At 56.3% G+C, this 54,503-nt stretch overlaps 4 protein-coding genes across 11 annotated transcripts; 2 read left to right on the top strand and 2 right to left on the bottom strand.

Moving 5' to 3' along the window:
- Positions 1-9,674: 9,674 nt before the first annotated feature.
- LOC141992589 (selenoprotein Pb-like) lies at positions 9,675-19,436 on the bottom strand. 5 transcript variants are annotated; one of them, XM_074961861.1, is made up of 6 exons: positions 19,290-19,350; positions 18,349-18,402; positions 16,270-16,499; positions 15,707-15,919; positions 12,772-12,907; positions 9,675-10,817 (listed from the first exon to the last, which is right to left on the bottom strand). In XM_074961861.1, exons 3-6 carry the CDS (start codon positions 16,476-16,478, stop codon positions 10,581-10,583), a joined length of 795 nt encoding a protein of 264 aa, XP_074817962.1. In that variant the 5' UTR covers positions 16,479-16,499; positions 18,349-18,402; positions 19,290-19,350; the 3' UTR covers positions 9,675-10,580. The 5 variants fall into 5 exon arrangements, with proteins under 5 accessions (XP_074817962.1, XP_074817964.1, XP_074817966.1 ...); XM_074961863.1 differs by lacking the exon at positions 18,349-18,402 and having other exon boundaries at positions 19,290-19,436; XM_074961865.1 differs by lacking the exons at positions 18,349-18,402; positions 19,290-19,350 and adding an exon at positions 19,397-19,417.
- Positions 19,437-22,684: 3,248 nt separating this feature from the next.
- Positions 22,685-27,727, top strand: HPDL (4-hydroxyphenylpyruvate dioxygenase like). Its single transcript, XM_074961873.1, has 2 exons — positions 22,685-22,808; positions 24,158-27,727. The coding sequence occupies exon 2, from the start codon at positions 24,186-24,188 to the stop codon at positions 25,428-25,430; it is 1,245 nt and encodes a 414-aa protein (XP_074817974.1). The 5' UTR covers positions 22,685-22,808; positions 24,158-24,185; the 3' UTR covers positions 25,431-27,727.
- MUTYH (mutY DNA glycosylase) lies at positions 27,559-42,444 on the bottom strand. 4 transcript variants are annotated; one of them, XM_074961870.1, is made up of 17 exons: positions 42,308-42,444; positions 41,523-41,638; positions 39,938-40,071; positions 38,535-38,574; positions 37,902-37,975; positions 37,690-37,731; positions 37,515-37,586; positions 37,173-37,286; positions 36,608-36,705; positions 35,470-35,614; positions 33,005-33,092; positions 32,173-32,367; positions 29,998-30,143; positions 29,383-29,556; positions 29,026-29,076; positions 28,605-28,776; positions 27,560-27,743 (listed from the first exon to the last, which is right to left on the bottom strand). In XM_074961870.1, exons 2-16 carry the CDS (start codon positions 41,629-41,631, stop codon positions 28,651-28,653), a joined length of 1,608 nt encoding a protein of 535 aa, XP_074817971.1. In that variant the 5' UTR covers positions 41,632-41,638; positions 42,308-42,444; the 3' UTR covers positions 27,560-27,743; positions 28,605-28,650. The 4 variants fall into 4 exon arrangements, with proteins under 4 accessions (XP_074817972.1, XP_074817971.1, XP_074817970.1 ...); XM_074961869.1 differs by having other exon boundaries at positions 42,225-42,374; XM_074961871.1 differs by lacking the exons at positions 39,938-40,071; positions 41,523-41,638; positions 42,308-42,444 and adding an exon at positions 39,738-39,895 and having other exon boundaries at positions 27,559-27,743.
- Positions 42,445-42,747: 303 nt separating this feature from the next.
- On the top strand, positions 42,748-51,915 carry TOE1 (target of EGR1, exonuclease). The gene is made up of 8 exons (XM_074961860.1): positions 42,748-42,842; positions 44,013-44,139; positions 44,938-44,978; positions 45,809-45,905; positions 46,352-46,510; positions 47,586-47,845; positions 48,998-49,169; positions 51,013-51,915. Exons 2-8 carry the CDS (start codon positions 44,014-44,016, stop codon positions 51,859-51,861), a joined length of 1,704 nt encoding a protein of 567 aa, XP_074817961.1. The 5' UTR covers positions 42,748-42,842; position 44,013; the 3' UTR covers positions 51,862-51,915.
- Positions 51,916-54,503: the final 2,588 nt, after the last annotated feature.

The raw sequence follows: 54,503 nt of genomic DNA, 5'->3' as shown, positions 1-54,503 counted from the left end.
GAGTACCCTTACCTACATTGCCTCGATGCAGGTATTCATTGGGTTTAATTACCCAGAACTACTAACAATTCACTTGGCTAGGGGACAAAGACTTCAAATACACGTGAATTAATAACGTGAGATAACTCAGCAATTTTTCTTCTTTGGGTGCATGGTTGTGTGTGTGCAGGGGTGGCTCTGCACCTGTGTATGCTGCCATGTGTGTTCAAGCAGGCATGGACGGACTCACACATGTTGTCTATGGGCATTCTTACCTGGGTGTTCACGCATGGGTGTGCCCTGATAGCTGCCTAGGCTTTGTATGTTGCTTGTGCACAGTAGGGTGTGTTGCCTCCCAATCTATTATGGAGAAAGGATCTGAAGAGGAAATGGACGTAATTTTTAATGCAGTTCAGCAGATATGCCCCCACCTCTCCCCCATCTGAGGGGCGGCTCATGGCTGCTGAGCTTGGGAGATGCTGCAGGTGCAATGAACCTGGCTCCCGCCTACCCCCTTCTCCACCTGCAGTTCGGTCCTTGGCTTGCCAGGCAATGCTCCTGTCATAAATATAAAGGGAGGGGTAAACACCTTTAAATCCCTCCTGGCCAGAGGAAAAACCCTTCCATCTGTAAAGGGTTAAGAAGCTAGGATAACCTCGCTGGCACCTGACCAAAGTGACCAATGAGGAGATAAGATACTTTCAAAGCTGGAGGGGCGGGGGAACAAAGGTTCTCTCTGTCTGTGTCGGCTTTTGCCAGGACCAGAGCAGGAATGCAGGTCAGAACTCCTGTAAAGAGTCAGTAAGCAATCTAGTTAGATATGCGTTAGATTCTGTTTTGTTTAAATGGCTGATAAAATAAGTTGTGCTGAATGGAATGTATATTCCTGTTTTTGTGTCTTTTTGTAACTTAAGCTTTAGCCTAGAGGGATTCTCTATGTTTTGAATCTGACTACCCTGTAAGGTATTTACCACCCTGATTTTACAGAGGTGATTCTTTTACTTTTTCTTCCATTAAAATTCTTCTTTTAAGAACCTGATTGCTTTTTCATTGTTCTTAAGATCCAAGGGTTTGGGTCTGTGTTCACCTATGCAAATTGGTGAGGATTTTTATCAAGCCTTCCCCAGGAAAGGGGGTGTAGGGCTTGGGGGAATTTTGGGGGAAAAGATGTTTCCAAGTGGGCTCTTTCCCTGTTATATTTGTTAGACGGTTGGTGGTGGCAGCAATAAAGTCCAGGGACAAAAAGGTAAAATAGTTTGTACCTTGGGGAAGTTTTAACCTAAGCTGGTAAAAATAAGCTTAGGGGGTTTTTCATGCAGGTCCCCACATCTGTACCCTAGAGTTCAGAGTGGGGAAGGAACCTTGACAGCTCTGGTGGTGGGAGCCCAAGGACCATTGGTGGGGAGGGCTCGGGGGGGTCTCCAAACTCTGGGCAGGAATCCTAGCATATCAGGGTCAGAAGGGACCTCAGGAGGTCATCTCGTCCAACCCCCTGCTCAAAGCAGGACCAATCCCCAATTTTTGGCCCAGATCCCTAAATGGCCCCCTCAAGGATTGAACTCACAACGCTGGGGTTAGCAGGCCAATGCTCAAACCACTGAGCTATCCCTCCCAGTCCGCTACAGACAGCTGGGACTCCCTGGGGGCAGCTGCTCTGCTGGAGCCTGCTGGGATCGCTGGATTCGGGAGCAGCAGTCGCAGCTGGAAGGCTGTGATAGTGACAAGCTGTGATGGTGACGAGCACCAAGACCCGGGGCGCTGCCCCCTCCCGCAGGGGTGCTGTCTCAGACACCCATCCAGGGGGAGACCGATTCCATTACTGGAGCACACGGGGCTGCTCACTGGGATGCCAAGGAACCCTCTCTCCCCTCCCCAAAGGGACGCTCATTCTCAGTTTGGGTGGGCGGGGGAAGGAGACACCCCCACTCTTCTCCCCACAGCAGGACCCACTCTCTGGCTCTGCTGACAAGGAGCCCAGCCGTGTCCCGATAAGATGGATTCATTGTCTCGGCAGCGTGGGCGAGGTGCGTAATGAGAGCAGGGCCCGCAAGGCCCGGCCTGCTTTGTTTCAGTTACAGTGGCTGCTGGAGCGAGACGACAACCCCGCTCTTGACGGCAGGAGCAGGGGATAGAGGTGCCCTTGCCGGCTGCTGGGAACAGGGAAGGAAGCCAGATTGCTCAGCATAGGGGATCAGAGGGAGGAGAAGGAAGGGGAACAAACTAAAGCCTTGGGAGAGCAGGAGCAGCTGGCACACATTGGCCCACAGGGCAATGGCTGGGCAATCGAGGCACACCCAGGAGTTTGGGCATGTTCTACAAGACAAGCCAACAGCTTGGCTGGCAAGGCCCGGGGTGACGAGATCGGTGGTAAGGAACTGCTGAGTATCGATGCACCACTGCCCTCTCTTGGCTGGGCTCAGAACTGCTCTGCTGTGTGTCACAGACCCCCGACGGCTAGGGGAGATTCCCCTTTAGCGCAAGCAGTAGAAGCTGGTGCTTCATGAGTCGGAGGATCAGAGTGGCTGCCCCAGTGATGTGGGCACCACACAGCACAGCGAGAACTGGGAGGTTCTCTAGGGCTGTAGATCGGGCTAGTGTAGAGAGGATTGTAGCTGGTAGAAAGAGGATGCTGCCGTCGGCTGATTTGCCAGCAGCCACACCAGTCCCTCCACAGGGATCTAGATGAAGCTGCTGCTAAGGGACACTGCGTCCGCTGGGCTCTTGCCATCAGCATCTATCCACCTTGGAAACAGCTCCTCTCCCTGGGAGATTGACAGGGGTCCCTGTTTCCTTCGTGCCAGGCTGCTGCCTGCAGCCGACTGTCCCAACCCCAGTGCAGAATCCATCCTCCTGGCAGCCCTGCCTCTCCTGCTGACTGCCGGGGAAGCTGCTTCCTAGGCAGCAGGGCAAGGATTTAGCTGAGGGAGCAGCAGCAGCTGATGCAGGAAACAAGCACAGCAGGATGTGCCCTGCTACTCCCCTGCCCCCACTAAGTCTCAGGGACATTGCAAGAAACCTGTGGCGAACTAGAACTCCTCTTGCGCTGTGCACCACGCCCAGGCAGAATACATAGCACCAGCGGGGAGAGCACTAGGGCTCTCCTGCTCCAAACCCCTAGCCTCTGGAGCTAATGTGAACTCTCCTAGGGCAGTACAGGGCCTATGACACACAGCGGAGCAGTCTTGACCCCATCCAGTAGAAGGTTCTGGGGACATCCCCCACCACAAAGAGATCCCTCAGGCCTAATGGATCAGGTCACATCTGCAGGGCGGAAATGTCCCCCCTACTCCCAGCCTGGGGCAGAGCAGGAACCGCACAGGAGGGAGCAAGGATGCCTCCAGCACAGGCTGCCTTGAGAGTCTCTCCTAACAGCACGGGGGGAAGAGAGATTCCCCCGGCGCTGTGGAGGGTCCCGCGCCACTCACAGCCATCGGCTGCACGTCTGAAGTCTCCTGTTCTCTGGCAAGTTTCCAGCTGCTCCCTAGAGCCCTCTCCTCAGGGACTGCAGCTTCTCTGCCTCGCTCTGAAGAGGAACCAGGTGGGGCCGTTTAGGGTCCTCTGTGGGATTCAAACCGGTGCCTGCCTGTGGCATCTCCAGTCTGCCAGGAGGCAAGTTATTTACCAGCTGCACCTGGAGGGACACCTGCTGGTGTTTCAAAGAACTGCACCAGGCATGACAGGACCTGACCAGTGGTGATGGGTAGAGTCCCTGAGCACCTCACAGGCTGTACTGTATTTATCCTCTCGCACCCCTGGGCGGGAGGGAAGGGCTGGATCCCCACTGTACAGGTAAGGGAACTGAGGCATGAGAGACTAAGGGACGGCCCAAGGTCGCACAGGGAGTTTGTAGCGCAACAGGGAATCAAACACAGGTCATGTCCTAACCAGTGGGCCGTCCTTCCCCTCACGGCTGCCACTTCCTCCCAGCCACTGCAGAATCCAGAGACACAAAGGCTCCCATCCTACAAAGCACCCCCCCAACACACAGCCTTGACAGCATCAGCTCCCAGCCCCACACCACTGACAAATCTGTGGCCGCCCAGAACTTCCTTGAAGCAGCTGGGATCAAACTCAGCTCCTCTCCCTGCAGCAATGCAGACCCCAGCTGTCTCTGCTAAAGGAGAGCCACTCAAGCAGCACTGGCCCTGTGACATGCCACAGGGCAGCCCGGGGTCCAGCCAGCAGTGGACAATGGTGAGACAGGCACTAGCCCTGGAGTGTCAGCCAGCCACCCTGCTTGGGCTATTTATGACCACTAGATCATGACAGTCAGGCCTAGAGAGCCAATCACAAGCCCAGAACAGCTTCTGGGGGCAGGTTCAGTCTCTGCAGCACCCCCTTGTGGTTCACATGGCACTAGACACCCTGCCTCGGTTTCTCTCTGGGCCATCAGTGGTCAAATAGCCACCTCCCACGTAGCCCAGCACTAACTAACCCCGCCAGCTAGTCACACCAAGCTCCACCCCTTCCAGAGGATCCAGGCTCCCAAGCAAATATAACAGAAACCAAGGAGGGGCAGCCATCCCAGTCCCTGGCTGGACCCAGCCTTTCCACTCAGGGCCTGTCTTCTCTAGTTAACACTCGCCAGGGCTCCCTGCTTCAGGCCTGCCTTCCCTCAAGGAGGCTCTGACGAGCCACCGTCTGGCTCAGCGTCCTGGCTTCTCCCAAGAGAGAGCTGCAGCCCCACTCCCCATTCCCAGTCAGCACCCAGCTGGGCTGGGCAGGATCTTCCCATTCAGCTCCCGCCTCCAGCCCCACACCTGTGGCAGCTGCAGCGGGGCAGGGCTGATTGAGTATTGCTGACCCATGATTTGCAGCACCGTTGGTTATAACCTAGGCAGGAAGGATTGAGCTGACACAAGGGGCAGGGGCGCGGTTCTCTACATCAATGGCATCACTTGTTTCTGAGTCACTGCTAACTCGGAACAGGAGCGGTGGAAGGTCCCTAAAAGTCGGGGGGCCACCAATGCCTGAACTGTGGCCCCTCTGTGCTGCCCCTCCCCTTCCCCCTGAAACCCCACCCTCACGCTGCCCCTTCCCCCGAAGCCCCGCTCCTGCCCTGCCTCTTTCCCCCAAGACCTCACCCCCCCCCCGCTCAATCCTCTCCACCCCCTGCCCCCCTGCCGCTCACCCTTACAGCTGATTAAAAGTGGGAGGGGCTAGCCTTCCCACTTTGAAAAGTGGGGTGCGCCTGGCCTCCCCTGACTTGCAAGAAAGCGATCCTGAAAGCTTATGAACCGATATCCTAACAGATAAAGCTCACAATGGGGTGCCAGTTGGTGTCTGCTACAGATCCCCAGTCACACCAGGGAGCAGGATGACTGGCTCTTCTCTATCATGCTGGAAAAAAAAGCCGTGTGATCACGGGGGACTTGAGTCTGAATGAGACGTGCTGGAGATCTCAGGCCGCCAGTCCTAAAAATCCTTGATTTTCTAACCATTCCAGATGACGACGCCAGGGAATTTTGTATCACGCCTCGTCTTGACAGCTAAGGGGGAACGGATCCCAGAACTCACAATGAACGGCAGCTTAGGGACAAGGGATCGTGACTGGATCACATCCAGACCAGGAGCGCATCTGTAAGAGGGAGCTGGGGCCCGCTGGAGACCTGCATTCACCTCAGGCTCCATGGCCTCTTAGGGCCACTCTTCTGTCAGGGCCAGGGTCTCTCCTGCTACCAGTGCAGACCCTGCCCTAATTGAGCTCCCAAACGCTCCTTAACACTGTCAGTGCCAGTGGGGGGTGTATACCCCACCACAGCCCCTACCCCTAATGCCAAGGGCTCTGTCTCTCGTCATACCCCAGGCTGCATGTCCCCTATTCTCCCCAATCCCCCCATCCTCCCTATGCCCCTTTTCCCCTCTCCCCACACCGGGGGTTCTGTATGCCCTCCCATTCTGCCTGGACCACGGGCTGTCTATGCACCCCCGTTCCCCTCTGCCCTCCCCAATCTCATTTCTTTCAGTCTGGGAGAGACGTCTCTCACGGTGTAACATGGTGAACTCGGGTGGGAGGCTGGGCACAGCACAGGGAGGCTGGTATTGTGCTGGAAGGAGGTATTGCCAGCCGCCGCTGGGTCTTTGATCTATAGCCAAGCACAGACCTGGGTGAAGCTGCGGGGGTCTGGTACCCACTGAGGCCTAGAATGTTCCCTGGTGTTTTGGAATCGATCGGACCCGACGTTCAGAAGTTATTGCACTACGGACGCATATGCCCCAAGGCCCAGAGCCGCAAAGGTCTTTCGGTGCCTAACTCCCAAAGCCTGTGAGGGTCTGGGCCAGACCTCACATCTCCCGGCCAATTAACCCCTCGTGAATACTTGGCACTCAGTACACACAAGGGGGGTGAGGTAACATTTGGCCTCGCTCATCAGCAGAAGTAGGTCCAATAGTAGATCTTACCTCACCCACCTGTCTCGCTAATATCCTGGGGCCCGCAGGGCTACCCCCAGGCTGCACCGCTTTCAGCTGAGGCTCTCAAAGGGCTTTGCGAAGGGGAGGCGTGCAGATGTGTGTTTGTCTTATCATCCCAGTTTTACAGAGGGGGGAACTGAGGCCCTCAGAGATGAAGGGCTAGATTCTGCCACCTTTATTTGTGTTGATTTGACTCAGCAATTAGCCCCGCAAGAAACAATGGGGTGACTCGCTAGTCAATCTGTGAAGGGACTTGCCCAAGGTCAGTGAGCCACTCAGTCGGACAATGGGGCAGAGAAGCCCACAGTCCTGGCTTGGAGTCCCCTGCTCTAACCATTCGTCACCCTGACTCCTCCTCTTTCCCCACCTCCCCAGCCCCGGATTTAAGAAGCAGCTGAAAGCATCTTAAGCAATGTAAAAAATACAAACAATGGAGCTGCCTCCTCATCACAAACTAGCGCATGTGTCAGTACGGCTGGAAGGGTTTGGTGAGCTCATTTCTGGGACTGAACAGGAAGGGAAGCCAGACTGGAGCTGCAGGAGAGCGGCAGGTTGGGATTGAAAGACATTGGCAGAGCTGTGGGGAGATCCCAGGACTGGAACGGAAGAGGGGCTGCGGGTCGGGATTGAAGGGACTGGCGGAGCTGTGGGGAGATCCCAGGACTGGAACAGCAGAGGGGCTGTGGGTTGGGATTGAGGGGATTGGCGGAGCTGTGGGGAGATCCCGGGACTGGAACAGCAGAGGGGCTGCGGGTCGGGATTGAAGGGATTGGCACGGGAGATCCTGGGGCTAAACCAGTCCTGATTAGAGGACGAGCTACACGTGGGTTGAATTAGGTGCTCCCAGGGTAAAAAGAGTGGGAAGTGGCAGAAAAAGGGGATGTCATAAATATAAAGGGAAGGGTAAACATCTTTAAAATCCCTCCTGGCCAGAGGCAAAACCCTTTCACCTGTAAAGCGTTAAGAAGCTAAAATAACCTTGCTGGCACCTGATCAAAATGGCCAATGAGGAGACAAGATACTTTCAAAGCTGGAGGTGAGGGAGAAACAAAGGGTCTCTCTTTCTGTGTGATGCTTTTGCTGGGAACAGAACAGGAATGGAGTCTTAGAACTTAGTAAGTAATCTAACTAGATATGCTTTAGATTCTGTTTTCTTTAAATGGCTGAGAAAATGAGCTGTACTGAATGGAATGGATATTCCTGTTTTTGTAACTTAAGGTTTTGACTAGAGGGATTCTCTATGTTTTGAATCTAATTACCCTGTAAGGTATTTACCATCCTGATTTTACAGAGGTGATGCTTTTACTTTTTCTTCTATTAAAATTCTTTTTTTAAGAACCTGATTTCTTTTCATTGTTCTTAAGATCCAAGAGGGTCTGTGCTCACCTGTGTAAATTGGTGAGGATTTTTATCAAGCCTTCCCCAGGAAAGGGGGTATAGGGTTTGGGGGGATTTTGGGGGGAAAGATGTTTCCAAGCGGGCTCTTTCCCGGTTATATATTTGTTAGACACTTGGTGGTGACAGCAATAAAGTCTAGGGGCAAAAGGTAAAATAGTTTGTACCTTGGGGAAGTTTTAACCTAAGCTGGTAAAAATAAGCTTAGGGCGTCTTTCATGCAGGTCCCCACATCTGTACCCTAGAGGTCAGAGCGGGGAAGGAACCTTGACAGGGGAGGCCCAGGAAACAGCAGTTTGGGTGCAGAGAGCAAGAAAGTCCCTGCAGAGGGGAAGGTGCAGGAAGCTGGAGAAATGTGTGCTGGGAGAGCCCGACTGAGGGGCCCTGAGGCAGGAGAGGGCTGTGGCCAGCTGGGGTGAAGCCTACACGCGTCTGTTCGTTCTCAACGCCGTTGTGCTGGCTGCTGGGAGAGAGACACTGAACTAGCGTTGGGGGCCGGAGGGGCTGCGTGCTGGGAGGACTAAATAAGGGGGATCCCTTCCGGGGACTCTTCAAATTCTGGTGTGAACTGGGAGTTCTCCAAGGGCCTCTGAAGAGACGGGGTGGCCAGCGAGCCAGGGTGCGGCAGGGCAACCTCTGTCTGCGAGGCGGCGCCCAAGGGGCAACCAATGGCCACGCGGCTTGCGGCAGGGAGGTGGTTTGATTTTCCAGGAGCGCAGTAAAGCCTAAAGCCACACAAGGGAGGCAGGACAGCCCTTTCCTCCCTGCAGCTGAACCCTCCCTCGGCGAGTTGCGGTTTCACTGACAGACTCAGGGAGATTCCAGTCCCACCCCTGCAACTCCCTGATGTTGCTCCCCTCACAAAGGGTGTGTGTGACTGTTCTCGGCTTGCAAGGGCAGGTCGTGCTCTTTCAGGAGGGCTAAGGCCAAGACAAAGGCGAGCCACCTTGGGTGAGCCAAGCAGCTGTCAGCCTCCAGCCTGCCTCGTCTTCCAGCCATCCCAGCTCTCTGGCCCTCGTGTTTCTTCCCCCTACTTCCCTAGTGAGTTATCCCTGTCTTGGTCTCTGAGCCATACTCCCTTGGCCTCCTCCCCTCAGTCGCCCTCTGCCAGGCAGCGGCTGCTTTGGACCAACAAGTCCGGTTTGGTCCCAAAGCAGCAGACGTGCCCAGGGGTCCAGCGGCTGCTCCCAGGTCTAGGGAGCTACCACAAGCGTATATGGTACAGACCCCTCTCGGCATGTACACAGGACACGTTCCACAGGGAGCTGCCCTCCAGCCCCAGCTGGTTCTGCCGCAGGGGCCCGGGTATGACCAGAAGCCCAGGAGAACATCCCCTCTTGCAGCTGTCTAGCTTGCAAAGCCAGGGAGCTGCATTCCTGGTGCATCAGGCTGCACGGAGGCCGTCTCATCCCCCCTGACCCTGGGGGAGAGAGGGGAAGAGGATGTGGCCTTGACACCGCTTGCTACAGAAGCAGGGTGGAGAGTGCTTGGCCCTGGAGGGAGACGGCCAATTGCAGCTGGCCTCTCTCCTGTCCCGACCCCCTGCCCACCCCCAGGAGCGCCTGGCTTGGGTGCTGTGACGCTGGGCCCCAGACACACAGCGTGGAGCGGGGAGAAGATCCTGAGCTCAACTGGTTCCTTGCTGGGGGTCCTTAACTGCTGCCCTCCCCACGACCCCACAGGGCTGGGGGAGCCCTGGCCTCGCCCCGCTTGCTGGCGAAGGAGCCTGTGAAATGGGAATTCCTGCGCAGGCGCCGTGGAAAGCAGGACTGGGCCCGGTTCACGCCAGAGAGGTTTATTTGCACAGCTGTTTTGCGTGACAGCTCTTTTCCCCCGTCCCCAGCTGCCCCATCACACCCCCTCGCCCCTGGGGGTTGGCTCCCCTGGCTCGAGGAGCTGAGCTGTCTGGGACCCTGAATTGCCCCCATGTAGCAGCCCCTGGATGCTACCCTGGCTGATGGGTTTGTGAGAGGCAAGGGCCAAAGCTGGAGGGCTGGGACTTGTGGAGAGAAACATAGGGACAGCAGATGTATGGGGCTGGGAGAGCTTTGGGAAGGGGCAGAGTAGGGGGAGGGACAGGGAGGGCTGGCAGGTACGGCCCACTGTCCCATCCCACCCTCCTGCCCCATTCACCACGTCACAGCAAACCTTCCCCCGGCCCCATGCCGTCCCCCAGCGGCTGCCTTCTCAGGAGCAGTGTGGGTAGCAGCATCCAGGTGCGGGGATGGGACTGGGGCTCGGGGTTATAGGACCAGAGCCCTACCACCCTCAGCACTTTGCCCGCAGCCCCTTGCCCCTGGCAGAGGACGGTTCCGACTCCCACTCCCCTGACATGCTTTTCTGCGCAGCGTCGGCCCGTGGTGACCGGGGGAGCCCGGTTTGCGCCACGGGCTTCATTGAGCGCAGACAAGCGGGATCTGTGGAGGAAGGGGTCAGAATCGGCCCCAAGGTGGGAGACTGCGGTGCCTCTATGTGTTGGGGGCGGGGAATATTTCCCGCGGACAGCTGCGATGCAGAGGGAAGGACGCGGAAAGGCACGGATGGGCCTCGGGGGTGGGGGGCCTAGCGGGGCCGTATCTGGTGCCAAAGGGGCTTGTGCTGCGTTCGAGGTTTCGTTTGGGCAGCGCTATGCCATTCACCACCACCGGGGAGCGCTGTGCAGGTGGGGGTATCTGTGCGTGGGAGACCGAGTCCCACACTGGTGAATGAACCTGGCCATCCTGCCATGCGGTGAGCTTGTGGCATTTCCACAGCACGGGGTTCACCCCAGTGAGCCCCCTGGGGCACCCCCTTTATGCCACATCCCCTTCCTCCTCCTCCTTGGGCGCTGGCACCTCTGGCTGCTGCCCCCGGCGGGGGTCTTGGTGGTGGCTGTGGGTGGGGGAGGAGGCCTGGGGATCGCTGTTGCTGCCGGCTCTGTGGTGGTGAGGGCGGTGGGCTTTGCTCTCGTCGGGGGACAGCTCCTGTTCCTTCTCTTCCAGCTCAGGAGGCTGGCTGAGACTCTTGGGTCCCTCTGCTGTGCCGTTTGCCTGGGAAGGTAACATCAGGGCTGATGTGTTACACAGACAGACATGCATGTACACTGCTTTGGAATGACTTGGCTAGGGGGTCTGTGTCACCACTGCCCCCTACTGGATAGAATCAGAGTGGGATCATAAACCCTATATTGCCAAAAGGGGGTGGAGAGTCTCTGATGGGGTCTAAATTAGCTGTTACCACCCAAGAAAGATCTTGGAGTCATTGCGGATAATTCTCTGAAAACATCCACTCAATGTGCAGCAGCAGCCAAAAAGGTAAACGGTGTTAGGAACCATGAGGAAAGGGATAGATAATAAGACAGAAATTATCATATCGCCTCTCTAGAAATCCATGGTATGCCCACACCTGGATACTGTGTGCTGATGTGGTTGCTCTGTCTTAAAAAAGAATTGGAAAAGGTGCAGAGAAAGGGAAGAAAAATGATGAGGGGGATGGAACAGCTTCCATATGAGGAGAGATTAAAAAGAGTGGCACGTTTCAGAGATGACTAAAGGGGGATATGATGGAAGTCTATAAAATCATGACTGGTGTGGAGAAAGTGAATAGGGAAGTGTCGTTTACTCCTTCTCATAACACAAGAGCTATGAGTCACCTGATGAAATTAACAGGCAGCAGGTTTAAAACAAACAAAAGGAGGTATTTCTTCACACAACACACAGTCAACCTGTGGAACTCCTTGCCAGGAGATGTTGTGAAGGCCAGAAGTATAACTGCGTTCAAAAAAGAATTACACAGGAAGATAAGAACGGCCATACTGGGTTAGACCAAAGGTCCATCTAGCCCAATATCCTGTCTACCGACAGTGGCCAGCGCCAGGTGCCCCAGAGGGAATGAACAGAACAGGGAATCATCAAGTGATCCATCCCCTGTCGCTTATTCCCAGCTCCTGGCAAACAGAGGCTAGGGACCCCAACCCCATAGGCGCTGACTGGAGCACCTATGGGGGAAAATGGTGGGTGCTGAGCACCCACCGGTAGCCTCCTGTCAGCTCCACCCCCACCCCCCAGGGCTTCCTGCCTGCTGGCAGGCTCCACAAATCAACACCTCCCTCTCCCTCCCCACACCTCCTGCCTGCCGCGAGCAGCTGTTTCATTGCGTGCAGGATGCTGGGGGGGAGAAGTGAGGAGGTGGCGCACTCACGGGAGGGGGCAGAACTGGGCTGGGAAAGGTGGGGTGGGGATGGGTTGGGTCAGGGAGAGACAGGGTAGGGGCAGGACTGGGTGGGGTGGGGGTGGGGCCGGGGCCTTGGGGGGAAGGAGTGGAGTGGGGGCGGGGCCTGGGGCAAAGCCGGGAGTCGAGCACCTCCCGGCTGTTTGAAATGTCGGCACCTGTGACCGTCTCTGCCCATCCTGGCTAATAGCCATTGATGGACCCATCCTCCATGAACTTATCGAGCTCTTCTCTGAACTCTGTTTTAGTCTTGGCCTTCACAACATCCGTGATAAGTTCATGGAGGACAGGTCCATCGATGGCTATTAGCCAAGGTGGTCAGGGCCCCACCCCCATGCTCTGGGTGTCCCTAAACCTCTGACTGCCAGAGGCTGGGACTGGGCGACAGGGGATGGATCACTCGAAATCTCCCTGTTCTGTTCATTCCCTCGGAAGCATCAGGCCCCAGCCACTGTCGGCAGACAGGACACTGGGCTAGATGGACCTTTGGTCTGACCCAGTACGACCACTCATGTTCTTACCATAACCCCTATATTGCCAACAGAGGGTGGGGAGTCTCATCTCCTGCTGTTAGCAGGGGGCTGTGCTATGGGAACAGGAGGACGGCAGCTCTCCCTGCTGCCGCCCTGAGAGTCCCTGGGGTGCAGTATCGCGACCACCATGAAGCCATAGGCAGCTCGGTCAGGGGGATGGGTCAGTTCAAACGCCATGGGGGCAGATGAGGCCTCCAACCCCCATGCGACCCTGTGGCCTGCCCCATGAGCTGCTCCTTACCTCCTGGGTGCTGTTGGAGTAGAGGGAGCAGTTGCCACAGACGTCCTTGGCGTAGGTGAAGCGCACGGCCGACTCCACGTAGCGGAAGTGCAGGAAGCTGTAGGGTAACGGGATGTGGAAAGCCAGCCGGCCACACCTGCAGAGCAAAGCCTGGGGATGAGTTACGGAGGCCGGTGCCCCAGAGAGCAGGACAAGCCTCTTGGCTCAGAAAGGTGCAGTGGGCAGCAACCCAGCTTGGCACCCTTAACCCTAAAGGCCTTCCCCTATTTCCTTCCCCAGCATCTACCCCTCCAGCCCCAAGCCACACAGGGAAAGTGAACGCCACCCTGCTCTCATCTAGTGCGTTCCATCAGCAGATCTCAAAGCACTTCACAAAGGAGAGCAGGGTCATCATCCCTGGTTTACAGATAGGGAAAGTGACTCACCCAAGGTCACCCAGCAGGGCTGGGAACAGAGCCCAGGGCTGCTGACTCCCGGTCCAGTGCACTAGGCCACACTACCTCCTGGGGCTCCCTATCAGGTTAGGCTGAGATGCTGAGCTTCTCCCCCAATTTACCTTAACACCAGCTCTGCCTTCCCTCCCTGCCCTGAAAGGCCAGTGCTCCCGTAGTGAGAAATCCCCGCCGTCTCCTGCCCCACCCTTGCACGTTCCCAAGACACTTGCACGGTGCCTTGACTTAAGAGCGAGGGCTGGTGTTGCCATTAGAATGCACGAGACGCGTGTGTTTGTGCGCTGCTGCCCTCTGCTGGAAGGAAGCGGATCCGCTCACACGTTAGTGACTCTGTCACCCTCGAGTGGCCACGGGCATGGACGAGAATAAAAGCCGTAATGCTACAAACAGATCCTGGCGATTCTCCTGCAGCTCGGGGGAGAGAGGCTGGGGAGAGCACCAAGTCCCGCATTCGATACCACTGACTGGGTCGTACAGGGTCACAGCTGGGTTATGCCAAGTGGGGCTGGGCAGAAGGAATGGCGGGGGGAGGAGGATCAGTGCTAACACCCCTTCCCTGTTCCCAGGCACACATGGGCCTCGGGAAATGCTTCTCCGCCACCCTGGCTAGTAGAATGCCCAGCCCTAGGGGTACAAGGTTGTGGGTGTGGAGCCAGAGGGGCTGGCACTCCAGAGCCAGCACCCCGCCAAGGATCCGGGGCAGAGGAGGGGCGTCTTTGCCTTGCTTTACAATCGCTGTGGGTAAAGGGAGGGGGCTCTGGGGGCTGCAAAGCTTCTTCCACCCTCAGCTACTGTCAGTGGCAGAGCCAGGGAAAGGTCAGCGCCTCTGGACTGAGGGGAGGAGACGCACAGGCCAGCTCCAGAGAAAGACACTGAAGGCAGGTGGGAAAAACCACAGCTCCAGGAAGGGCTTGTGACCTTCACAGTCTGAATCCCTCCCTTTTTTCTTGGCAGTTCCCAGCCCCTCCGGCCCACTGCGCTGCCCCAGCACATCCCAGGGCAGGTTGCTGACTGTGCTGTGTGATTAGCACCCTGTCCCCAGGCTTTCCGGCTGGCCCCTCCACCGGCCAAAGTTCAAGGGTCCCTGGAGCAGGTGATAGCGGAGGGTTAAGACAACAAGGCAGGGAGCAGGTTGCACGACCGAGCCGGGCGGAGGAGGGGCAGGGAAATGGAGGGCCTTGGGGGCAGAGGGATGGACACAGACACAGAGAAGTTGGATCCCCATAGTGCGGGCTGCCTGGGACTAGGGGGTTTAGTCTGGCTGGTGATAGATCCTGGGGCTGGCCCCCAAATCAGTGGATCAGGATCTGAGTGAAGTGACTCTCAGGGATTTGTACAGAGACTCCCTTGCTATTCCCCTTGCCTGGCCTCTGCTTGTCTGTCTGTCTGTCCATCTACCCTCCAACTGTGAGCGCCTCAGGGCAGGATGGCCCCCGCTGGCATGTCTGGAAAACGCCTGGCAAGCTGTGGGCATTGCAATCAATAATGAACAATATCCTCCTCCCCCTGGGCATTCATGGGGGAGGGCTCGGCTGGCTCGGTCCCAGCTCTTCAGAAGCAGAGCAGACAGCTGGGGCGGTGGGTGGTGGTACCAGCAGGCCAGGTTAGAGCCCCCCCGGCCAGCAGCTACGTGGCCATTTAGGCTCAGCAGCGGTAGCGCGAGCAGGAGGAGAACACGCCGCCACCATCACTTGGCCTTTCCCTAGTTCTGTCCTCCCCGGATCCCCACGTGCATCACTGGCACGAGTTAACCTCATGTCCCCTGCAGTGAGGTGCAGAGCAGTTAAGTGACCTACCGAGAAGTCATACAGCAAATGAGTGGTGAAGCTGAAAATAGAACCCAGGAGCCCTGGCCTCCAATCCAATAACCACTAGGCCACACTCCCCTCTCAGGGTCAGGAATAGAACCCAGGAGTCCTGGCCTCCAATCCAATAACTAGGGTGACCAGCCGTCCATTTTTAAAGGGACAGTCCCATTTTGGGGACTTTTTCTTATATAGACGCTTATTACTCCCGCCCGTCCCGTTTTTTCACAGTTGCTAGCTGGTAACCCTACCAATAACCATTAGACCATGCTCCCTTCTCAGGGTCAGGAATAGAACCCAGGAGTCCTGGCTCCCAGTCCAATAACCACTAGGCCACGCTTACCTCTCAGGGCCAGGGATAGAACCCAGGAGTCCTGACTGCTCCTTCCCTATGTGTGTCGCTGTGTTACATTCCCCCGCCCTCCCCGACCAGGTTTCACCCAGGCCAGTTCGGGGGTTAGCCAGGTCCCCGGAGCCCTGCAGCCTGGCTGGATGTGCTCCATAACACTTCGAGTTCTTTTCCTTGACCGGGAGCCATCAGCTCAAGGCTGCTCGGACATGCCGGGCACAGGATAAACGCTCGGAGCCTGCTCCTTAGAAACGAAGGCAGACCAGCTGGTGTGCGCCCCAGAGGGGCAGACGGCCCTGAGGAGGGGCTGCCGGGTCCTAGGCACTCACCGGTCGTAGATGAAGAAGTCGTCCTTGTCCCCGTCCAGGATCTGCCAGACGTCCGGCTCCAAGATCTCCTGCTGGTAAACGGGGACCCCCTCTGGGGCCAGGCGCTTCAGCTCCCAGAACATGGCCCTGGAGAGCGGCGCCTTCTCGTTCACGATCATGTAGCTGATGTTGGCCAGCCCGTCCTGGGACAGCTTCTCACGCAAGCCCCCGAGACTGGGGAGGTGGGGAGAGTGGGGGTGAGGCACAGGGCCACAGGATCTACCTCTCGCTAATGCTCTGTGTCACGGTCACCCCGTCACCCCCCGGTGCAAACACCAAAGAGGAAGGACATGACATTGCCCCGGATTGCTGCCCCTGCCCTCTGGGGATGAAGGGGGGGGGGGTCCATGGGCCTCCATAATCCCTCTGCTGAGGCTGCCAGCAAAGGGGCCAGAGCTAATTAGTGGCAATTGCCCAGTGGAAAATGGACTGAGACCCCCCAGCTCCCCACTCCCCCTTGCCTAGCTCCATCTTCTGTGCCTCACCCAGGCCTCCCTGTGGTGCATGCCCCCGCCTTTGCTCACCTGTTGGCTTGCTTCAGGCAGAACTGTCAGCTGGCCTTCAGCAGGGCCACCACCGTCACCTGCCCCAGCGCCCCTGCCATCGGGGCCGTCCCGTTGATCTCCCACAGTGGAGCTGGCTGGCAGAGCCGGGTCTTGTTCTCGGCCACTTCTGCCAGCGTGGCCGCCACCAGCCCCAGCAGGGTGGCCAGGGCTAGGGTCGGGAGCCCCATCCTAGCCACCCCCTCCTCGGCCTGGGGAGCAAGAGGAGTGGTAGAGACATGCTGGCATTGACCATCGCTCTCGCATGATCAGAAGGGGAGTAGCTGAGACACGAGACGGGGTCGGCTAGACACAGCCACTTTTCCCCCAGCGGAGCTCCTCTGAGCTGGGGCGGCGGGGACGACACTCCAGGTTAGCTCAGACACAAGCTCCTGATACAGACCCATGCAGGGGCATGCACCTCCACACCCTTTCCCCCACGATCCCCAAGGAGCCTGAGCAGACCGCCTTCCATCTCCACTGTGCTGTTTACCCAGAAGCATCCCAAAGCACTTTACCAACAACGCTGTAAATACAGGCATTGTTCGCCCAGCACTGAAATGCAGCCATCTCTGGGGTGGAACGCAGCATCTGTGACCCACAGCAAAGCCACCCAACAGAGGGGAGAATGATAGAATCATAAAATATCAGGGTTGGAAGGGACCTCAGGAGGTCATCTAGTCCAACCCCCTGCTCAAAGCAGGACCAATCCCCAATTAAATCATCCCAGCCAGGGCTTTGTCAAGCCTGACCTTAAAAACTTCTAAGGAAGGAGATTCTACCACCTCCCTAGGTAACGCATTCCAGTGTTTCACCACCCTCCTAGTGAAAAAGTTTTTCCTAATATCCAACCTAAACCTCCCCCACTGCAACTTGAGACCATTACTCCTTGTCCTGTCCTCTTCTACTACTGAGAATAGTCTAGAACCATCCTCTTTGGAACCACCTCTCAGGTAGTTGAAAGCAGCTATCAAATCCCCCCTCATTCTTCTCTTCTGCAGACTAAACAATCCCGCATTCACATTCAGTGGAAAGAGCGGAGTCTAATTACCTGCCGGCTGGGCGACTCCGGATAACAGCCCTTCTCTTGGGGACAGTGCTGGGGGAGCTCTAAATTAAGTCTCAGCTGAAATACAGCACCTCATGCTGTGCTGGGGTGTTGGAGTCAGCACCAACTCAACAGGGAGGAAGCCCCTCGCTGCACCAGCCCGTGTGGACCGAAAGCCCTTGTCACTTGTATCCCAGCTAATGTAAGTGCAGGTGTGATCCATCTTTAAAGGAGCCTGATCTTTATAACAATCATACCAAGCTTCTTGCCTATATAAAATCCTGCAGCAGTGAGTTCCACATGCTACTGTGCATCATAAACAAACACAATCTATTTCTCCAGGGATCCTGCCAGCGACCTAGAAATAGGGGCCCTCCCTGGACCCACTATCAAACCCCTTCATCCCTCAGCCCGTACATATTCTTTATGGGGTAGGGGGGGAGGAACAGCTGCCACTTCAAAACAAAACCCACCCAACCCGGTCCCAGCCCCCCACACTGACATAAAGGCTCAGCTGTGCCCATTGTGTAGAACAGCTGCCTATTATAGTGGCGTGATAAGTCCCTGTTTGTACTGGCTAGCGAGCAAGTGGTGGGTTTTGCAACATTTGCCCGGGAGCACAAAGCTGCATTGATTTTCCCGGGAGCGATACAAACGTGCAGCCGTTCAGTGCACGTGCTTGACTGGAAGGCAGCGTTCTAATGGCTCACCCAGGCCAAGGGGAGCCAGGGCTCGGGTTCTAGTCCAATCTCTGGAAGGGGGGGGGTCTAGTGGATAGATTAGGGGCCTGGAAGTCAGAACTCTTGGGTTCTAGTCCAATCTCTTGGAGGGGAGTTGGGGCTGGTGGATAGCTTCGGGACTGGAAGTCAGGATTTCTGGGTTCTGTTCCCATCTCTGGAAGAGCAATGGGGCCTAGTGGTTAGATCCGGGGACTTGGCACCAGCATTCCTGGAGTATGTTCCAGATCCTGCCAGTGACTTGCTATGGGATCTTGGGTAAATCCCTTCACTTACCTGTTGCAACTTTAGGGTGCCAGTAACAGTACCGTTGTGCCTCAGTTTCCCCACCTGTAAAACGGAGGCTATAACTAGTCTGCCCTACCTTGCAGCGGGGTCGTTAGGGCTAATGAATTAGTGATGGTGAAGCACAGACACTCCATGGAAAGTCAAGCAGTACAGTGAGTGCAAAGTATAAAAAGCCATTCAAAGCAAACCGCTCATTCCCACCCCCCAGGACACCAGCCCGGAGTGGGAGGGCTTGTCCCTAGGTGTTTAGCCCAATAATTGCCATTTCTCCTCACTCGGCTCGTCCTGAAAGGTCTCTTGGTTACTAGTGTTTACAGCTTTCCCTAGTTTTCCTCCCCACACGGCCCTGTTTACTCCTGGTGAATGTCCACAGCTGCAGCTCATGGAATGATTCAGCCAAGATTTTAAACACACAGCCAGCCAGGAACCCGGAGCACCAGTCCCCAGAGGCAGTCGCATCTACAGCATGTTATGGCCTGACAGTTACTGCTCTCCAGCAGACAGGCAAACAGAACCCGCTGCATGCATCGGGGTAGGAGGGGGGCGTTTAATGATGCTTGGGGGGGTGGGGCAGCATCGGGAATTTCCTGCCTTTTCCACTGGGAAAAATCTCACCCAGCTCTTTTCTGCCTTTCAGTTCCCTTGTGGGGAATAAACCCAGCCCGGCCCGATGGTTAACCCTGCATCACACCTCTGCCATGCTGAGCCAACACGTCGAATGCAGAGCCCCATAGTCCCCCCCAAATCTCGACTGATGAGAGCCCCCCCAGACACTGGCCTGAGAACAGAGAGACGGTTTGTAGTATCATCCCTTTTGTACTAATTCTCTCTTGGCCCTGCAATGCCCCCAACCCCCTTCCCCCCCCATGCCCCCCCCCAGCCAGGAATTTGTTCCAAGCCATGTGTACAGAGCACACCCCTGGCCTCACCCTGACAGGACCCACAACTCCCTGCACTTCTCAGGATCAGGCCCTTCACCCCCAGCGTCCTCAGAGTTGCCCGGTCCCTCCCCCCGAAGGAAACCGGCCGGAGATACTCTGCCGTCTCGCCCGTGTCCGGTGCCGCTGTCCCGTGCTCTGTGCTCTCCCGGGCGGGCCAGGCACCCCCTCCAGCCCCCAGCTCTCCTTTTATCTCCTCACCCGGCTTGCTCCGCCCAGGAGAGAGGGAGGAGACTGGGGGTGGCCGCAGAGCTCCCCCCCCACACACACAGTGGGGAACAACAAGCCAGCCAGGGCCTACCGGTGCCAACCGCCAGCCCCGCTCCTTGTTCACTCAAAGGCCCCTGCCAGGCCCCCCTGCAGCGGCTGGGCCTCGGGGTCACAGCCAGCTCCCCCGGGGCACAGAGCCCCTCCCGGCAGCGCCACTGGGAAAAGGCGCAATGTTGCTGTAAAAGCAGTCAAGTCAATACCCACCCCCCACCCCCCGCACACACACACCAGGCTGGGAGGGGGCCACTCCTCCCAGATCAGTGGGGGGGTGTCACTGCTCAGCTGGGAGGCAAACCCGCAGCAGGCCCTGATCGCTGAGTCAGTAGCGGGCGGTCTTAGGAGCCAGCACCAAGAAGATACCTCAATTTTCTGCTGGCAATCAGAGGAAGAGCGTTAACTCTGGTGCCCCAGCATGGGCAATTCCAGCCGGCCCCACCCACAGTTTCAGCTCCAGGCAGGAGCTTTCTCTGCTGCCTCCCCTCCCAAGCAGCTGCTCTGGTTTGCCCCAGAGGTGGCTGCACAGCAGTGGTGGGTGACGTAATCCCTTGTACAGGGCTTTGCTCTCAACGGGGCTGGAGAGAGGGACGTGTGGTGGCGCTTTGCTGTGTGTGGCTGGCATGGTTTGCCTTGCCAGGTAGCGAGACCGCGAGCTCTCCGCCCTCAGGCCTGCTAGAGAGAAACGGGGGGCTGCTAGGGGGTGGGCGCTGGGTTGGCCCATCACTGCTCAGAGAGCAACCCTGCCTGCTTGGGAAGAAAGCTACTAGCAGGGAGGGAGCCGGCTGGCTGGGGAGAGGACATGGCCCAGGGACCAATTAGGGTGAAGGCTATTGACAAAATGCTGCGGGGGCTCAGGCCTGGGAGTCAGGCTCACTGGGGACATTGCTTAACCTTTGAGTGTCTGTTTCCCCATCTGTACCAGAAGGATCTCAAAGCACACGCCCCCACCCCACCCCGTTCCAGGAGCCGCGCTACTCCCAGACTCAGGTGGGGAAACTGAGGCAGAGGGGCTGTTTGTTACCCCACGTTCCAAGACACGCGTGTCAGACAGGATAAGAACACGGATCTGCTGCCACTTTGCCAGTGCATTAACCCATGACCAGGGGCCTTCTTTTGAGCACCTAACTGAACCCCCCACCAGTGTTTCTCTCGTTACTTGGGGGGGAATTCAGCAAGGAAGCTTACAGGCAGGCCACTGAATAATGGCCGCGCTTGGGAAGAGAGCGGGGAAACTCGCTGCCTGGACACTGGGAAAGGGACACACACCGTGAGCTCTCAGCAAATATTTGAGCAGCTATCGCTGGGCGGCTCTGTGCAAAACCATGATAAGCGGGGGAAGGGCTCTGCTCTGAACGCGAGGCCCCCCGACTGCAAGGACAAACAGAGCCCGGGCAAGGTTCCCAGGTGGAGGATTCGCGTCGCTCCGACTCCGAGCACGCAGAGACATATTGAGCGTAGACAGTGCTTAATTCGTCCTGAAACCGGGGTGGGGCGCGAGCGAGTTCTGTTACTTTCATAACTGCTGTGGCAAGGCCGGGGGGCTCGGGGCTGCCAGGCTCAGAGGTGCCGGGGCTCAATCCAGGCTCAGATTAATCACTGAGCACGGGCCAGTACGTGCTGCCATGTGCTCCCAGGGCCCCGGCCCCAGCAGAGCCAGGGCCAAGTGGAAACCACCTCGCAGGTCAGCATGGCTGGTGCCCGTTGCTTGGCCTAAGCAGCACAGAGGCTGTAGGTCAAACCGGAGCTGCCTCGAGCTGGGTGGGGGAGGCCAGGGTGCAAACAGAAGGGGGGGGGCTATGGGTCGCAGGAGGGGTATTTTCAGAGCTGGGGGAGGGGAACCCAGCACTGGCCTTGCAGAGCAGGGTTTGGGAGCTTCAGGTCAGAACTGAGGTGAGCTGTATCTACTCTGGCTTGTCCTAGTGCGGTCAGGATCTCCAATGAACCCCAGTCCCCCCAGATCTCAAAGCAGGAGCAAGAGCTGGGGGGAATGTCAAAGGTCTGTCTCAGGACAGGCCCAGCTCCTCCTGCCAGGGACACCCTGACTACCAGAGCATTCAAATGGCTTGACCCCGCCATACAATCCACTGAGCGAGCCCCACCACTAATAGGAGCAGGCCCCCTACCACAGCGGTCCCCTGCCCCACCCCTGCTCCACCCCAGCACCAGCACCGCAGCGCAGAAGGGGTAACTAGCCAGATCCAGACAGGGCTTTAGCCTCTCAATAAAGCTGCTTACTCCTCCGTAACACCCTCTACCGCTGCCTTAAGAACAAGCCCTCGCAGCTCCTGCTAATGGCGGGTGCAACCCCTCGGCTTTCTCCTTCCAGCTCCATCCGCCCCGAGCAGCCAGAGCACCCAGCACCAACGCCATGGGGGAGTCTGACAGTCACTGGGACAATAAATCCATCGCTTCCCCGACCTGCCAGCCCCTTTGCCGGGCTCCAGGGCCACTCAGACCTCCATTGTGACTCAGCGCCTCCTACTCTGGAAGCATCGGCCCTCCAAGCCCCCCACCACGTGGGCTAAAGGAGAATCTCCCCTAGCTGGTAGCAGTGCAGGGTCTATAGCACACAGTTGAGCAGTCGCAATTCCAACCACAAGAGGGCAGCGACACCCCCCCCCAGCTCATTTTCCTACATTTCCATTTAAACCCGATCCCCTGTTGGGGCTATGAGTCCACATCCCTGCTAACACCTGTTCTCTTGTTCTTCCAATCTGCCGCTCTGAATGTGCACCTTGTTCTTATACTGGGGCAGCCGGGCAGGATTTCACTGGTACCTCCCAGCATAACAGGTGTATTATAACCAGGAAACTCAGCTTATCGGGCACAACAACCAATCCGAGCTGGAAGGATCATCCTTGGGCCCTGAGTCCAGCCCCCTGCGAGCCCAGGCCGCCCCATCGTATAATCCTGGGCACAGATTTCTTTTCAAGCTCCATTTTCTACCTGGGTTGTTTCTTTCTCAATTCTCCCCCGCCCAAGCCAGCCAGCGCCCTCACCCTGGGGCCCTTTAAACTGGGGCCTGAGCCATCTCCTTGCAAGGCTGGGGGGGGGGCACACTCAGCCTGCTCCATTTCCTGCCTGTCCTCCCCTGCCCTGTGCCGCAGAATGGCTCTTTCCCTGGCATTTCCTCTTTGCTCTCTGCCTGCAGCACGTGGCTGGGGCTGCCGTGTGGGTGCTGGCCCTCGCCTAGGCAGCCGGGCATGACACCAGCCATTGCCGGGCTTTGGTACTTCATCACAGGTGAGGTGGTAAGGGATGCTGAGCGGGTCAGGCGAGCGGAGACATGCACAGATCCTGGCTTTGCAGGGAATGAGCTCCCAGCAGGACCAGCCTGTGCAAGTCAGGAGGGGTGGCGGAGCCAGTCTGATCAAAGGCACTGGTGATGTAAAGACCCCAGGTTTGGGCGGGGTGGGAATCAGCGTTGATTTCATTGACCCAAGGAAGCAGGAGGCCATGGTGAAGCTGGATGAATCAGTGTCCGTTACGGATTGATACTGTCATTTGAGCTGTGCGAGACACACCAGGACGGTGCTTTTCAACCTGTGGTCTACGGACCCCTGGGGGTCCGCAGACAGTGTCTAAGATGTCCAACGGGGGCTGCACCTCCAGTCGAAAATTTTTAGGGGCCCGCACATGAAAAAAAGGTTGAAAACCGCTGCCCTAGACAGACAGTCCCTCACCAAAGAGCTTCCAGTCCAAGCAGGAGGCTCTGGAAAGACAAGACGCCCTGGGAGGGAAGTGGAGGGGGGAAAGTTGGGATTTTATGATGATTTGTAGTGTGGTTGCTCCTAGAGGCTACATCTGAAATCTGGGCCCCGTTGTGGTCCGTGGCTGAGGCTGCTAGGCCCTACCATAATGCAAAGTAATAACTGGGCTGGACGCCGTAGAATGAATGCAGAGTAAGAGACAGTCCCTGCTGTTTATTATTAGTTTTAAATTTCAGATTACGGTCCCATGTGTATGAATAGCGCTGCTCTCTGCTGGGCAGAATCAGAACCGCACTGGTAACATTTAGTGCGGTGTGTTTCTGTCGGTGGTTCTGCAGGGGGGTCCGCAGATGGTGTCCAAGATTTCCCAAAGGGTCTGCACCTCCAGTCGAAATGTTGTCGGGGTCCGCAAAGGAAAGGGTTGAAAGCGGCTGTGCTGGTGGGTTTCAAGCTGCTGCTGGGAAGTTGGACACGGTCCTGGAGTGCAGTGGTGACAGCCCCGGGGTCCCCCATGTCCACACGACACTCCTGCCGATGGTGTGCGTCCTCATCAGGAGTGCTTGCATCAGCTGAAGTGGGGCCGTGGGCGGGGTCCTTCCTTTGACATTAACACTGGCTGCTTCTGTGCACCAGGCAAGACGTCAGTGTCCCCCATATTAATTGGCATTGTGGGGGGCCTGAAAAACACTGGGGGCTGATTCTGTCCCCAGCAGGGGCAGCAGAGAGCACTGGGCCATACAGTGCAGTGGGGGTTGATTCTGTCCCCAGCAGGGGGCGGCAGAGAGCCCCAGGCCCATACAGCACAATGGGGACTGATTCGCTCCCTCCTGGGTGCTGGGCTATATGCTCTAGTCTCTCTCTCTCTCTCTCTCTCTCTCGCAGAGTTCAGCGGGTCTGACCCCACTGCGCCATGGCTGCCCCTCTGAGCCGGCTGTCCCACATCGCCTTCCACGCCCCCGCTGGGACGGGCCTGGTCAGCGACCTGGTGGACAAGTTCCGCTTTCACCTGGTCGCGTCGCGGGTGACGGCGTGTGCCCGGCAGCTGGCTCTCCGCAAAGGAGCTGCTGTCTTCCTCGTCAATGAGAGGCTGGGGGAGGCCGCCCCGGCCCACACGTTCCCGTCCGACCCCACCCGGCCCGCTCCGGCTCAGCAGCCCCCGCTGGGCCACGGCGACGGGGAATTCCTCTACGACGTCAGCCCCTCGCGCCCCGTGAGCACGGTCTCCAACGTGTGCTTCGAGGTGCAGGACGTACCCAGCGTCTCCCGACACCTCCAGGAGCGGGGCTGCCCCCTGGCGATCCCGCCCACCGACGTGACGGACGACGACGGCTCCGTCACCTACTGCGTGGTGAGATCCGTCGTGGGGAACGTCAGCCACACCCTGCTGGATCGCTCCCGCTACCGGGGGGCGTTCCTGCCTGGCTTCCGCACCGCTGGGGACGTCCCCAAGGGGCCGCGGGACCCGGCCGAGGCCACGCACTTTGATCACATCACCTACGCCTGCTCGCGGGGCAGTACCCGGGCCGTGCTGGACTGGTACCAGCACTGCTTCGGCTTCCAGCGCTTCGTCGTCAACAGGCAGGAGGACGCGGCCGAGGGCTACCGGATCCGCGGGCGCGGCGTGGGGCTGCGGCTCACCGCCATGCAGTACAGGAAGGACAGCGAGCCCGGGCTGGCTGACGACTGCAAGTTCGTCCTGGCCGAGTCCCTGCCGGAGCCAGGGAAGAACCAGGTGGACACCTTCCTGGAGCAGCACGGGGGAGCTGGAATCCAGCACGTTGGGCTCTACACCGCGGACATCGTCTCCACGGCCCAGGCCCTGGCGGAGGCCGGTGTGCAGTTCGTCGAGCCCCCCCGGGCCTACTACAGCGAGGCGGGCAAAGCAGAGGAGATCCGGGAGGCTGGGCAGGACCCCCGGCTCCTGTCCCAGCATGGCATCCTGCTGGACGGTGAGCTGGCTGGGGACGGGGAGGGAGGTGGCAGGGGCTCCAGCCCGCACCAGAGGAGGTACCTGATGCAAATCTTCACCAAGCCCATCTTCCCCGAGGAGACCTTCTTCCTGGAGCTGATTGAGCGTCGGGGAGCCGCAGGATTTGGGGAGGGCAACATCCGGGCCCTGTGGAAATCCGTGCAGGCCTATCTGGACAAGGAGTAGAGAACCCCCCCTCGCCTTCTCCCCTGGTGGGCTGGGTCTCACAGCGGGGCCATCCTCTCCTGCTGGGGAACGACGGGAGGCCAACGCTCCCCTGAGTGACGGGGGCTGGCTGCCTAGGGAGTTGCACTGACAGGCTAGTGGTGGACCCAGTGCTCCATCCCCAGGTGATGGCCCTGCCCTGGTGGGAGGGAGGGAGGGGACAGACCCAGACCAGCTGTTCGGTCAGAGAGCGGGAGGTTGGAAGCTACTTAAAAGCTCCCTGGGACACGCTGCGTGCCTTGATGGGTGGGATTCATGGGGCAGTTCAACTGTTCCCACCCCAGAGACAAACCCTGGCCCCCCCCTCAGCCCCACTCTGCCAACCCTCCCACGGCACGGCTAAATTGGCTTATTCTGATTTCCTGCTCCCTGGGCCAGCAGCTGGATTTACTGCCAACGTTCATCCTGCAGCTTTGGACCCCACAAGCTTTATGGGTGGATTTAGGGACCGTAAGCCCAGCAACCGCTGCGCCACCCCTGGGGTGGAAGGTGGCAGCAACAGGGCTGGGGTGGGTGGCAGGCAGAGTCAAATGGGAATGACGGGGTGAATGGCAGGGAGGGCACATCCCTGGGAGCAGATATCCCAGCTGGCCTGAGAACTGGCTCTGCATTAATCTCAGCACTATTCACTATTGGATGGGCCATGGGGCTGAGGGGCGTCTCTCTGAGGAGCTGGCCACTGGAGATCCCATGTCCTGTCTGCTCACCCTTTCCCCTCCAGGGCAGGACAGTTCCCCCTCCCTGCTCACTCACTTTGCACTGAGGCTTCCCAAGTGGCTCTGCAGGGATTTAGCTCTCCGAAGGCAGCTGCCGGGGAATCCTCTCCCTTTCCCCACACGCCACGTGCCAATCCCCTGGCTGGAGCGTGCGTGTGGTGCCCCCACCGCGGCCAGTACATTGGCTCTCCCTGCAGCCAGGCACCCGCCCCTCGTGAATGAGCTGTTCCCTCGTTCTTGTTCAGTTCATGGTTTTCGGTCTGATTTACAAGACTCTCCCCCAGGGTTTCCCTCACACTCCTGCCGCTCTCGCTGCGAGTGGATACTCGCTTACGGGTGAGCGCCTTATTGTTCACTTGAATTTAGTCATTAAACTGAAAACTGATTTTCCCGGTTCCGTGTCCTGTTGCTGGGGGTAGGGGGTGGGCCGCACCCTGGCATGTCATTTACTCACATGATCGCTGCTGCAGAGCCAGGTCTGTGCTACCAAGTAGCTCAACCCCAGCGCAGAGCCCTGCAATGCGCCTCCGAGGGGCTGCGGCTGAAGGACACCCCGGCTAGCGCGGGAGAGGGCGGCCTGCCTGCTTAGCAGGGATTGCCATGGAGTTCACACTGCATCTGAGCACCAAGTTCGCTTCTGGGTGTCCTGAGGGGTGCTGCTGGGGCCCTATGCAGATCTCTTTGATATCAGGCCCAGCTCCCACCCAGTCCACCTCTGCTACACCACCACAGCTGACCAGCAGAGGTGCTCACGTTAACAGCCCCCAAGGATGGGGACTGGGGTTTTTCACTGAGGGACCCTAAGGGCTTGTCTAGATGGGAAATTGACTGGACTAAGGACTCTGGCCTAGCTCTCCGTCTGGATACTCTGATTCAGCTTGACCCACTTCCAAAGCAGATCAGGTCAACCCACATGGCATTTTTTGGCGAGGAAACGATTTGGCCCCAAAATGTTGCCCGGTTTGAGCTAAATGCATTCAGCAGAAAATTCCTGCCCTTTGCCAGCGGGTGCCACCGCCGGTCGGTTTTTGCAGATCCGCGCTACCCCAGGCAGGCTGCTCGAGGGGCACTGCCAGGCTGCCCACAGGTGGGATGGAGCCACTGGGTGATCGTGCTCTATAAAAAAAGGTGGCACTCAGGGCACACGAAGCTCCTTCCCTGCTGCTCATACCACCGCTGCCCTGTTTCCTGCACTTATCTCCCACCCCCTCCTGTCCATCACCATGGCTCCAGTGGTCACCCAGAAAACTCTGCCTGGCAGCTGGCGCCAGGCCCTTCGCATCCCCTTTTGCGGCGCTGCCGGAGTGTGTTTCCGGAGGTGGCTACAAAGAAATGGAGCCAAAATCTGCTTTTAAAAGCTTGTAGAAAAAGTTCAGATTTATTAAAACCTCAGCTGTGAGAGTGAGTAAAAGCGGTCGGAAAAGGAGCCAACGTACGAGGCAGGGCCAGCAGCAAACTGCCCCACGGCATCCGACGTCGCCCTCTGGCTCTGCTGGATCTCATGACCGTCCCATGTCCCAGGAGCAGCGGGACGGGGCTGGTGGGAGGAGACGGGCAGCTGTTGGAAATACAGTAGTTCCACTTTGTTCAGTTCCACTTTGTCCTGCATCTAGAGCCCTGGATTCCCCCATTACTCAGGAGACGGTGGGAGTGTCGGCTTCCCTCACCCGTGAAGGGGCAACCCCAGCCACGAACTGCACCTGCCGGAATGCTGGGACGCCCTGACTGGACAGAACTGTCCCTGGCTGCAGCGGGGGCCCCAGATCTCGTTCCCACAGGGAATAACGTATCGCGCCTTCGGGCGGAGAGACATTCACCTGATGCTGGCTTGAGCCAGACCAGCCCCACCTGACAGCCGCTCGGTGGCCCTGGAAGCGAGCCAGGAGCCCGGGCCAGTTCTCAGTGGACATGCATCTGCAGGGTTCAGACACAGTCAGACCCCCATGCTGTATCCGCCCTGGGGATGAGCAGAGAAGTCCAGGCCCCAGGCTGTCACACCGGCAGGACGTCCCCTGTAACTCCCCGAGTAATGCAGCAAGACCGCTCCAGGCAGGCGCAGGTTCCTCACTCCACCCCACGTCCCCACTGTTGTGTGGCATCCCACTCTCGCTGCTAAGGGCTCTGCAGGGCGGGAGCCTCCCGGGGAAGGGAAGTGGTCTGTGGGGATGGTGGTAACACAAGTGAGCCTGCACTAGAGGGGGGTCCCTCTGCAGGGGGCTGGCTGCATGAAAGACGTGCAGGGAACAACGGACTGTGGGGGGGCCTCCTACGTGGGCTGAGTCTACGTGACTCGGTGTTACCCCCGACAGCCGGGTGCCAGTCACTGCAGGCCTGGTGGAGCTGCCAGCTGGTTGGGGGGGACAGAACAGCCCAAGCAATGCAGAGTATGGAGCCTCCCTCCCCTCCAGACGGGCCTCACCATTGGGTGCAGTCCGAACGGGTCCGGCCGGAGCAGGAGGCTGCAGTCATTCCCCAGCGGGGGCCTTGAGAAAGGCCTTGAGGGAGAGCTGCCTTAGGGGGCGGCTGCAGTCTGCTTCCACCTTCAGCTGGCCAGCATGCAAGGGATCGGCGCCCCGTTTCCGCTTGCAGCCCTACGGGGACAGACACAGGTAGGGTTACTGCCGTTGGCCCGGGGAGCCTGGTAAGGATGGAGGGGGCCCCCCAGCTGACAGCCCCAGAGGAGGACAATGCCCGAGGGGGGGGGGGGGGGGCTGGAGACTGACATCATGGGGAAGCACAGCATCATGGGGAAGCCTGCCCTGCACGATGGGGGGGGCTGCGGGCTCCAGGGCCGGCCCGGGCGGCTTCAGCTGCCTCCTCGCAGACGCGGACGCACTCACCTTGCCGGGTCCCCTCCCCTCACAGCTCTGCTGCTCAAACACCTTCCAGACCTACGGGAAGCACAAGACAGAGCTGGGCTAACCCCTGGAGAGACAGCACTGGAGGGTGGAGACGTGCCGCAAGCCCCTTCCCACAGCTCGAGGGGGACATGACAGGCTGGCCCCCGGCCCCTTTCCATGTGACCCTAGTGGGGGCAGGGCATGTGCAGGGCTGAGCCCCTCTCCCTCCCAGCAATCCCAAGGGCGGGGATGCAAAAGCTTAGCTCTCTCCCCGCTACTCCCAGGAGTCCTGTGGGGGATGCACAGCGCTCAGCCCCTCCCCGCACTCCCAGGGATCCCGGGGGTGGGGTCGAGTACCTTCTTCATAGCAGTGGAAACGGCCGATTTCTGGAACTCGGCCTGCGTCACCCACCGGAACGCTGGCCGCTCCAGCTCCTCGTCCCGCCCGCCTGAGGCCATCTCGGGGTCCCCGCCCAGGAGCAGCGAATAGACCACGTATGTCTGGTGAATGTGGGAGAAGACGTGGCCGACCTGGAATGCAAAGGAAAAGATCTGCAGTCCCAGGTGGGGGAAACACTCGCTGCTCGATGGCGCCCCCCTCTGGCTGCACCGCAAGCAAGCCGAGCGCCGTCCATGCTCAGCAACAGGGTGACAGTGGCTGGGGAGGGACTGTAAGGGGGTTATAATGGGGGAGCAGAGCAGAACAACCAACCAGGCGAGGGCACCAGGGACCCTCTGCTCTGCCACTCCCTAGCACCGCTCCCTGGCCTCCTGGCCCTCAGCCGACGCATCTTGGGCATCATCTTCCTGGCTGCAGACGGAGGACTTGCTTCAGAGCCCAGCACCGCAGCTCCTCCCCATCTGTCCCCCGATGCCCTGGACCTACGGCAGGCCCCGTCTGCGCTCCTGTCAGCTGCCCCACTCGCCACGAACCCTTTACCCACCCCAGGACGGACGCGTGGCCCTGTTTACCTCTCCAACATGCCGCAGGCATCCTCTGGCCACGGCTTCTCCGGCCCAGGCCTGAACGTGACCCAACAGTGCCTCCGTCTGCTGCTTCTCCTTCAGCTCCGGCCCCCAGGGCAGGCTGGGAAACTCCCACAGCCCCGCCAGCAAGCCTTGGAGAGAGCAAGGAATGGGCAGCCAGGCCACATTCGGCACAGCCAGATTTCCATTTCCAAAGGGCGCTGTGTTCCCACCACACCCAGGGCCCGACGTTCCTCTGCTCACAGGCCGGGGTCAGGACTTGGAAAAGCCTCCTGGGGCAGAGTGCGTCTCGACTGGCCCGTCCAAGCGTTTCCTGCCCTGGCTGGCTGCGGGATATTGTCCCTTCAAGATCACGTCCCTCTGATTACCTCCCCCCCGCCAATTGCAACATGAGATGCCTGAGGGTATTGCTCAGACCAGGCACAGGGCTCAAGCGATCGATCCTGGGGGCTAAACTGCTGTTGTAAAGTCTCTGCCAAACAGGCAAGAAGCGAGAGGGGAAGAGGCAGCAGGTTCAGGCCCAGGAAGCTGGGTGCAAGGAGCCCCCAAAGATAGCCCAAGGCACTGGGGAGCTGTCGTGCTGCCAGTGGCTGGATCTGGGGCACCGTGACCACTGATCACCCCTCCTGCTCAGCAGCCAGGATCGTTACTGACATAACGGCTGCACCGTCAGGCACGGCACAGCTCCTTCGCCTACGCTGCTGTATCCAGACTGGGGATGGACAATTTATGGAAATTTTGAAGCCATGGGGAAAAAACCCATTGGGGAGAGGGGTGGAAAAAAGTGGAACTTTGAGGGGAAAAAGATCTGAAGTAGTTATTTGTTAATCAAAACTAAACTTTATTTACTTTTTTAAGAACGCAAAATGTATTACGTACAATTTAGTTAGCACATGAGAAAGTCCTGTTTGGTATGTTTATGAAATAAAAAAGTATGAATTCTTTAGCTTTGATTCAAATAACAATGACAAATATACTTAGCATGGGGGAGGGACTGTAGCTGCACACGAAGGTACTTACAGGTATTGTTTTTCGCCTGTTGCCAAATAGGAAAAAAATATACAGTAAAAGCGGTTTTATCCAGCATGTTGGGGGAAGGGGGGGTGCCGATAAGTGAAAATGCGGGTTAACTAAGAGGGAGGGGGTTGGGGCGCGGGCAGGGACGTGGGGCAGCGGGAGGGGGTAGGTGGGGCCGGATCAAGGGGCTGCTCACCTCGGGCGGCTCCGCGCGCTGCCTCCACCCCCGCAGCTCCCATTGGCCACGGTTCCCAGCCAATGGGAGCTGCAGTGCTAGCGCTCGGGGCAGGGGCAGTGGTAACGTGCAGAGCCACCTGCTGTGCCTCCGCGTAGGAGCAGCTGGACAGGTCACCACTTGCGGAGAGCCACCCAAGGTGAGCAGCCCCTGGATCCAGCACCCTGAACCTCCCGCCCCGCACCCAAACTCCCTCCCAGAGCCTGTGCTCCAGCCCCCTGCTGGCCCTGCACCAACTGGACTAAAAACCAGGATTTTAATGAAGATCAGAAATGCTGGTTTATAGGTTTCAGAGTAACAGCCGTGTTAGTACTCCTTTTCTTTTTGATGGTTTATAGAGCTTTCCGGCTGATGAAGTGCCGGATAAAACAGCTTTTACTGTATAAAATACAAAGCACAGAACGCGCCAGTCTTGTTGTAAACCGAAAGGAAGGTTCTGTCTTCTGGGCGCAGAAGTATGGAAATAGATCTGTCCTGATCACGTCAGTAACAGCATCCCCCTCCTAATCCTGTCCCTGTTGACTCAGAGCACACACTTCATCTCACCAGTTTCTTTCCAATTTTCCCGTATCGGGCCTTAGGAAAGAACCATTTTTTTCCTGGACGTTTCTGGGTTGTTTTTTTCAGATGCTCACCTCTCTAATCCGGCCAGAGCTCCAAGCAGGGGTCCCCCCACAGGGATCCTTCCCACGCTCCCTCCCGCCTCCCCCTAGCCAAGGAGGGCTGGCTGTGGGCGTTTGATGCCTGTCGAGGTCAGTCAGCAGTGAGGGGCTTTTTCTCGCACTGGCCCCCTGGGATGAGTAAGCTCCGCCCCCCAGCATTCCCAGTCCCACGGGGCAGCGAGCCTTCCGTTCCCACAGACACCAACTCCCCCACCCCATCCCCACCCTGGTGCACACCCAAGTTACCGGAGCTGGGTCTCTGCACGATCAGGTACTCCGGCTCCCCGCGGTGGCCTCTCCTCTCCAGCACACACGTGGCCGTCCGCTCCGCCCGGGGCTGCTTCTTGGCGGCTCTCCTGGGGAAGTTGGCCACGCCGAGGCTGCTGTCCCAGGGCTCCGTGGCAGGGGGGCACAAGGAACAGATGCCTGTGGTGGCAGCGGCTGTGAATCAGACACGGCAGCGGGTCAGTCCCTGTCACTGCACCGGCCCCCATCAGACCTGGCGCTCAAGGGCTGCACCCCTGCCCTGCTCACGGCATGAGAGGAGGCCGGGGGTCCCCATCACCCGCTGCTGATGCATTTACCCCAGCCCCAAGAGCAGCTCCTCCAGCAGCTGGCCATGGGGCTCCCAAGGAGAAGGCACCATCTCAGCCCAGGATCAGCCAGATGAGGTGTCCCAAGGAGGTGTTGGGGGGGACCCCCTAGAAGTTGGGCAACAGAAGCTCTCCCTTCACGTCTCCTTCTTGCGTGTAAGTCACTGCACGTTCCCACCCCCACATCCCAAACCAGCCTCCATGCGACACTAATCCCCATAGCGTAACCCAGCAGAGCTGGGGCTCCCCAGCTGCACAGGCCAGCAGGGGAGTCCATCAGGAGTCCTACTGTTCACGGCAGCACCGCCTGACCCCTGCCGCTCTAACAGCCTATCGCCGCGCTGCCCCCAGAGCTCTGTGCCTCAGGGCGAGGCTTCCCCGCCGGCTCAGAGCTCACCCGGGGCTAAGGGGTCAAGAGGTGCTCTCCATATGGGGCTGAGCCTCGAGAGCACAGTGAGAGGTGAGGATCCCCGGCCAGCACCTACCACACTCCTCTAGGTCAGGCGCCTGGGGGAAACTGGAGGCAGCTTGTCCCAGCAGCCTCCTGGAGGCGAATTCCAGCTCCTTCTCCACCTGCAAAGGAGGACAGGGTCAGCTACAGGTCTCAGCTGGAACTCCCCCCCCAGAACCCTATCACCATTAGATAACGAGTTCATGGAGGACAGGTCCAGCAATGGCTATTAGCCAAGAGGGCCAGCGATGCAGCCCCACACTCTGGGTGTCCCTAAACCTCTGACTGCCAGAGGCTGGGACTGGATGACAGGGGATGGATCACTCGAAATCTCCCTGTTCTGTTCATTCCCTCGGAAGCATCAGGCCCCAGCCACTGCTGGCAGACAGGATATGGGGCTAGATGGACCGTTAGTCTGACCCACTATGGCCATTCTTATGCCATTTCAAACCTGGCAGCACATATTGCATTTGGCACCAGCCACAAACTGTCCCCTGATGAGATGTTACAAGACGTGGATACCCGAAGACACTGCGGCCACGAGTCAGAAGAGAGCTTAGCCCACGTGTGAACAGGTCTGGGAATTTGTACACAATACATCCAAGGGGGGTAAACCCCACGGGGAGAGGGGAACTGGGGAAGGCCAGGTAAAAGGGAGCGAGAAGTTTCAAATGAGAAACAGGGCACAAGTTTTTAACAGTGAGGGTGATTTACCACTGGAGCAAACTACCAAGGGAAGCGGTGGGGTCTCTATCTCTCGATGTCTCTAAATCAAGATTGGATGCCTTTCCAGAAGATGCTATTGGCCAATACATATAGTTAGGCATAGTCTCGGTATTATGTACACAGTATTAATATAATACACATTTTATATGTGTGTTGGGAAGTTATGTTAACTGAATGTATTATGGTCTTACTACAATTCTGTTCACTCACGCTGAGTATCTCATGACCCTTTGCAAAGCCGAAGTCAGCTTTGGCATTAGCTAATAGAGAACTTGCCAAAGACAAGAAATGTTTGTTCTATATCCTAGTACAGGCAGCTTTGAAGACAGCTGGTTCAGAGCGTAGCATCCAAAAGAGAGACAGGGAAAGGACAGAACAAACCAAGGTGTGCTGGATTTTAGTGCTGTCGAGTTTTGTAACTTGTCAAGCCATACTGTAATGAGAGCTCGTTTAAATGCACATTTCCGAAGCACACTTCTGCGTAAAGTGAGCATGCTGCCAGATACAAACCGCTCCCTGGAAAGAGGCTGCGTATGTCTCCTTTCCATACTGCACCGTTTTGTCCTCAAGAGACTAAAGGTAGGCAAACGTATTGTCTGAACACCGCGAGTGCAGTCAGAACAGCTGGCTACACTCAGACCAAAGTGCGCTTTAGTCAAACGCAACTGGCTGGGCTCGAGCAGAGGTGACCGGGTGAGATTCACTGGCTCGTGCTAGACAGGAGCTCAGACTAGATGATCCAACGGAATAGTCCTTCTGGCCCCATGAATCTCTACCATTAATGGCCATGGTTTATAGGTAGCATTTCACTGGAAACAATGATCACTATCAGGGATGGTTTCCCACCACTGGGACTGATCAGACTGTGGAACCGGCCTGCCCAGAGGAAGGGCAGGAATTGTCTGGGTCGTTTAACCTGGACTGGACCCAGCACTGCTGATTATATCACAGGGCGGGATTCTGGGCCAGCCCCAGGGGTGCAGCTGAATGATGCCACCAGGCTCTTCCATCTCAAGTTCCCAAGCTCCAAAACCAAAAGCCCAAAGAGCAGCAGCTTGTCATATAGGGATCTCCGGGTGTGTGTGGGCGTCTCTCTCTCTCTCTCTGGATCCCCACCTTCAGTTTACAGCGCGTAGGCCGGCTTGGCATAATTAGACATGCATGAGGCCTCAATTCTTGGGAGACAGGATTAGGGAGGTAAATGGATCAGCAGGCTGGGGACAGAATGTCTGTGCTAGCTGAGATAAGGAAGAACCCGCAGGGAACCACTGACAATGGGAAAAACAACAATGTACAGGATCACCCTGGAAGTAAAGAGTACGTCGTGGATGTACAGAGCGTGCTGTACAGGCCTTCGTTCCTACCATGTAACCAAGCCAGGCCCAGAATGTGTGATGCAATGTAGGGTAAATGCAACGTGATATGTAAATGCATACAAAGGAAGAGGGTTTCTGTGTAATTTTGGATCTGGGATGTATCCTTCATCCACCCCCCCCCGTGTTTGAGTCCGCTCAGCTCAGTGTAACATTGCTGTGCGCCCAATAAAAATCCCCGAGTGATAGAATCTGGAGTCGAAGTGAGCTCTTGGGAAGCTGAGGGGAAAGCCGTCTCGGAGGAATCCCAAAGCAGGGAAGTGACTTGCTCGGGGTCCAGAGGGAGGTGGTGGGTCCCTACCCTTCCTAACAGCACACATTTTTATGAAGAGTGTGGGGTTTACATACAGACCACCGACCTACTGGGATTGAGCTGAATGCAGGAAAGCGCAATACTTACCCGGCAACTCGCCCTGCAGTGGTGCTTCACAGGACACTCCATGCACAGCGGGGCCCTGGGGGTGCACACAGTAGCTCCCAGCTCCATCATGGCTTGGTTAAAATCCCCTGGCCGGGCTGGATCGACCAGAGCATTGGCCAAATCCCTATGACGAAGAGCAGCGAGAAGTGGCAGGCTGGGCAGGCATGGTTAGCCAGAGGAGCGTTCCTTACAACACACGGGGGGCAGGTCCCATCAGCTGGGAAGAGGAACAGCCCTCCCCAAACAGGCACTCACTCGCCCTCCCCGCAGCTGGGGAGAGGCTCAGAACCTTGATACCAGCTAGACCCAGGGCGGAGGGGGCTCGGGCCATTCTCGGCCACTGGGGCTTGCTCCTGTTCCAGTACGTTGGGCTAGTGTGACTAGTGCTCAGGATCCCTCTTCCTATCTTACTAGAGCCACTTGGAGTCACAGGGCCAGGACCTCCCCGCAGCCTCATCCCAGTGATGGCTCTCTCCAACAATGGAGATCGGGGGCTCCGCACCCCAAGTCCCTTCATGGCAGTTAGAGGCAGCTGGCATTGGCTTGTAGAGCCAGGGAACCCCTGCGGCAACGAGCAGACACGGCCGCAAGCCCACACTCTCCAAGGCGCCTCTCACCGCACCGAGCGCCTGAGAGCATGCGACTGGTCAGTGACCCCCGAAAGCCAGGTGCAGCCACCCCACGCAGGCTCTTCCTCCGCTTAGACTGGCCGAGAATCCCAGCCCCTGCTTAGCGACGCAGCCGCTCCTGTGACAGTTCTCGCTGGCGCCTGGACAGTACTCGGTAAGCTCTGGTCTCCTGTGTTGCCTAGGGGACTAGGCTGCTGCACACACCCATTGGCACGATCCTGTACTGCAGCCGGGGGGAGGTGGGGATTTCATCTCCAGGGCTGATCCAATCCCTGCCTATGCCCTGTATGGACCTGCAAGGGAGCGACTTCCTGCTCACTGGGCTAGTGCTTGTCTGGGCTGCAAGGCAACTGACTGTCCCAACGACCTGGTAAGCAGAGGTGAAAAGCTGTCTCCCATGACCGATCCCCCCAGGCCACCCTGGTGTACTTTACTCCTGTTTGTATTACAACCCGCCCTCACCTCCTGGGACAAGAAAAATCCCCTACCAGAGTCTGTTGGCGACAGCCGGGCTGCTGGAGTCGGCGCCGATGCATCGGACCCGGCACAGGACTCGAATCACGTTCCCATCCACCACTCCCGTCACCTGGCCCATGAGACGGAAGAGCCGCGGTCACCATCTCAGGAAACGTGCGTGCTCGTGCCCCTAGGAAGGGAGGGCAGTCGGCCAGGCCGGTCCCAGGGAGGGGTAACTGGAGGGACCTGCCTCCCCCATGGAGGACCAGCAATCCCCAGGCCAAGGGTGCACCACGGATGGCTGGAGCTGGTCTGGCCTCCCAGTGCCCAAGCAGCAGCACGAGGCTCCTCTCAGTGCCCAGATCCCCCCGGGAGATCCCAGCTTTCAGCGAGACAGGAAGAACTTTGCAAGTAGCACTAGAACTGCCCTGGGGCAAGAGGGGCCATGGGCGGCTAACAGCAGCCACAGGGAGAGGCACGTTCCCCAAACCTCCCGTCGGCTGAGGCGCCCGTGAAACCCGACAGACCCCAAGGGCAGCACAGCCTGACACACCTGCGGCAATGCGGGCACACAGACAGCGCTGGGTCTCTCCTCACCTGCCCGTAGGAGATGGAGGCAATGGCTCCTGCTGTGTATCTCCCCACTCCCGGCAGAAGCTTCTGCAGCTCCTCGGCCGTCCCGGGCATCTGACCTGCCCGCTCGGAAACCACCTGAGGGGAGAGGGATAAACGGGAATCCACATGAAACAGCAGGGACCTGGTGTCTCCCAACGTGAGTGGGGCAAATCAGCCACGCTCCACTCTGGAGCTTTTGGCTAACACCTGGGGACGGAGCCGTGGCACTGGGCTTTCCCGCACACCAGCCAGCAGGCACTAGCATGGAGAGGAGGGAACGTAGGAAATACCCAATCCCTCCACAACTACCCCCTACCAGGATACCTTCTGTGCTGCTTCCTGCAGCCGCTTCCCTCGCGAGTAGTAGCCAAGTCCTGCCCACAGCTCATTCACATCCTGTTCCCAAGACACACAGCCAGGGGTTACGACTAGTCGCAAAGGGCCCGGGATTAAAGATCAATGGGGGTGTTTTCAGGCCCCTGCCATGGGGGATTCTCACCTCCAGGGAAGCTTTGGCGAGTGCCTGCAGCGTCGGCCATTTCTACATTGCAAAGGAAACAGAGGTTTGTTCGCTGGCACAGGACGGGTCTGCAGAATGCGACGAACGCATGGCTGACCCGCAGGCTGGGGACAAAACATGCAATGGCCGAGGATTCAGACACCCTCAGAAATTCAGGGCTCTGGGCTTGGGAGGAGACAAAGGACAATCACCTGCATCCACCTGTTGTAAAAGTCAATCACCGTAGCCACCTGCGTCTGCTGGAGCATGATCTCCGACACCCACACTGCAGGCACAAAGGAAAAGCAAGAGCATCATGGTGGACTGGAAGGCCCCCTCCCAATTCAACACCTTGCCCTGTCCCTTTGCACAAGGTCTCTCTGGGGGGAAGGCGGAGCCTCCCATGGCTTGCACTAGTCCCTTATACCTGAAGCAGGCTTAGAATTGGGGCCACTGACGTATCCAAAGTTACTGCCCAGAAGATCCAACGGCCACCAGTTTTCTCCCCATTTGTATCATGCTGCTCCCATGCATCTCTCAGACCAGGCCGTTTGAGCCTAAGGAGAGAGCACCATCATTGTCCAGCTTCATCCCTGTGATGCTAGGTCCTTGCAAGTGCCACGCTGCTGGCCTCTTTCAGAAAGAGTCTAGAGGAGTTTTGAGGTGCGTCTGGTTTTGGGAGAGCAGCGTGATTTGTTCCGAGTATTTTTCTCCACAGAGAAGCTGCAATCCCCCACAATGCACCCTGCTAACTCTGCAGTGCTAGACACAGATGACACGCCGTGACAAACCTTCTGTCTGAGAAAAGAAGCCCAAGCAGCCAGCCTGTGTTCTCTCTGTCTCACCTGCATATGCTCTTCTGTTAGTATCTGATTCGCTTGCAGCCTGAAAGAGACGGCAGAGAGAATTTCAGGGGAGAGGACAGAGCTCTCAGCTCTGGACCCTGCTCAGGGAGCAATGGGGAAAAGGAAAGGAGATGCACACCTTGTTCGGATAGGGTCATTTGCACTCAAGAGAGAGAGTCAAATTTAGCACTGGTGAGATGCCACCAGCATTTGGAATGACACCAGTTAGCTTGCAGAGAGCAGCTCCTCTTGGGCAGTGTTTGATATCTGAGCCCTGGTTCAAATACTGGCAGAGGACAAAATTTGTAAGTGTAACTCAATTTAGATATAAAAGCTCCTTAGATGGGAGGAGTTATATGAGACCTGGGATCTGCAGCTTCAAGCTGCTACTGGCCACCTGAAAACAGCTCTAACCAAAACCTCCCTTGGAAAGCACTTTGTTCTTGCAGAGTTTCTTAGGAAGGTCAGATGCCCAACCATGTTAGAGAGTCAGGACTAGGGTTATTTTTTCATCCAATGGGGCCTAAGATGCACAGGAAATATTTGCATAAACACACGAAAAACACATATTTGCATATGCAAATAAGAAAAGGTGAGCAACTACCTGTCTTCTATACGCTGTTTAGATACTAATTAAAGAAAAGATTGGCCCCCAAAAGTTTCCGTTAATGCTGAATTTGGTCTGACTAATTGAAAGCCAACACAAAATTGGCTGCAATCTCTCTTGATCTTGGCATGAGGGATTTCATACATTTTCTTCAACGCTTCTCCAGCTAAAGTTTATCCTGAAAGTTTAGAATCCCAACAGAGAAACCTTCCCTAAGGACACCCCCACCCCACCCTGCACACAGGTACCAGCACCGGAGATTTTTAAATGGGACAATGGTGGCCCCATACAATTCTCAGCATAGCAGCTAAAGTTCACCTCTGACCACACCAGCCATTCCACCATGGAACAGACAAATCCACTGTCACCATTCACCGCTGTGGGCTTAGCAAGGACAGAGGTGAGAGCTGGGGCTGGCACAGAGTGGGAACAACAGAATATTCTGCAGCAACAAGGGAATACAAACTAACAGGCAAGCAAACAGTCAGTGGCTAAGGATAAATAAAAACCTTCCTGCAGCACTAGAAGTTCAAACCCAACAGATGAGACCAAGGATGAAAAACTGACACTGACTAGAAACACACAGTGAAACTGACCTGCCTAGTTTCAGGTAGGACCAAGTTGAAGGAAACAAACCACATTAGTGGAGGAAGATACAATCCGATTTTAGATGCCCCTTCAGTTTCAATGCAATCTGACAGGTTCATAGGGGAAGACAGTGCTTTGGTCATCAGGGCAGCATCTTTTAAACTGGGGGAACCCAACCACGTATTGTGGTGACCCACTCCTGCCGTACCAATTTCCTCCAGGGAAGGTCACGCTTGCATTTGTCGTACCAGGCAAGCAAATTCTTCCGAAAGGCCTTGATTTCTGCCGGGTGGCTGAAGAGATGGTACGCAGATTGTTGGGCAGACACTGGAGGTAGCACGTCTGCAAGGAGACATTAAATGCCAGTCAGAAGACAGGACCAGTGGTTAAAGGAGCTGGTGGGGGAGGGCTTGGCTGCCCTTTCATTACTGAGGCAAAGGAGGTCTTTCCATCAGACTACACAAACCACTAGAAACAAGGAAAATAGCCTGGAGAAGCCTGCACTAGACCCTGAAGGGTGTGTGGCCCCAAAAGGATTTCACCAGCTGTTTCTAAGATTCACCCGGTCCCAGTGCGCCAGACCTCTACAATCTCAAATTCGCCCCTAAAGCCTCACTTCTACCAGCCTACTTCACAAATACTGGCCCTCACCAAATGCTTTCCCCTCCTAAACATTACGGAAGTGGAGAGATGTATCAGATTAGAAAAAAAAAAGTTCCTCTAATTTACCACCCTTAGCTGAGTCTCCCATTGCATCTTGTCGTCTCATAGACTGTATGTTCATCAGGGCAGGAACTGTTTTTCCATATGTCTCATACAACTTGGAGCAGGCCAACACTTAACTAGTACACACTTCGATGCCTGTGTTCTCTGTCCTCCACTGAATGCATTAACCAAAATAAGCTTCTGGCGAAGAGATTTCAACTATCATGCCTACTACAGAGTGTAGAGTTTACGTCAGGGGTGAGGAAGCCCACACAAACAACATGGGGCCAGCAGAGAAGGAGGCAGAGAAACTGACCAGAAACCAGCCAGTCTATTTTTGGAAGTGCAACAACAAACAGTGTTGAAAAAAGAAGTAGCACAAACTTATGGTTAAAATGTTGTATGTCTCTGAAAACGTGACTGTCAACTCCCTGCGTGTATCAGGGCCAAGTCGTCTGATTTCAGTGACTAAAGTAAGCTTTCAATTACCTGTTACTGCTCTTAGCCCTGCGGAACTCACCCACCTCTGTATGAGGAAGCTGCAATCTAGCCTTCTCACACAACATCAGCAGAGTAGTTAACCAAGCTCACCTTGTGAAATCTTGGTCATTGCTAACGCATGAGGAAGAAAAAGCTCAGATTGATTCTCACTTCCCAAAGGTGATTTTGCAGGCCTGGCAGTTAGAGGAAATGTATATGTACTTGTAAACTGAGCACAGCTGAGCTGCAGTTACTGAGAGACAAGAAACAAGGAGCTTCACAATGCCATTTTAGCACTGAAAGGTGCAGGTTTGAGTCCAGAGAGTTGGACTCCATTGAGGATGGCAATGGAAGGTGCTGTACAAGTGCAGGATATTAGGATCAGCAGTGAATTAATATATTCAATGGTCAGACTAAATAACGTGCAACCCCAATGACGGAAAAGGTTTTATTTATAAAATATGGGTTTATTTGTCTGAGTCCCTTTGCACCCAGGCTCATTCCTGATCTTGTTTGGTACGCGTCTAGCTGTTCACACTGTGCCTATCGTCATGGTGTCACCCTTACTGCAGTGTCCCAATAAGATCCTTGTAGCTGAAGCGTTTCACCTTTATGGGATGATACATTTTCCCTGCACCTCCTTGGGGATTTCCTCACATCCCCTGCGCCCTGCTGGAGTCCCCGCCCGCTGCGAGCTGCTGCCCGGAGTTTACTCATCGCCAGGCTGAGGAAAAAAGAGCGAATGGGGTACTGTTATGGTGACCCCCTCAAGGGCCCTCACATCCTGAGCATCTGCTGCAATAACTCTCCACTCCCAGAACTCCAACCCCCCCACAGGACCACGGACACCACACGCCCTCCCACTGCCACCCTGCATGCTGGGGGGGGAGGAGGAGGACTGGACACCCGGGCACCATGCGCACCTCGTGGGAGGGTGGTGGGACCCGGACACCCCATGAACCTCGTGGTGCGTGTGTGTGTGAGCCGGACACCCCGTGCACCTCACGGGGGGGAGGGGCGAGAACCGGGCACCCCGTGCACCTCATGGGGGGGAGTTGCCAATTTTGGTTAGACATACTCCTGGAGATTGAATCACATGGTATGCTCTTTAATTAAATATTATTCTTTAATTCTTGGAGACTCCAGGCCAATCCTGGAAGGTTGGCAACCATATCATGGCGGGGGGGGGGGGGAGAACAGGGCACCCCGTGCGGGAGGAGCGGTGGACACCGCGGTTGTCTGTGTGTGTGGGGGTTGAACCGGACACCCCGTGGGGCGGGGGGGGGGGTTGAACCGGACACCCCGTGCACCTCGCACGCTGGCGGGAGCCTCCGGACACGGCCGCCGGCCGGGCGCGCTGCAGCAGGGGCCGGCGCGCGGAGCCTTCCCTTACCGCACTCACGCCACGCGCCCAGCCTCCCCGGGGACCTGCTTCGCTCTCGCGCGGCCCAATCAGAGCCCGCTCCCGGGCGCGCAGGAGCCAATCAGAGCGCGGCCCCGGGAGCCGCCTCGCGCCCAGCACCTCTCGTCTCGTGTGGACTGGTCACGACAGGTCTGGCCTATCAGCCGACGAGGCGGGATCAGCGGTGACTAGCCAATCAGCGTGTCCGAGAAGACCGGGCTCCTCCCCCGTCCGGTCTCTCACAAGGACCCCGCTCAGACTCGGGGCTGCCCGTTCCAAACGCCTGATAAGCAAGAACGCTCGTCGGCCTAGGAGCGTGCGGCGCGTGGCCGCGCGCGCGGAGCTGCCGCTGGGGAGCGGCTTTGAGGGCGCAGAGCGGCGGGTGGAGGGAGCCGGGGATAGGCGCCTGCCCCGGCAGCCCGACCGCGCCGCCTGAAGGGAAGGACCCGCCCGGCCCCCAGTCCCGGAAGCGGGACGATGGCGGCGCCGTGAGCGCTGCGGCCCCTCCGCCCGTGCGGGCCCCGCGGTGAGTCCCGGCATGCACCGCGGCCTGGGGCGCCCCCTGCCCTGCGGCTGGGCCCGGGGCGGGGGCGTTTATCCCCGGGGGGGGGGAGAGAGGGCCTGCGGGGGAGGGGCGGGGGCGCTTATCCCCGGGGAGAGGGCCTGCGGGGGAGGGGCGGGGGCGCTTATCCCCGGGGAGAGGGCCTGCGGGGGAGGGGCGGGGGCGCTTATCCCCGGGGAGAGGGCCTGCGGGGGAGGGGCGGGGGCGCTTATCCCCGGGGAGAGGGCCTGCGGGGGAGGGGCGGGGGCGCTTATCCCCGGGGAGAGGGCCTGCGGGGGAGGGGGCGTTTATCCCCGGGGAGAGGGCCTGCGGGGGAGGGGGCGCTTATCCCCGGGGGGGGGGGGAGAGAGGGCCTGCGGGGGAGGGGGCGGGGGGGAGCATTTATTCCATGGCGGGGGCAGATGTGACTTGTGGCACTTGCTGGGCCCAGGTACTGGGCTTTAATGGTTTCCCTGCCCAGGCCAGCACCACGCGGAGACAGTCGTGCCCAGAGGTCGCAGGGCTCGGTGCAGCTCTCCGCCCAGGTACCGAGCACAGGGGATGCTGTGGCTCTAGGCAGAGGCGGGCTAGGAATGGCACGTAATGATCTGCGCTGCATAGCTGTACTCGCCATGCCACCTCTGCTCTGAACAGTGCACAGTTGCTCATGAAAGAATCTGTGAACACAAGGCCGACCCTTGCAGAAGCTCTGGGCACTGTGTTTTTCCCCGAGGGTACACTCTGCCACTGACTGCTGGGGTTTGGTTCTGCCTTGCTGAATTGTATGTTGAAATTTGTGGGAGCTCCTGGTGGAGAGCATAGCTGGCTCTTCTATTGTCTTTGCAAAATAGAATATCAGGGTTGGAAGGGACCTCAGCCCGACATCTAGTCCAACCCCCTGCTCAAAGCAGGACTAAGCCCCAATTTTTGCTCTGATCCCTAAATGGTCCCCTCAAGGATTGAACTCACAACCCAGAGTTTAGTAGGCCAGTGCTCAAACCACTGAGCTATCCCTCCCCCCAATAATGGTCAGCATTTCTAATGTGTCCATCGTGTTGGCAGCTAGGTGCCAGCATGTTGGAGACTCTCCTTAGTCAATGACTCCTTAAAGTTTTAAATAACTTGAGTTTCTGAGTCTCTCATTTCTGGAAGCAGCATGACTTGCATGAAGATGACCTGCTTGAAAGTACCTGTCATTGATGTCCAGAATGATAACTTCAAGGAGCTGTGGCCGTCCATGCTCCTGGCCATAAAAACATCTAGCTTCATAGCTGTGGACACGGTGAGTGGGATGAGGTGCACTACTTTTCTACATCAAAGACGTGTAACTCTTTATCTGAATGCTACCCTTGGGGATGGAAGATGAGATGCTGTCTCTGGCTCTCTAGCTCTTGTCTCTGCACTGTCATATCCATTTGTCCCCACTATGCTTGTGCCTATTTGATATGGTTGTGGCTGTCTCTGGGAGTCTGTTCCATACACTTCATTATCCTTGGAGTAGGGAGGCTTCTCCAGAATTCCACCCAATCTTCCTCCTGCTTCATTTTGATCCTCTCCTTGATGTAAACTTGTTAGTCTTGTGTTTTTGAGGTTTCCCCCTTCTTTGAATGTCCAGGGTATCCCTCAGTAAGGGCCCATCTGAATCTTCTTACCAGGGAATATAAACCTTAGTTTACGAGCCTCTTGTCATAGGACCCATGAGACTTTTTATCCGCCTTTTGCCAGCTTCTTCTTTGTCCATTCTGCAATACATTGCCCAGACTTGTGTACGATATCCCAGGTGAGCTGTCCTTGTTTAGCTCCTTTCAGTTCCTGCATCCCAAAGGGCTTGATGGTTGATGTGAAGCACCCTTCGATCTTGTGTGCTGCAGCAGGCAGTACCTGCTGGTAGGTGGAGGAGAGCATTCTTCTGTCAAACGTGCAGCAGGATTTAAATTGGCACCTAGCTCTTCGGTTTAGCTGCCTCCTAACCGATTGTGAGAGAGTAATTAGTTCACTCTGAGGAGATGTTAATCTCCACATTGGACTTTAAGGGGAGGAAACATGAAGATTACTAACCAAATCTCCCCTCTCTCTGCAGGAGCTAAGTGGTCTCGGAGCAAGGAAGAGTCTGCTAAACCAGTAAGTAACGTGCTGTTCTTGAATGCCAAACCCTGCTCCTAGATGGAGTGCTGTATTCAAATTTACATTCATTTTCATACTTGTCTTAAAATAGCATCTCTTTGGGTGCCTTCCTGCCAAAGTGGTTTTACTCCTGCTGTTAGGGATGGAACCTCCTCTTGCTGTTGTTCCTGCTGCTCTGTCCCGGTGGTAGAAGAGAGCGAGGCTAGCAGCCACATTGCAAGCACAGTTCCTTCTGGAAACTGTCACTGGGAGACTCAGCTGAAAGCAACATTCCAGCTGGTGGGACTGGGAGAGAGCAGGCCTCAGACTTGGGATTGGGGAGGTTGCTGTCGGACGCTTTCTGGTGGCGTAGGTGGTGCTACTATGTTGTTCACAGAACTGAAAGTTCTGATTATTCTGTAGTTGACTTCATATAGGACCTGAGATCTCCAGCCTTTTCAGGCAGCGGTTAGGCTTACCATACTGAGAATGCAGAGGTACCAACTGGGACCCACCTCCTTCTAGTTAGCTGGGTCCTGTGCTCTCACCTGTCCTGGACCTCGAGCTGCTGGTAGTTGTGAAAATGGGGGTGGGAACAGTCTGATCTCCCTGGTGCAGAGACTGTACAAAGTGAAAGGGAGACAGGAGCAGCAACAGCAACCCTGGAGCCCCGAATAAGGGCTCTTCACTAAGGTGGGCGGGGGGAGACGAGTCTGCCACAGAACCTGAAGCCCCCATAGCTGCCATCGGTAGCAGTTTGTGCCTGAAAGAGAACAGTAAACTGTGTGCAGTCATTGAATTGAGACTGCTTCTTGCTGCCCCAGCTGACCTCTCCTCTCTCAATGCAGATGTATTGAAGAGAGATACAAAGCGGTCTGCAATGCTGCCCGAACACGCTCTGTCCTGTCTTTAGGAATTGCTTGTTTCAAACAGCTCCCAGACAAGGTATGTTGCTTGCTCAACCCACTCCTGTCTGTCGTCATAGCTGGAGAAAGCGTAGCAGGAGCCAGTGTCTTAGTTACAAGGTAGTGACTTCACTAAAGGGGCCTTTCATATGATGCTGCTGGTTCTCAGGGGGTGGCTGTGCTAGAGATTCATGTACCAGTAGGTCTGTCGTGATAGGGCACCCTTCTGTAGGCGGCAGAGTTTCTGCTGCAGGGGCTCACAGTGAGGAGCCCAGCACCAGCTCTCACTGAAGTCAAAGGCACTTGCAACACTGCAGGAGGTCCGAATCCCTGGCTGGACTGGGCTGTAGAAGGTGAGTGGTGGGAGATGTTGCTTTGAGTTCCCATATCTATCTTTCCGGTCCCAGCCTTGGGAGTCCCAGGCCATGGCTGTATGACTTGTCTTACTGGCCTGTCTAACTTTCCCCTGTTGATTTGCCTCTTCAGTCTGAGAATACGTACCTCTCCCAAATCTACAACCTGACCCTGCTGTGTATGGAGGACTATATCATCGAACCTCAGTCCGTTCAGTTTCTGGTGCAACATGGCTTTGACTTCAACAAACAGTACTCGCAGGGGATTCCCTACCACAAGGGCAATGACAAGGTACCTCTGTGCATCGGGGAGATTCCCAGCCCCAAGGTCCCCTCTGTTTATCCTCCACTTCACGGTAATTAAAGGGGAAGCTCTGCTCTAGTGGCTGCTCAGGTACAACCCTCCCAGCTGGAGGAGGAAATCTGATCCCCAGCCCTGTCTGCTCCAGGCTTTCACAAAGGGAGATCCCTTGGGTTACAGAGCTGGGGCTGCATGATGTTTGAGCGGGAAGTGGATTGTGCTGATCCAGTAAGGAGTTCCAAACTGCTTCTCACTCTTCTTCGCGTGGCTGATGTAAATGTAGAGCAAGTACTATAATTTTACGATTTAGATGGTTAAGCCAGGTAATTGCGTCTGGAGTATTTGTGAATCGGGCATTGAGTTGTTTTATGTTCCATCGTCTTTTCTGAGCGACCACAGTCGCATACCGGAGGCTCTTTAATTTTCCATTTGTGCAGCGAGTATCCGCATCTGCCATGGCTTGGGCGGATGTGGTTTACGGTTGCTTGTGAGCTTTGTGGGAGATCACAGGGATCTTCTGTGTCGAGTCTTTCACGCGGTGTGTGTTTGTGACTTCTTGTGAACTCCGTTCAGCTTTCCAAGCTTCATCAGGGTTGTAGTTGCATTCTTGAAGGTTAAATGCGTGGGTCCAAAAGGGCTTACATGACTTCAAGCGGTGGTGAGGGACGTTGTTAAGGGCCTGGTTCATGGAAAGACGTTCATTTTCCATGATCCTCTGGAATTCCTGGACTGGTGTGCAGAAATGCCTTGTGGGTTGAGTAGTGCTGCTAGGGGCAAGCTAATCCCCAGGGCCAGGAGAGGGTGCTGGAGGGCCAGGCCAGGGATCCTGACTGCACTGTCTGTTCTCCAAGTGGCTTCACTTCTCTTCTCCCCTCACGTCCAGCCTGCATCTGGCTAGGAGCCACTTTCCCCATGCTGCTGGCCCACTCTTATCCAGAATGAGCAGTGGGTGGGTCTCGCTTCAGTAGCAGAGGCTGGGGACAAGGGCTTCCTGGCATAGGGCACACTGTGGCTATATGGAAGAGAGCAGATTGAGGCTCACTAACTTTAACCCTTGCCTTACCAGGGCAATGAGAACCAGAGCCAGAACGTTCGTGCTTTCTTCTTGGAGCTGATCCGAGCAAAGAAACCCCTCATTCTGCACAATGGCCTGATCGATCTGGTGTTTCTGTACCAGTGCTTCTACGCCCACCTCCCTGACAGTCTTGGCACCTTCACTGCTGACCTTTCGGAGATGTTCCCAGCTGGGATATACGATACCAAATACGCCTCTGAGTTCGAGACCCGCTTCGTAGCCTCCTATCTTGAGTACGCCTACAAGAAGTGGTATGTGACACTTCATGCACTTCAAGGGCTTGGGGGAGGTTCGCTGTCTTCCAGACACCAACAGATGTGGGTCTTTCTACACTGCCCTGCTCACACATCCCATAGAGATGATCACGTGTTCCTGCTCTGTGCCTCTCCCCTGTTGTTCCATCCTAAGGATGGTGGCATGAGGACAAGCTCTGATTTCCGTAGAGCTCAGGTGGAGAACAAGCACCATGAAGACCAAAATCTAAGCAAGGAAGATGCTGTCTCTGCAGATTCCCCTTGTTAAATAATCCAGCAAAGAAGTCAGTGCAGCTATAAATGGAATTGAAATATTGGTGTTAAAATCAGACTGGTTGCTGATGGCCCTTCCGCTGCCATGGCAAACAGGCGTCAGCTCTGCAGTGCTCGGGCACTTTCTCTACTGTGGCCTTCCCTTTAACCGTGACTGTCGTGTCTCACTTTCCCACTGAGGGGCGTGTGCTCCTTGTTCCGGGGTGTAAGCATTCCCTTCTTCATCCCACCCAGAATTCTCTCCTGCTGGGGGTGTTTCCTGGCAGACTTGAGTTGGAAGCAGCCACGTGCATCGGTCTCATCTATCTCTACCATAGCTAAAGGCCCCAGTTCTGCAGCTGCTACACACTCTGACCTCTGCGTTAGCTGCAGTAGGAATCTGGCCCTGAACCAGATGACTGGCAGTGGTGCAGCCCACCTGAATCTCTCCCCTAAACTTCACCCAGTGGTTTTAAATCTCTTTTTAGCACCTGTTTTGGGAACTAGGAGGCAAGAACTGCAGGAATCTGCTGGATAGTCCCTAGGTCAGCTCTTTGACTTCCCTGTTTTCTGTTCTGAGGCCGTCTCTTCTTCCCTCTGATCAGAACTCATCCAGATGCTAATGGAAGTCATCCACACTGTGAACTGATCCCTTAAGTTATTCCTGTGCTGTGTCAGAATTCTGCATGCTCCTTCTGAGCAGCTTTAGCCAAGTGCCCTGAGATCACAGTACATGGAGAGAACCCTTCTCTAGGTATGAAGAGAAGGAACCATTAAACATGCCTCATGACAAGAAAAATAGTGAAAAGCTGCCTCTGAGAACAGTTCCCTTTGGACTCCCCCCACTCTGCCCAGGGCTTTCTGCAAAGACCCTAACTGAATCTTTGTGTGTTTCAGCAAACGAGAGAATTGCAAGCGGAAGGATTCCAGCAGCCAGCACCTATCTATTGAATTTTGTAACTACCCCGAAAGCCTGTCTCCTTACATAGACTATCGCTACTGCTCCCTGGCAGACGCTGATCACAATGTGGCAGATACAAATAAGGTCCACGTCTGCGAAACATTCTCGGTGAGTAGTATGAGCACCTAGGTCCTGCAGCCACAAGTGGGGGAGATAGACTGGGACCTTCTGGTCACCCAGTCTCCTCATACAATGACACTGAAACGTAGGTTTCGGAGTAGCAGCCATCTTAGTCTGTATTCGCAAAAAGAAAAGGAGGACTTGTGGCACCTTAGAGACTAACCAATTTATCTGAGCATAAGCTTTTGTGAGCTACAGCTCACTTCATCGGATGCATTCAGTGGAAAATACAGTAGGGAGATTTATATACATAGAGAACATGAAGCAGTGGGTGTTACCATACACACTGTAACCAGAGTGATCACTTAAGGTGAGCTATTACCAGCAGGAGGGGGGGGGGGGGAACCTTTTGTAGTGATAATCAAGGTGGGCCATTTCCAGCAGTTGACAAGAACGTCTGAGGAACAGTGGGGGGTGGAGGGGGGGAATAAACATGGGGAAATAGTTTTACTTTGTGTAATGACCCATCCACTCCCTGACTTTATTCAAGCCTAAGTTAATTGTATCCTGAAATGCAGCAAATTCAAAACTGAAAAGGAAACATTCTCACAACCCACAATTAGCCTTTGGAACTCTCTGCCAGAGGGTGAGGCCATAAATTCTGTTGATTCAGGAAGGAATTAGACACTTACGTGGCTAATAGGAGTGTCACTGATTAACTGTTCCGAAAGGGATATAAACACTTTTTTTGCTTCAGGGAACAAGCCAGCCTCTAACTAATGGGGGTTAAAAGAACTTTCTGTGGGCAGTGTACCCCACCGCTGCCTCCAGAAGGGTTTCGGATACCTTCCTGCAGGCAGACTGTCCACTGGCTACTGACCTAGATTGCCCACTGGCCTGAGCTAGTCTACAGACTCCTATACTTTAAATCAAATTCATCCTTGGTGTAACTCCACTGACACACAAGCTCCAGCCTGACCATGGCTAAGGCTACGTTTCAGTCACGGTGGGTATTTTTAGTAAAAGTCATGGACAGGTCATGGGCCCGAGACCTGTCCGTGACTTTACTAAAAATACCCACCGTGACTAAAACTTAGGTGGGGGGCTGTGGGTGCTTCACGGGGAGGAGGGAGGGGCAGGGCTGGAGCCTGCTGGTGCTGGGGGGGAGGGTTGGCGGGTCTGGCAGGGGTTTCCTACCCGGCTCCGTGTTCCTGCAACTCCTAGGCAGTGGAGGGGCCAGGGGGCTCCGCTACTTCTGCCACAGCGCCTGTTGGCCGGGAGCCACAGCCAATGGGAGCTGTGGGGGCGGGACCTACAGGCAGCACCTACAGGCGGTATGTGGTACGGAGACCCCCCCAGCCCCTTGCTGCCTAGGAGCTGCAGGGCCGTGCCAGTGGGAGCCAGGGAGCCCCCCACTCCGAGGTAAGCGCCCCCCCTAGCCCTGAGCTCCCTCCCACACACCCAAACTGCTGCTGCTCGCCCAGGGGCTGCCCAGCTCGGGCAGCCCTGAGTCAGCACCTGCTGCTGCAGAAGTCACGAAATCCATGACCTCCGTGACAGACTCGCAGCCTTAACCATGGCCAGTTTTCAGTGTATCTCAGGAAGACACAATCCCACCATGCACATTTGCGTGCCTAGCTTTCTTTGTGCAGACCACTTCCTAAAGAGAATCCCCTCCTGGCCTCCATTCCGCTCCCTAGTTGTCAGCCATTCAGTAGCCCACCGGGAAGGATCACTGATGGTTCAGACCACAGCCCGAACCGCTGCCGAAGCGGGAGCCATCAGCGTACGGCTGGGAGCAGTACCCACTGCTCCTCACGTGCTGGGTAAAGCAGCTGTAAACACGAAGCTGGTTCCTGTCATGGTTTATGACGTGTGCCTTCCCCACTAGGCCTATGGCTGGTGTCCCAACGGGGTGAAGTGTTCCCGATCTCACGACATCGACCTCATCATCGACGAGGATGAGAAGTGTAAAGAGGAGAAGCGGAAGAAGCGGAAGCAGAGGTGGAGACGACGGAAGAATGCGGAGGAGTCCATGAAAGAGTCTGAGCAGGGAAGGGGGAAGGGCGTGGAGGTGGCTCAGAATGGGGAGGAAGGCCCCCCACGGAAACAAAGCTGTCATGGCAGTCTGCCTGCTGGGAGGGTCCCTGCTCGGGCAGAGGCAGCCGCGAACGTGTCCAGTGAGGAGGGCCCTCTCCTGGAGGTGGAGAGTCCAATTGACATGGACCATGAGCCTGGCTTTGACAGTGCAACAGATGTCAAGCTGGAGGAGGATCTGGAGGGTGCCACAGACCAGCAGAGCAGCACTCACCCCACTGCCCCCCCAGTAGAAACAGACGTCGGTCTCGCTGCCAGAGGAAACACCGTGGACAGCGACCAAGTGAAAGGGCAGCAGGTGGGCACCGATGAGCACAGCTCAACTGTCCACCCACAGAGCTGTTCTGAGTCTAAAGCTGCATCCTCTGCCGAGAAGCGTGCGGCGTCTCAGGAGAGCCGCTCGGAAGGGGGCATTCACCGAGCCGGCTTTGATGCCTTCATGACTGGCTATATCATGGCCTACGTCTGGATGCTTAAGAAAGGAGAGGGCAGAGACTCTGGCTCTGAGCCATGGCTGCCAGACTGTCACAATAAGTTGTATCTCAGTGGGAAATCGGTGCCACTTCAGATAGTGAAGAGTTTGTTTTCTAAATCCTCCAAAGCCCACAGCCAGAAAATGAAGCTGGCCTGGGCTAGTGGCTAGAACTGGGAGACTCTTGTTTTGTGTTTTCCTCCAGCAGGTGAAGGTTCTTCGTTCTGTACATGAAGAATTTAGCAGGAGGGGAGCAAGTTCTTAGTCACATTTTATTTCTGTACAAGTAAATTGCTCCCTACCTGAGTTCCCGTATGGTCTTCCTTGCCCAGGGGCAGCAGCATTGTGGGTCTGAGACTGCATGGGGCTAGCTCCTGCTTTAAATGGGGGGGAGCTCTGTTCTAATGTTGCCATGACTTTCAGTTAGATGGCCTGGGGATGCATCTTTCAAGAAACACAGCCTAGCTCAGCACTCCCTGGAGTAGCTTTAATAGGTGGCCTGCCTCTTCCTCTGCAAGGGGAGGGGAACGGAGGAAGAGGGAGGCTGCTTTAGCTAAACCCATTCTTGCAGGTGAGGGGGCAGTAAGAAGCCAGAATTGTGACTCTAGTTTCTAGAGGTTTGGGTTCCGTCATAAGGGTAGAGAAGGAAGGACACCCCAGCTCCCATATTGCTCATGGGTTGGGGGCAAGTATCTTCCCATCTCACCTGGTGGGTTTCCAGCCTTCCCTGGGGCTGGCGGTTTCCTGCTGCCCCATTTCTCCTCCCTTCTGTGAGGTGATATTTCACTCATGTCCCTGAGAGATGGGGCTGTGAGTGGGTGGCATGTCTCCTGTCCCAGCCAGGACAAAGGGAAGGGGGAAGCTGTTCAAACAGGCAGGGACAAGGTGGGGCTTACAGGGCCCCTCTGGCCTGAATTCCCCAACCACTTCCCCACACTGCTCTGACCTCCCTCCACCCTGAGTATTCCCTAGTTCTGCAAAGAAATTCTAATGTGGAAGTGTTGGGAACAGCTCATGGGAAAGGAACTGGGTATTAAGAACCCCTTGACCAAATGACCTGCTTTCCTCTCTTTATCTTACCTTAATTCCTTCGTTTCAGAAGGAAGATGTTTAACGCTAACATTCCTACAACCATACTCGTAAAGTAAAATCAGAGTCTTCATGTGGAGTTCAGCACTTTAAAATACAGCTCTTCAACAGAAATGTTCATTTCAGGGCAAAGCTTCCAAAAAAGCCCCTGCAGCCTGGAGGCAGAGAATAAGGGACAGGCACAATACACATTCTCCCAACCCTGCCAAGGTTGGTGTAGCATTGGCACAATCACCACAGCACGTCTCCTTGAGCCACCCAGTTGCTGTGCCCAGGGGCTTCCTGAAAATCCTATAGCTAGTAGGACCCTTTAGCTTGCTGCACGTTAACACAGGAAAGCCATCCTTGGGGTTCCAGGACCCTGGGCTTCCCCCTTGAGTCCCAAACCAGGAGACTGACCAGCTCCCCTGACAGTCCAGCCTCAGCCATGATCTGCTGCCCTGCCTCCTTCCTTTGTCTCTTTCCCCCAGGTCAGCTGGCCTGCACCTCACTTCCTTCTCCAACACCTCCGGCTGATTCTTGGAGAGGCGGGGCCCCAGACACCAGTTGCCAGGCTACAGAATGTTGGCCATTGTCTGTGCCCAGGCAACCAGACATCAGTCACACCTGCCCTCCTGGAATCTCTGCAACAATCACACCCCCTTGTTCCACCACCAAGGTACTTGTTCCAAACAGTGGGGAAACTGAGGCACAAGCACAGTATTCAGACAAAACATTAAGAGCATTCCCACTTTGTCACTGTGTTTTTTCCTCCCTGCCCAGTATGTAGCGTTGGGGAGGGGGCAGGGTGCTGTGAGAGCAGAGCCCTGAGGAGGGGGCCTATAAAGGCAGCCAGCACACAGAGCTGTAAATGGGAGTTTGGGGAAGGGGTGTTTTGGGTGGTTTTCTCTTTTTCCTTGGCAGGACTGCAGGTGGGAAAGCTGTTACAGCTACCGCGGCAGCAGAGGTAGTGACCCCAGCAATGGAAGAGACAATGAAGATGACCGGATGTGGAAACTGCAGGATGTACGTGATCCCAGCCCAGGTACCTGCAAAGAGCTTTGTATGAAGTGTTGCCTGATAGAGCTGATGGAAGAGAAGATCCAAGGCTTGGAGATCAGGTGGTAACGATGGTTGAGTTTCGAAGGGGGTTCGAGCAGATGATGGAGCAAAGGCACGAGAAGGCTGAAGGGTTGAGTCAAGACTTGCAGGTGCCAGCTGGACTGAAGAACTCAATGGGGAGACTGTCGGGTGAGGAAAGTGAGTGGTGGAAGCGTGCGACTACTACAAGAACCAGGCAGAGGAAAAGACCAGCCAGGGAAGGAAAATTAGAGATCAGGAACAGGTCTGCCAAGCTGGAAAATGAGGAAGGGGCACAGCAGCCAGTAATGGAAGGAAGGAGGGCAAGGACGAGAAGAGCAGAGCGGTTAGTTCCGTAAGAAGAGGGGAAGAGCCATTGGAGAGACCCAGAGTTCAGAGCTCCAGGGGGATTCAGCGTGACTCGCAGAAAATGGCAAGGGAGAATAAAAGACAAGGAGTCACAGCCAGAAAGGACAGGAGGAAGGCTGGAGAATCATGCCATCACCAGGAAAAGGCAGGTCCACGTGATTTGAGGACTCTCTACTAAGAAGCATACAGAGGCCTGTCACCAGAGCTGATCCAGAGACCAGAAGGCTGAGCCGTCTGCTGGGAGCTAAGATACAGGATGTGGTCCCGAAGCTGAAGAAGACTCTAATGGGAGCAGG

This window comes from Natator depressus, chromosome 8, assembly GCF_965152275.1.
Source record: "Natator depressus isolate rNatDep1 chromosome 8, rNatDep2.hap1, whole genome shotgun sequence".
Lineage (NCBI taxonomy): Eukaryota > Metazoa > Chordata > Testudines > Cheloniidae > Natator > Natator depressus.
This window is presented reverse-complemented; position numbering and strand designations above follow the sequence as displayed.

Coding starts and splice junctions, on each gene's coding strand:
- HPDL (XM_074961873.1), top strand. CDS start 24,186: ATGGCTGCCCCTCTGAGCCGGCTGTCCCACATCGCCTTCCACGCCCCC.
- MUTYH (XM_074961870.1), bottom strand. CDS start 41,631: ATGAGTAAACTCCGGGCAGCAGCTCGCAGCGGGCGGGGACTCCAGCAG. Junction 37,587..37,689: donor TCGCCAAAGCTTCCCTGGAG/GTGAGAATCCCC, acceptor TCTTGGGAACAG/GATGTGAATGAGCTGTGGGC. Junction 37,287..37,514: donor TGCAGGAAGCAGCACAGAAG/GTATCCTGGTAG, acceptor CTCTCCCCTCAG/GTGGTTTCCGAGCGGGCAGG.
- TOE1 (XM_074961860.1), top strand. CDS start 44,014: ATGACTTGCATGAAGATGACCTGCTTGAAAGTACCTGTCATTGATGTC. Junction 44,140..44,937: donor GCTTCATAGCTGTGGACACG/GTGAGTGGGATG, acceptor CTCTCTCTGCAG/GAGCTAAGTGGTCTCGGAGC. Junction 46,511..47,585: donor ACCACAAGGGCAATGACAAG/GTACCTCTGTGC, acceptor TTGCCTTACCAG/GGCAATGAGAACCAGAGCCA.